This window comes from Lynx canadensis, chromosome B3, assembly GCF_007474595.2.
Source record: "Lynx canadensis isolate LIC74 chromosome B3, mLynCan4.pri.v2, whole genome shotgun sequence".
NCBI lineage: Eukaryota > Metazoa > Chordata > Mammalia > Carnivora > Felidae > Lynx > Lynx canadensis.
This window is the reverse complement of record NC_044308.2, coordinates 62,574,143-62,643,656: the sequence shown is the minus strand read 5'-3', so window position 1 is coordinate 62,643,656 and position 69,514 is coordinate 62,574,143. Positions and strand designations below refer to the sequence as shown.

The window sequence follows — 69,514 nt, the reverse complement described above, 5'->3', positions numbered from 1 at the left end:
AAAGTCAGGAGAAAAGTATTATTCCTCTAATTCTTAGGTGAAATTGGTTGGGGAAAAAACATTGTCCAATATTTTTGCTTTGTGTGGAGAATCCTCAGTGTATTTTTTTGGTAATATGTAGTTTGCTGTTTTCATGATACAAAACCTTTTTCCTCAGATGTTATGATGTGGTTTTTAAAATCGTCTTTCCTAGAGATTGTGATATGCTACTTCTGTACCCTATGTTGAAAATCACTTATCTAATGTGTGTCTCGCTAAGTAAAAACGATGAGTGCTCCATATGCTGATTGAAATATTTCAGCTAAACTTTATGTGGTTTTTATTTCAGGATGAATTTACAGGAATTGAGCCCTTGAGTGAGGATGCTATTATCACGGGTTTCAGGAATGTAACTATATGCCCTAACCCAGAAGACACTTGCGACTTTGCCAGAGCAGCTCGATTTGTGTCTACTCCTTTTCATGAGATAATGTCCTTGAAAGATCTCCCTTCTGATCCTGAGAGACTGCTGCAGGAGGAGGATCTAGATGTGAAGATCTCTGAGGACCAGCAGACCGCTTGTGGCATCATCTATAATCCAAGTCTCAGCATCAAGAAGCTCAGGTGATTGTAGGTTGCACAAACCAGATTGTTTGAGTGATCTTTTATTCTGTGTGTGTTTGTCAGTGATAGTGATCATTTATCAAACTCTTACTACCTGCCAGGTACTGTGCTGAGTGCTTGCTTTACACAACAGTAGGACTCCCCATGAGAAAGTGTCCATGGGATTTAATAACTGATTTGAATATGAGGGTCAGAAGAAGTAAACTGTGATGGTTATGAGACTGAGAGGCCCGGGAGGATTATGGTGTCTTTGAGGGAACTTGGCAAAGTGTACCTGTTAGGGAGAGATTTTGTTTTGCCTTTAAAATCGAGTTTTAAATAATGGTAGAATATGGTACACCTGGGTGGCTCAGTCAGTTAAGCAGCCGTCTTTGGCTCAGGTCATGATCTCTCCTGTTTCATGAGTTCAAGCTCCATGCCAGGCTCTGTGCTGACAGCTCAGAGCCTGGAGCCTGCTTCAGATTGTGTGTCTCCCTCTCTCTCTGCCCCTCCCCCACTCATGCTCTGTCTCTCTCTCAAAAAAATTAATAAACATTTAAAAATTAAAAAAAAAATAGTAGTGGAATAGCTGGATACACTGATTTCAGATAAGCAAGTAGAAATGTACTTTTTTAAAGTATCTTTTAATGGAGAGGTGGCAGTGAATAAAGAATGGTATTGAGGGAATGGCATAAAGAGCCGTGGGCTAACTATATTTAAAAGTTGGCAAATGTAAACAAATTTTAGTTTTAGGAATATTCTTTAATTTGCCAATTTATGCTTTTAAAACTGCATTTTCAGATTTTTTTTCCTAACAAACTTTTTATCACATTTGCTAGCATTGTCATGGGTGATTTGGGTTTCACTTTCTCTTTCTTGACCTTTTCTTATTGAAGAGTAAAAAGTCCACAGACAGGATAACCAAGAAGAAAGTTGGTATCTTAGTCAATGTTTCCCAGTAGTTTAGAATAGATGTAGAGTAGGCATTTAGTATGGATTAGGTGAATAAAGTATAAATTTAGAAAATCTAATGCTGAGTGTTGCTTGTCAGCCAAGGTAGATAAAGTCACCTAGATTCTGATTATGAATCTATATCTGTTTCAGGAAAATAATGGACTTTGAAAATTAAATTGAATTAAAATGAATATTAAATAAAATAACAAAGATGAGTTAATATATATTATCCCTGTGAGGACTGACTCATTTGTGGTTCTTTCAGCCCAATTATCGAAGACAGCCGAGAAGCAACACACTCCTCTGGGTACTCTGGGTCTTCTGCCTCAGTTTCAAGTTCCTCCTCCATCAAATGTCTTCAAATTCCTGAGAAACTGGAGCTTACTAATGAGACTGCAGGTAGCTTCATATGTACCACTAGTAAACAAAACATACCTCTGCATTCATGTCTAGTGAATACTTACTTATCTCAGCAAACTGATCTTTATGTTTTGTTCTCTAGAAAAGTTACCATAGATTATGAAACTTCTAGAATGAATCAGTACCACCTGAACAGCATAAAGACCTGAAATATGAGTGCTGTTAGGTTAGCAGTGTTGACTGTGCAATCTTGGTTTTGGGTCCTCCCCCCACCCCCCACCTCTGTTTATAATACACATTGAGGTTTTGGGGTGATCCCTTTGTCAACTTTTTTTTCTCCCAGACAACCCTACTCAGTCACCCTGGTGTCCACGGTATCGCAGACAACTACTAAAATCTCTATCAGAGCTGAGGGCCTCAGCAGAATTTTTTGTAGAAGATAGACCAATGCCCAGGTTGGAAATAGGAAAGGAAATTGAATTAGGTAAGTATCATTGGTAAGTGGGTTTTTTTGTATGACAGTATACAAGTAAGTGATTATTTGTACTTGAGCTGGATGTTTGAGCACAATAAATATTTTTGGATTATAAGAAACAGCATCATAGGGGCTCCTGGCCTGCTCAGTCAGTAGAGCGTGTGACTCTTGATCTCAGGTAATGCGTTCAAGCCCTACATTAGGGGTAGAGTTTACTTAATTAAAAAAAATTACTCATCCTTTAAAAAAACAAACAGCATTGTAGCAAAATGAAACAGCATTATAGAGTTGACACACTGATAAGTTCATGTCCCAGTAACAATAGAGATTCTGTCTTCCCCTCTTTCAACTTTTAACAAATGATTTTGAAAAGTATTCTCGATGCTGCTAACTGGCAAATACAAAGTGCCTTTAGCCCTTAAACCAGGAAGTAAAAGTTAAGGAGCTATATACATTCACAACGATTTTTAAATGGAATCATACCTTCTCAACAGGTCATGAGGATTATTGCATTAAACAAGAATACCTAATATGTGAAGATTATAAATTATTCTGGGTGACACCAAGAAACTCTGCAGAGTTAACCATAATAAAGGTGGGACTGGTTCTTTGTCATTTCAATTATCTTGTAAAAAAAAAAAACAAAACAAAACAATGTGGGTTGAGGCAGTGATTGTGGCCCCATGGTACCATCAAATCCTTTGAATTGTCTATCAGCTTCCTGATAGAAAAGTCAGTGAGACACCAAGAAATCACTCACCATTATATGTCAGGATGAGATATCAAAAATGAGAGGTTATTGTGTAAATCTCTTAATATGTCTAAACATACTAAATATTCTATCAATGTTATCTTTTTTAGGAAATATCCCGAAATTTTCTGGCCTGCTCCAATCTGGATAAGTTATATTCTGTGCTTGACACACACACACACACACACACACTCACTCACTCACTCACTCACTCACTCACACTCACACAGTATTACCTTGACATTTCCATTCACCATTATCCTAGGGATTCATGTTACCTCTTTCTTACATTGGATGCCCAGTAATACTGGCTCCCATTTTTCTTTCTTTCTTGGTTTAAGGCCTCATATTTTAGTAGCTTCCTGAGAAAGGATGCATATGATATACATTTTTTTGAAATCTTTCATGTCAGAAAATTCTTTACTCCACATCTTTACTTGATTGGTAGTTTGACTGGATATTACAATTCTAGGTTCGAAACTTTTTTTCCTTAGAATTTTGAAGATAGGCTTTATTATCTTTTGGCTTGGGGCCTTGCTTTCTAAAGTCTTTTGCCATTTTTTTCTTTTTATTTTTTCTTTTTTTTTTTTTTTAACGTTTATTTATTTTTGAGACAGAGACAGAGCATGAACAGGGGAGGGGCAGAGAGAGAGGGAGGCACAGAATCGGAAGCAGGCTCCAGGCTCTGAGCCATCAGCCCAGAGCCCGACGCGGGGCTCTAACTCACAGACCGTGAGATCGTGACCTGAGCCGAAGTCGGAGGCTCAACCGACTGAGCCACCCAGGCGCCCCAAGTCTTTTGCCATTCTTTGTGTGAGACTGTTTTTCCCTCTCTGGGAATCCTTGTAGGATCTTATGTTTGTCCCCAGTGTCCTGAAATTCCACAAGTATATTATGTTTTGTTAAAAACCTATTATCTCCCGTACACTAGACACTGGATGGCCATTTTAATCCCGAAACTCCTTCAGTTTTGAGAAATTTTTCTTCAAAGAATAAATTATTTCTTCTTTTAAATCTTCTCTGTTCTCTCATTCTAGAATTCTTTTTATTAGGACATGGAGTCGCTTAGAGATCCTTTAAAAATCTTATCTTTTTTCTCTTTTTCTCTTTTTTTTTTCTTTCTGGAATGTTTTGTCAACTTTATTTTCAGAACTTTTATTGGATTTTTCATTTCTTTTGTCATGCATTTGATTTGTAAGAGCTCTTTTTTATTCTCGAGTTTTTCTTCTTTGTAACATTCTTCATTTCAAAGGTGGAACATTGCTTTTCTCTCTGAGTATATTTATGGTGCTTTAAATTTTTTTTCTCCCTGCATCATCTGTTTCCTTTTGTCTATTTTGAATTCAGTCTTTTTTTTTTTTTTTTTCAACGTTTATTTATTTTTGGGACAGAGAGAGACAGAGCATGAACGGGGGAGGGGCAGAGAGAGAGGGAGACACAGAATCGGAAACAGGCTCCAGGCTCTGAGCCATCAGCCCAGAGCCCGACGCGGGGCTCGAACTCACGGACCGCGAGATCGTGACCTGGCTGAAGTCGGACGCCTAACCGACTGCGCCACCCAGGCGCCCCTTGAATTCAGTCTTTCATATTAGAAGCTTTCTTCAAGACTTTGACTTTCTATTCATATATAAGCATGGGACTCTAAAAGCTAATTTAAAGCTCTTTGATAATAGAACCTTGACACTGTTGGGCCTCACTGTAAGAAGAGTTTCACATGGCCATTCAATAAATGCCTCAATCCTTGAGGTCTTTTCTTTTAAGCTGATCAGACCCTTCAGAGAAAACTTCTAATATCCTGCCTTGATCATATAATCCTGGCTGCTAGCTTCCTGAAAACTAAGTGGGAAAATTAGTCTGGAGAGTGGAGGGGTGGAAAGGTGCATCTTAACATTTGATATATAAACTTTTTCCTCTTCCCCTCAACTCTTAACAATGCCTGGTGTCCTCTAGTCCAGAGCCCTTCTGTTTTATACTCTTTAGGGGTTAACTTTTGGTCTTCTAGAATGGAGGAGAGGCGGTTAGTCTGGGCTACAGGAGTTACTCCTGTACTTCTAACTTCCACGTTAAGTTACTCCTAACTTCCACGTTAATGGAGTTCATCCACTCCTGTATTGGCTTCACCTCCACCCTTACTTCTGTAGGTAATTGATGCCATCAGTTTTATACTGTGGGGAGATGGTCTTGTAGCATAAATTTGGTTGCGCTCAGCTTTCTCCACTGCTAGAATCAGCTTTCCTTGGGTCTGCTAAGTGGATTGCCTCGTACTGTTGTCCTTCCAGCTTCCAGAATTTGTTGCTGCTGTGTTTTTTTATTATAGATTTATGACTTTTAAAACATTCTTTTATTGTTATTTCTGTTGTAGTATCATAAGGGCTGGAGGGAATGTTTTCAATCTGCCAACCATAACCATAGATTCTGATAGCTCTTATTTTTAAAATTTCTTACAGGTGTCCTCTCAACCTGTCCCATGGGACTTTTATATCAACCTCAAGTTAAAGGAACGTTTGAATGAGGAGTATGATCATTTGTGCAGCTGTTACCAATACCAAGATGGTTGTATTGTTTGGCACCAATATATAAACTGCTTCACTCTTCAGGTTTGAATAATATATAAACATATTTGTGTTCCATTTAGCAAATGAATTTAGTGCACGATTCCTGTTAATCTTCTAGAAATAGATCAGTTAAATTATAAATTAAAGAGTGCCTGGGTGCCTCAGTTGGTTAAGCTTTGGACTCTTTAATGTCAGCTCAGGTCATGGGCCCACAGTCCTGAGATTGAGCCCTGTGTCAGGCTCATGCTGGCTGTGAAGCCTGCTTAGGATTCTCTCTGCCCCACCCCTGCTTGTGTGTGCTCTGTCTCTCTCTCAGAACAACAACAAAATTACAAATTAAAAGCATTGATCATTTTCCTTTCCCAAGTTCTCTTGACCAAGAACTGCTTTGGTATTTTTTTAACTTTTTATTATGTCAATTTTCAAACATAGACAAAAATAGCATTGTGCAACGACCTAGTCATCTAACTATGATCATCATCAGCTCATGACCACTCTTATTTTAAATTCCTGGTGTGATAATTCCAATATTCTTTCCATGTCTGGTTTTGATGCTTGCTTTGTCTCTTTAAATTGTGTTTTTTGCCTTTTAGTATGTCTTATAATTTTTCTTGATAGCCAGACATGATGTACTGGGTAAAAAGAACTGCTATAAATAGGCCTTTAATAATGTGGTGATAAGGTGTGAGGGGAAGGAAAGCATTGTATAGTTCTATGATTTATGTTCTTTTATAGTGAGCCTTTGCCTCTGGACTGTGTACTTCACAAGTATTTCTCCTCCCTTAGGTGGGACAGGATGGCTAGAGTGGGCTGCAGTTGGGTATTTCCCTTCCACAGGTCAAGTAGGCTCTGAGAATACTCTAGCAGGTTAGGCTCTGGTCAACTAGTTTCTCCTGAGACAGAGCTTTTTAAGAACAGAGTGCTCTGGCCTGTTTCAAAATGGTTCCTTTTCCACTCCCCCTCTAGAAGCACAGAGAATTTTTCTCCAATGTTTAGTGTGAGAACCAGATCTAGTTCCTAGACATAAAACTCGCAGAAGTGTGAGGGACCTTCCCCACCCCCTCCCATGCTTATAGATCCTAGAAGAGTTGGTTTTTCAGTCTGTTAAGCTTTTTACTTGTTAGGACAGAGTGGCAACTTCCAAACTCCTTACATAAGGAATGGTCTATTTTTGCTACTCTTGTTTTGTCTATGCTATCCCCCACTAGATTATTTTTAGAACCCAAATACAATATATCATTCTATTCTTTGGAATGTTCTTAAGAAGGTTTTGTTGCATATTTTGATGGTAATATGAATTTTCTAAAATGGTTGGAATGAAACTATCATTTATAGAGCACCTATTATGGGCCCGGCTAATCCTTGATGTTCTTCATCCATTATTTCATCAAACCCGTACAGCCTCACAGGAGAGCAATGTTGTTAACACTGGGACAAAGACCCAACTACAAAGGAGCCCAAATTCTAGTAGAGAATGACAAGGAAGAGTACAAAGCAGCAGGTAGCAAGGTATTAAGTTTGAGTACAGTCATCCCAACTTAAGAAGTATGTGAATTTTCTGTCCTTTTGTTTCCAGGATCTTCTTCAACACAGTGAACTTATTACCCATGAAATAATAGTGTTGGTTATTTATAACCTTTTGACAATAGTGGAGAAACTACACAGAGCAGAAATAGTCCATGGTGACTTGAGTCCAAGAAGTCTGATTCTTAGAAACAGGTTGGTCCTTTTCATTCCCTTATAATTCTGTCAACTTTCTCTTAAATATGGATAGTTTCTGGGGCGCCTGGGTGGCTCAGTTGATTAAGCGGCCAACTTTGGCTAGAGTCATGATCTCATGATTTGTGAGTTCCAGCCCTGCATCAGGCTCTCTGCTGTCAGTGCAGAGCCCACTTCAAATCCTCCGTCCCCACCTCTCTCTGCCCCTCCCTAGCCCCACCCCCACGTACATCCGCGCATTTTCTCTGTCTCTCATAAATAAATGTTTAAAAGAAATATATGGCTAGTTTCCAATTCCTTTTGCCTTTTGATAAATGCCATACGGAGGAACACAGTATGTTAAGAGAGTTATTTGCTATCTAAAAGTCAATAATCATTTGGAATACTTTAAAAGAATTCAAAGAAGAAATACATTGAGGAAACATATTAATTCATAAAAAAGAATTAACCTCTTAGTATTGTGATGATTACTGTCTAGAAGAGATACAAAATATGAATATTTGGAGGAACGTGAAGTAGATTGTATAGTCTTTCTTTGAGTGGGGCCAGTGCAGATCTAGTGAAGATTTTAGCAAAACTGAGGCACTTCTTGGTTTCAAAACCAAAGCTTAATTAAGTCAAGCCAGACTGAGGTAATTGTCAAGAGAAGTGGGTAAAACCAGAGTACAAATGCAAACTGTGCCAAGAAAAAGGGCTTGGTGTTCAAATTAAAACCAAGTTTAGACATCACGTTCAAGGGGTGAGCACAGAGCAAGAAATATATAGTTTTATGATGGCCAAAAAATGTATCTTGAACCAAGGAAAATAGGGAGCGAATGTAAATTTTAAAGTAAAATCTGTCATTCTGTGATGGGATTAGTCAAAGCCTATATTTAAGAATATAGCACCTATCACTGATAGTAATCAGGGATTTGAAGGAACTGAGAAAAGCAGAGACAGAAGGAACACATGAAAATAATTCATTCTTCTCTGTCACATGTATAGTTCTTCTGTTTATTCGGAGAGTAGCTTTATTGCATGGAATAGCTAACAAGGAAAACATAATTAATAGTGAACTTAGTGTTTAAAATTGTCTTTTTTTATTTCTTTTTTGTTTTTTTTTTTAAAGTAAGTAACAGTTGGAATTACAGATAAGAGTAAGAGAGAATATGGTGTTCGTTTAATAAAAACAGGATAGTTTACAGTAGAGGTGGCATTTTACAAAAAAAAAAACTGCCTTATATTGTTGTTTCAGTTAAATTCTGAGAAGGAGGAATCTGAATAACACTTGGAAAACCTAATCTATATAATGAACAAGAAGGCCTATGATATCTATAAAAGCTTATTCCATCATAATTCTCATCAGTGTGTAAAACATTGCTCTTGTATGTATTAGTGTGTCTAGTAAGACAGAAGATTGCACTCTACTTTCAGTATTTATGTTATGTAATAAACATAGTATGATAAATGTTCTGTGGTGGGTATACATTATGGTTTAGATGTACTTTTGTCACTGGACTAATCTCAACATTCCCCACTTAAGGTGGACACATCTGCTGCTCTTACAGGTGCATTTTCATAGCTAACCACTGGAGGGAGCTGTTGGCATAGCTAAGAGTCACCTGCAGTACCTATTTTTTTTCTTTTCCTTTTTTTTTTTTTTTTTTTTTTTTTTTTTAAGACCGGCTCTGCAGCTTCTTTCATGGCCTATTTTTATTATCTCTTTCTCTTAAATCTGGGCTTAGAATCCACGATCCTTATGATTGTAATAAGAACAATCAGGCTTTGAAGATAGTGGACTTTTCCTACAGTGTCGACCTTAGGGCGCAGCTAGATGTTTTTGTCCTCAGCGGCTTTCGGACTGTACAAATCCTGGAAGGACAAAAGATCCTGGCTAACTGCTCTTCTCCCTACCAGGTAAGTGTAAAAGAAGCCTGAGCAAATATGGAAAGGGTTTCTTAATCTCTTTCTTATCTACATAAGCCATGAAAGCTAGTGTTTACTGATATTGTCTCGCCTGGAATAGATGACCTAGTTTTCAGATAGCACCAAGTCAAGCAAAATGTACCATTTTTCTATCACAACATTGAAGACTGTACACATACACGTGCAGACACATGACTAACTCAGTAACCTAAATGGCAGGGCCATTTCTATAGCTTATCTGTTGTGTGGTCTTTTATTAGACATTTTCTGTAATCTTTGTGAAATAAGGAGAACAGTCTGCTCTGTGTATGTCAAAATTGTTGTGAGGATTAAATGGAATAGTGTGTATAAAAAGAGTATTATAAGTGTAAAGTGTTTTATATGCTAGCATTGTATACAAAAATTCCTCTGACTTGTCTCTGAACATTTGGCATTCGCTGATTGAATATGTAGCATGAACTTGAACTATCATGCGAACCACGTTTAGATCACAGCTAGAGGCCATGCAAATTCAGTAGGTCTACAAATTTGAATTGGACAGTCAGATATTTTTGTTCTTCAGGACAATTTTGTTCTCATCTTTTATTCTTAAGGCTAAATCCTAGAGTTAGCTCTGTTGATCACTTCTTTGGGGAAGCTTCTCCCTTTATGGTAAGGGTAGGGAACAGTCTACTAAAATGTATGTCATAAGATTAACATTATAATAACTTTCAACTTTCTACATAAATAAGTTGCCATGATCGTAGCAGAGAATTATTTTAGCTGATGGTGCTTTTTGTGATTTCAGGTAGATCTGTTTGGTATAGCAGATTTAGCACATTTACTATTGTTCAAGGAACACCTACAGGTCTTCTGGGATGGGTCCCTCTGGAAACTTAGCCAAAATATTTCTGAGTAAGTATTGGTGATTTCAGGGTCTTTGCCTGTCCACATAATTTTCTCTTGCTCTTGGATGCCCTCTGCTTGGGCAGCCTTAGTTTTCTTATTCCAAATGCCATAATTCCATTAATTTCAACCGGTTTCCATTAGAATATCAGTGGAGGATCTAGTGCAGGACAAAGGAATTGCTAATTAAAAATAAGAATAAAACTATTCAGACTTCAGGACATCATTCTGTACCTAGATGTATCATAGAGACTGTGACTATGATAAGGAAGCCTCTCAATCTAAAAGTGTTAATAAAAACATTTCATGAGAATAATTTTCTAACCAATTGATGTTAGTCTTATACTCCTTTTCAGTAGCTATTGTTATCAAAGTTAATAAGCATTTCTTGAAGAGAATTAAATTTCTAAATTATATACTAATTTTAGGCTATTTATTTAGTGAATGGTCAGAACCAAAGCAGAGAACTGAATCTCCTTAGAGAAGTAAATGCTCCCTTAATAAGAGCTGCTTGGTCTTAGAACCTTAGTATTCCCTTAAGCCTACTCATAAAACTTATTAAATATCCCATGTTCCACTTTAGCTTATCATAGCTAATAACTTCCCAGAATAAGCTTCCCAATCTATCACTTATTGGTATGTTCTTTGGCTTAAAAAAAAAAAAAAAAAAAAGACAATGTTGAGAATTTAACACCCCTTCTCCATTCTCCCTGCTCCCAACAAATTGAATTATGTACTTTTTTCTTATTTAATTCAGAATTTGGCCAGTCTTACTTGTGTCTTAAATGTGCTTTAAAAACAGGCTTTAAATATAATGTAAGACCTGTAGGATAAATTCAGGTATCTCTAGTTGGTTATGGTCCTAGGTGGGTCTAATACAAACAGGTAGCATCAGCTGGGGTTTCCTAATAACCCTGCCTTACCCAATAATAGAAGCTTCTCTGATTTAAAAAAGTTACAAACATCATAGACTTAAGCAGTAGTTACTTCAGTCAAGCTTAGTATTCTCAGAAGATTGTGAAGATAATAAAACACTGGGCTGGAGGAGGGGGAGAACTGCTGTCTCTGTAAGACCTACCTAGACTTTAGGAAAGTTAGAGAAGAGAAGCAAAATTCATATTTCTTCTATTGTAGAACAGTGCTGCATCTTAGTGCACATAGGAAATTTATAGATTCAGATCAGAGACTTTCTCTTTACATGCATTGTATTATGGCTTTCCTCACCAGAGTAGTCTTTTTTTTTTTTTTTTTTAAGTTCCACCTTGTGCTTTGACAGGACTACTTGAATGCGCTCTAATCCTAGAGTTGTAGATATTACCTTAAATTATTTAGTGCATAAATGTACCACTGATTTAAATCCAGAGTTCTTTTATGTGCCTAATCTTGATGGAAATGGTTTTATATATTTTTAGGCTAAAAGATGGTGAATTGTGGAATAAATTCTTTGTGCGGATTCTGAATGCCAGTGATGAGTCCACAGTGTCTGTTCTGAGGGAACTTGCAGCAGCAATGAATGGGGTGTTTGACACCGCATTCCAAAATCACCTGAACAAAGCTTTATGGAAGGTAGGGAAGTTAATCAGTCCTGGGGCTTTGCTCTTTCAGCAAGATAGGCAGTCAAGTCTCTCACAGATTCCTGCCTAAAACAATGGTGGTATTATGGAACACTGGGCCTGGGTATGCTATAATTTAATTTAGAACACATTTAGGTACACTACCAACACATTTCTACTTTTTAGTAGAGGTATATTTCTAGGTAACTCGCATTTTTTACAAGGCCACTATTCTTGGCCTTGTCTAACTAACAAAGAACTGTTTTATTCTTAATGGGCTCCATAGGAATGGGTACCTTATTGTCATTTAACACATCTGTCTACTTTTCCCTGTACATTTTTCTTGTGTAATTTGTGACATGTACCCTAATGGTCGCTATGTATTTTTAAGTAATAAAATAGTATTTGTTCAATTTGTGCTTCTAACATCTCATCTACTTTTTGCCAGCTAAGATAATAAATGGCTTGATTTTGCAGACAGGAGCTGTTTTACCATGGAAATTTATATATATCCTAGACATGGAACTGCTATGATAGAATCATAATAAAACAGAATAGCCAACCATTCCTTCGGGTGCTCCTCACCTTCCACTAAGTGGCCTAGGTTTAAACGTAGATAAAATTATTTCTGTAAGGCCAAATTTCTTAAATTTTAAGTAGCAAAATTGTTCGTTTTGATTCTATTTTAATGTTTTCATTTTTTTATCCACAAGACCCTTTTGTGTGTTTTATATAATCCAGTGGTGCTGCGGCTCTTGGGTCTCTTGATTAGGATTATGGCTGTTAGAAAGGAAGAGAGCAGGTTTTGAACAGGGTGTAGCAGCCTTTTAGAAATGGAATAATCATTCTGTGACATGCAGAATGACTTGGGGCTCAATGAAAGAATGGAAGCAAGTTTTGTTGTTTGGAAGATTTGAAGAGGTAGAAGGGCAGAATGAAAAGATAATTTTGAAGCATGTACTAATTGGGGAGAGAGTAGCTCTAGATGAAGTATTGGACCCCCAAACAGAAGCACGAATTATACCTGGCCTTGGACATAGGGAAGAAAATTGGAAGAATGGGGCAATGAAAATGATTTGCTTCATTTCTGAATATCAAAATTCTCAAATGTGCCTCCCTCCATGATGGTGCCTGATTATTTCTGTGTGTGTGTGTGTGTGTGTGTGTGTGTGTGTGTGTGTGTGTGTGTTTTGACTCCAGTTGTCACTGTTACTGCTCTAAGATTGCTGGAAAGCAGAAAATTCTAAGTATATCTCAACTAAAAATATTTAAGCGTATATAGTTAAAGCGCTGAAATATGACTTGAATCTGAAAGATAATCAACTTAGAAATTTTTGCTCTTAACCAAAATACAACTTTTCAAACATTTTTATGGTCACTTTTTGTACAACTGATGATGTAAAATTATGTATCTTTATCTTTTGTGTAATTGGACCCTTCTACGCCTCTGCTCTCCTCATTTCTCAGTCCACCCCTTTGACACATTAAAATCATTAGTCTGAGGCTACCATCTAGTGAATCTTTAAGAACTTTAACAGAAAGCCTGAAAAACCACTGGTCTATAGATAAAGCTTTGTCTTTGAAATTCCACTCTGAGAAGAAAGAGGAGAATCTGAGGAAGTTCCATTGTTAGAGAACCTGCAACTGTTTTGCCAGCTCTCCCTCCTTTCCCCAGCCCCTCCAACCCCAACCCTTCGTTGTAGAAGGAAGAAGACAGTTAGGACCTGTGATGTCCTTTTTTTTTTTTTTAAATGTTTGTTTATTTTTGAGAAAGAGAGAGACAGAGCATGAGTGGAGCAGGGGCAGGGAGAGAGGGAGACAAAGAATCTGAAGCAGGCTCCAGGCTCTGAGCTATCAGCGCAGAGCCTGACTTGGGGCTTGAACTCACGGACTGTGAGATCACGACCTGAGCTGAAGTCGGACGGTTAACTGACAGAGCCACCCAGGCGCCCTAGGACCTGTGATGTCTTAGTTTTTTCTTTGCCTGAGCATACAACCACCAAGTGGGTTTCCATTTCCCTTGTGTTTTATGCTTGTTTTCGTCTTTGGAGAAGGAAGCCTGTCTTTTGGCAGAAGCTTCAAACGGTTCCTATTTCTTGTCTTACTAAGGCAGAAGTAGCCTAACGATGGACCTGGTAGGGGAAATAGCTGAGAAGATAGGGTTTTTACTTTTGAAAAGAGACCATGGAATGTATAGTGCCTCACCATTCACAAAGGGTGCATCCACTCATCTTCTACCACTGTTAGAGCCCTCATCTTCCAGTGCCAGTTGATTAAGAAACTTTCCACCCAAGTCAAAGTGCTCTAACTGATGCCAAACCTGAATCTGGAAATAAAAAGGTTTCCTATAGCAGTAGGACTTTAGACTGTTAGTTGAGCTGTTACCTCAAGGTAGATAAGAAAGCCTTCCAGATGGTTCGCGCAAGCCTCTTTGAAATGACTGTTGTCGATGTGTTTAAAGTTTTTAAGCAGACACCAAAGAAAGGCTTCTTTTCCATTGCATTGGAAAAGGTGGAGTTCTTCCTCCCAACTGCACCAGCCCTTTTTTTTTTTTAGATGACTTTATTAACTTAAGTAGTGTTGATCCCATTAAGGAGATTACAATTTTTTTTTAGTTTATATACTCATTTTGACAGAGAGAGAGAGAGAGAGAGAGAGAGAGAGAGAGAACAAATATGCACGTGTAGGAAAGGGGCAGAGAGAGGCGGGGAAAATCTCCAGCAAGCTCCCTGCTGCCAGCACTGAGCTGGACGCAGGGCTTGATCTAAGGAACCATGAAATCATGACCTGAACCAAAATCAAGAGTCAGAGGCTCAACTGACTGAGCCTCCCAGGCACCCCTGTACCAGCCCTTTCTAACATGCCAGAATTTGCTTCTAGTCTGGCTCCTAAAATAGACTTCCCTAGTGAGGAGGATGTATTTTAAAAAATTGTTTTTAAGTTTATTTATTTTGAGAGAGAGAGAGAGAGAGAGAGAGAAAGAGAGCAGGGAAGGGGCAGAGAGAGAGGAAGAGAGAGAATCCCAAGCAGGTTCTGTGCCATCAGCACAGAGCCCAAGGTGGGGCTCGATCCCACAAACTCATGAGATCATAACCTGAGCCGAAATCAAGAGTCAGACACTTAACTGACTGAGCCACCCAGGTGCCCCTAAAATTTTTTCTCTTAATATGGTCAACTTTGACCTTAATGAGGTCCTTCATTCCACCAAATTTAATAGGATAAAGGTGGCATTTCAAATCAGTATGGGAAAAGGTGGGGTATTCAATAACTAGTGTTGAAACAATGGATTAGAGTTTGAACTCTAATCCTCTAGTGGATTCTGTACCTCCCAGTGCACTGTAGCTTTCCCAGATTTCAGTCTGCACTTACCCTGTCAGCCGTGTGCCCTTGTGCAGTGAAAAAGTTGCACAGCCACATGCAGTGGTCCTGCCTGTTTCACTGCTTAGCTGCAAAACAATTTTAGATAGATCAAAATGTTAATGTAAGAAAATGAAAATATGAAATACTAGATGGCTTTATAACCTTTGTCTTTGTGGCATAAAGCTAAGATAAAAACAAGAAGATTCCTATTTATTACTATAGTAGATAAAAACCTAAATCTAATATGGCTACCTATCTCTCGCCTCAAAAAAAAAAAAAACCCATAAACTGAAACTAGGAAAAATTACTTGCAACATGTATTTGCATCATCTTTCACTTGCATTACCTCAAGGTCTCATAACTGATCTCTATGCTTCCCCACCCACCTCCATTTATAACAGAACACGTATCACAGCCTATGAGACCCTACCAGTTTGAGCCCACTATTCCCTGACCTCTTCCCTGACTCTGCTTTTCCTCACTCGCTCCTCTCTAGCCTGTCCACCTCCTTGCTTCTCCCTAAACACTCCAGCTAGTTTATCTCTTTATGGCCTTTTTGCTTACCATTTCTTCTGCCTGTATCTTCACATGGATTATTCCCTTACTTCCCTTTAGGTGTCCTCTCAAATCTCCACCTTACCACAGAGGTCTTCCCTGGCCATTCTATACACACACATCCTCCCACACACACTGCTGCTACTTTCTGTCCCTCTTTGCCCTGCTTTGTTTTCTCCAAAGCACGTATCACAATTCTGCACGTGTGTGTGTGTGTGTGTGTGTGTGTGTGTGTAAATTTTTTTTCTATATTCCGCTACTAGAATTTAACTTTCTTAAGGGCAAGGATTTACTTGTTTCCTGTTTTAACCCCAATGCCCGAATGAATAAAATATGACAAAGCACTATTTAACCCTAATGTACAAAGAAACTCTTTAAAAATTTTTGAAAACCAGTAGAAATAGACAAAGGACATGAACAGTCCACTAAGAAACATTTTAATGGCCAACTTACCTGACATGTTCACCCTTCATTCTGAATTAAGTAAAATGCAAAATAAACCTGAAATTTTTATCATTCACATAGAAAATAGTTGAAAATTGTGTTTGTTAGTGTGAGGGGAAGCAGATACTCATTTATATCGTTAGTTGGTACAAATTGTATGTTATTAGAAGGTGATTTGGCAATATTTATTAAATTTAAATACTCCCTCCAGCTGAGAAAATTTTCTAAGAATTTATCTTAAAGAAACATTGGCACAGGTGCTCAAAGATAAAGCACTGTTTATATTGTTGTCTTCCTTGCTTCCAAGGCTCATTAGTCCCGAAAGGATGATCAATATGACAGACCCCAGGAAAATGTGAATCCTGGAACCAATGCAGAGGTGACGTCAGACCATTTTTGTAGACTGTAGGGGTGCCTTGGCTTTGGTGCTGAAAGCCAGTCTTCCAATTTGGCATGAGTCCACAGAGATGGCAGAAACCTGCATTAGGCTTTGAGAGATTAATTCCAGACATTTTCAGCTTAGGTTAAAAAAAAAAAAAATGAAGGGAAAAAGTGATTACCTTTGGGGGGAGTGTACAGGAGTGGAGAGAAGACAGAATGAAGGCTTTTACTTTTCAATTTGTGTGTTTCTAAACATTTTGAATTTTCTGACCATGTACATGTATTAATTACTTTTTTATTTTTATCTGTTGTCTAAGAAATTATGGGCCATGGTTTTGTGATCTTTTCCCTTCTTTTATTAAAAAATAAAAAACCTAATAAGTGTTAGTTTTTTTTTTAATGGGAAATTTGGGAAGTTTATCATCCAAATATCAAAGTGGGATTAATTTGGAATTAAAATGCAAGAGTAAAAATAATTATATATATATATATGTATATTTTATTATTATTATTTGAGAGAGCGTACACACACAAGCAGAGGTGAGAGGCAGAGGAAGAGAGAATCTTAAGCATGCTCCACGCTCAGCACAGAGCCTGACGCAGAGCTTGATCTCATGACCCTGGGATCACGACCTGAGCTGAAATCTAGAGTCAGCTGCTCAACCAAAAGAGCCACCCAGGCACCCCTAGAGTGAAAATAATTTTAAATCATTGAAGAGAATCTATCTAAACTTCTATTTTTAGTGTGCTAAAAATTAATATATATTCAAATGTTTTGTAATTTTTCATTAGATATATGATTTCCATGATTACCATCTTCCTTATAATTTCCTATGTCTGTGAACAAGGAATTGAATTACATAAAACTTGACTTTTTTCAAAACAAAATTTATTTTATGACTTTCATATAAACACTTGAGTTTCCACAAACTTGACATTATATGATTAAGAAAGGAACAGACAGACCATGATGAACTTAGGCTAAACTTCTATAAACATATACCTCTTTTTTTTAATCAAAGAATACCACTACCAATAATCTTGTTCTTTAGATGCTCCTGTGGCAGACTTTCAGCTGCCCAAGATATTGTCCCAGAAGTTCAAATTGGCCTCTCCACAGGAAAGGAGTGGTTGCCCAGACTGCTAGTTTTCAAACTCCTTGTGAACAAACAACTATGTGTCTATTAATTTTATATACTCCCAGATATTAGCACATGGTTGCCAACAGTAAGTTGTGAATTAAAATGTTGGAAAAGAGCGGCTATGAATTCAAAAACTAGTTAAACCGGAGCATTGGTGAAAGGGAATAAAATCTATCATAGGCTCTAGATATGCATGAAATCATAATCTCACTTTCTAGTGTGGCACCTTATGTACGTTTCTATAACCTTCTGTTGTAATTGACAGCTGACCTTACATTGTGATACGCTTCATTGTCCTGTTTACTCCTTTCACAATTAAATGTTATTTTCACAGGTGTATTCATTCCATTGGAATGTGTACTTTATTTCCCACGTGTGTTTAATGCAGCCTCACGTTCATTTAAAACAGTTATGTGAGGGGCGCCTGGGTGGCTCAGTCGGTTGGGCGGCCGACTTCGGCTCAGGTCAAGATCTCGCGGTCCGTGAGTTCGAGCCCCGCGTCGGGCTCTGTGCTGACTGCTCAGAGCCTGGAGCCGTTTCAGATTCTGTGTCTCCCTCTCTCTGACCCTCCCCTGTTCATGCTCTGTCTCTCTCTGTCTCAAAAATAAATAAACGTTAAAAAAAAAAAAAACAAACAGTTATGTGAATCAGCGTATGCTGCAGTTTCAAAGTAGTTTAATCTTACTGGCCTGGTCATGTGATGCATTTTTATTTAATTGCTTCAGTCCTGCAATTAGCAAAGCGAGGATGACATCTCATAAAAACCAAATACCCATTAAAATCTGTGAACAAAAACAGGAACATACATTTATTTGTTTGCTTTTGCATTTTTCAAATAAAATTGAAAAAGCTGGTAATGCTAGAATAAAATAATAAAACATTGAAAAGGTGACACATGAAGTTTCAATGAGATCGGCTCATTCAAGGAAATGAGTTAAGGATGAGCGCGTGTGCGGTACAGTGAGTCGAGGAGTCCCAGCAAATCAAGGGGGTCAGGCGGGCAGAAATAAGAGCTGGGCAGAGTAGATGAAAGTTGACTAGCGGTGCTGGGAGAGACCTTCCACACATCAACTGTACCCCATCACTGAACAGATAAGGAAGCCACTCCACGTGCTCAGGACTCCCCCAGACAGTCACATCCAGTATCTTAGCATGTGGACCAATGGTTGAGGTTCCACCACTAGGTATAGGCCACTAGGGGCCGCCCGGTAGCTCCTACCCGTACGTTCCTCTACCGCATTATATTATTAGCCGCCTTGAACAGGAACATGTGCATGCCTTGCCTTCCTCACTCAGATAAGGTCTTTGGGACAAGATATGTGTCTTTTTTTTTTTTTTACACTTAGAACCCCCATGCAGTGCTCACGTTATAAGGGGTCAATCGCACAGGCCCGGGGTCTGCTAGTACTTTCTCAGGATCGAGGTGGCTCCCTGCCTATGGTGCCAAATCAAACATTAGCACGGGGATGCTTGGGTGGCTCGGTTGAGCGTCCAACTTCGGCTCAGGTCATGGTCTCATGGTTCGTGGGTTCAAGCCCCGCATCGGGCTCTGTGCCGAGCGCTCAGAGCCTAGAGCCTACTTAGGATTCTGTGTTCCCCTCTCTCTCTGCCCCTCTCCCGCTCGTGCTCTGTGTCTATCTCTCAAAAGTGAATAAAGATTAAAAAAACAAAACAAAAAACACTAGCATGGTGGTTATAAATGCTGCCTCTAGGGCCGGAATGCCTGTGCTTGAATCCTGGCTGTGTGGCATTGAACAAGTTACTTACCGTTTCTGAGTTCGTATTCTCTGTAAAATGAGGACAGCCTGAGTGTCTACCGAGTACTGCAAATTAAAGTTTTTAGTACCCGTAACTTGTAGATACTTGTATTGATTTAGTTCTTATGTTGCTTGAGCAATCTAAAGTTCTCTGGCATCCTCTCAAGTAGATTGGGATCCCCGCCAGTTGGTTGGAGCTTTACTGTCTTAAAAGTCAATTTATAGTATAGCATATAGCCAAATCTGTAGTAAGATAAAGGTAGGTGAAAGAAGCATGGTGTCTGTAATCTAAAGATAAGGGGAAAGGAGTTGTTCCTGTTGGAGGTGACCTTCCGGGAACCAAATCTTTGTCCTTAAGACAGTCTCAAGATCAGCCAAGTACCAAGCTATCAGGAAGGTCCGCCTGGTCCCCGGTCTTCAGTCCACAAGGTCACTTCAGTCTGCAGGGTCTCCCCCAGCTTATAGCTCTCTGCTGCTTCCGTGCTGTGTTCAAAGCACAGAATCCTTAAAAGGCTACCTCTGGTCAGTTTGCTCTGAGGCATCAGGCAGTGTTGGTGCCCTCGGTGGTGGGAAGCAGGATGCAGATTTCTTTCCCTCAAGCTGCTGACAGATGCCACTCACTCCTCTCTCTGACCAGGGGAAAGAACACCCGGCTTAGGGAGGAGGGCCTACTCACCCCACTTAAGGCCAAGACATTCAGTCTCTTTCTGATGCTCCTCCTGCTACAGTTTAGGCTTTTAGAACGATTTCTATTTTACACTCTGCTACCAACTTCTGTGCCAATGAGCACCAGATGACCACTTGCTTAATACAAAAAAGGGGGAACAGAGGGAGCCCTATAAACTCAGTGCAGGAACTAGAAAACCTGGGCTCAAACCCTAGGTCTGCTTGCCAGCTACTTGATCCGACCAGGTCAACGTGCCATCCAGAAACAGGTGCTGACGGCTCCTACCCAAAGGGCCATTGTGAGAATTAAAACCCAAGATGTGGTTGCTAAAGATGAAAGTTGCTTGGCTCATAGCAAGCAGCAGATTCCTCTGCGTCTCCCCAGCAGGAGCCCAGAGCTGCGTGCACAGGAAGCAGCTGGAGCTGCTGTGATCCATTGTGGAGTCTAAGCCACGTTGGAGACTGGAGACTCCTGACATTCTTATTCACTCAGGCCTCCAGCTGCAACCTGCTGACGCCTGTTTTACTCTTTGTTGAAACGTGTTCATTTACTCCTCTAGGGCAGCAAATAATCTCTTGGAATGTGTCAAAGAAGATTAGCCAAGAAATATTTATTAAGCTCTGCCAGTGTTCTGTATTAATGACCGGTACACGAAGGGCATAAAGGGACGGAAGGACGCTTACTCCCTTCAGGGAGTTTATAAGTTAGTTACAGAAACGGGATATTACAGGTTAAAAGCCAAGAGATACACGGATAAGTCAAAGGACATCTCCAAGTAAACAACCAAGAGTCAAAGGAGTGGAGAATATGTGTTTTAAGACATTCAGAGGAAGTGAGGGCCAGCCTAGGCCGGGGGGTCCTGGCATGGCAGGGATCGGAGCCAGTTTATATCTGGTAGTTTTCGGCTACAAGTCAGGAAGAAACAATCTAAAATTTCATAAGGGGTGAGAATGTCTGTTATCTCCTGTAACAGCAAGCGCTGGAGCTCAGCAATTCATAGAGGACTCAAGTTGCTTTTCCGCCATCTTCAGCATGTTGGTTTTTGTCCTCAGGCTGGTCACCTTACGGAACCAGTTAGCTACCACAGTTCCAGGATCAACAACTTGGAGCAGCACAGGAAAACTTTGCCCAAGAACCATCCCAGCAAACCTCCCTTCTTGTTTCTTAATAAGATTGTCATCTATACGGGGCGTACCTGGGGCCTAAACTAATCCCTAGCAAAAGGAGGGAATTAGGAAGATTGGTTCAAACTAATCAAGATTCATTCCTGGGGCTGGGCCTGGGAAGGGGCCCTTCCCTGAGCACACAAGTGTAAAAGTGTACATCCGTATAAATTCAGTTTCTTCCAGCAAGTAAAAAGGGGGATGGATTCAGAGAGGCAAATGATAGTGTCTGCCACGTGGGTGGTGTTGGGAAGAAAAAAGGAAGCATTTGGTAGTAAAATAGCATCCTGGACTCTGGAACAGATTGCCTGAGTTCAAAGCCCTGCCCTGTCACTTAGTGACCTGAGCAAGTAAGTTAAATTCAGGAGGCCTGAGTTTTCTCATCTCTGAAATGGGATGATAGTTCCTACCTAGAGTATAAGCGTTGTGAGGATGGCTACTTGTCTTGTTCCCTGCGTTACCCTCAGTACCTAGCACAGAGCTTTGCACCTAGCAGGTACTCAATAGATCTTGGTTGGATGGGTTCATGAATTAGAATGTTGTGAGGGTGGAATGAGCTGATACATGGCTAGGAAGGGTTTAGCACGGGGCACAGACAACAGATTGTGCCCAAGAAAATGAGCTTTTGGCCACGTTATAGAGACAATGGGAACCCTCCTCCACACATGTCCTTTTGCTGCTTTGTGTCACCTGGGTGCCAGATTTATCACTAAGCCCTTGCTCATGCAGAAGCTGTGGTGCATCACAAAGGCTCTGCTCCTAGCGGATGGGGCTAGGATGACAAAGGCCAGTCACATCTTCTGCTGGAGACAGGATAACGCCAGTCCCATACTTCGGGCTCTGCAGCTCGTAGCTCTGACCGGTTTCTGAGCTGGCCTTCACATTGTGGTTAACTCCTCCGGGTCAATCCCCTGACCCCGCCCTGGCCGCTGGAACCAGCTCAACTCACTTCTAAGGCCCTGTGGCCAGAGGGGAGGGGGGCCTATTTCACTCCAACAAAGCTTTTCTTTTGGGCTGTGTCTCAAGAGAGGTCCCAGCTGGTTTCTGACCGAGGTGGGCCAGCCCCTCTCATAGAGGCTGCTCCCAGGAAAGGCTCATCCTGTTTCTCCTGAGGGAAACTCCTGCAGGACAACAGCAGAGTCCCTAGCCAGGGTCACTCCTAATCCTTTTGAGATCCTGATCTGTCCTTCCCTCTCCCGTGTCTCCTAGTGCGTTGTTACAGGGCATAATGGCAAGAAGGGAAGACCATACAAAATGGTATCTGCCTTCTGCCCTCTCAGGCCATCTGCTGACCCAGGCCTCTTCTCTGGGTCTGTCTCCCTCTCTTCTTGACTCCCCCGGTTGACCCAGAGGCAGGGGCACTGTAGGGACAGAGGCATGGGGAATGCTAACCCAGTTTCTCAGGGAATCCTCCTAGTCTTCCCTCAGACTACATTATGGTCCCTTGGCCTCCTCCCTCCTCCCCTGCCCATTGGTATCCGGGTAGGTTCTGCAGCCCAGACCGGGCTATTGGAAGGCCTCATCATTCCCTCTTCTCTTTTAGGCAGCATTGGGCCAAGGGTCAGGGTCAGGCAAGGCTGTTAGCCAGCGGCAACAGTAACTCCACCTGGGCTTCTCCCCTTTGCTTTTGTTGAGGAAGAGTTCCTAGAGAAATTCCCTAATCTGCAGGCCAGCCAGCATTCCTACTCCCAGGAGCATGGAGAAAATTCCCCTGCCAGCGATCCGTTACATACCTTACCCAGCCCCCAGGGCACCTCTTTATCCTGGGTTTCCCCTACGCCCCTGCTCCCACCCACACAGGATGACAGAGGAGCAGGGCCAGAGAAGTGGGCACAAAAGGGACCCAGAGCATCCCTATCTGACAAAGCCCTGAGGCTTCCTTCCCACCGAGGACCCCCAGGATTTGACCTGGTCATCCTCCCCTTTGCTACCAACACCCTGGAGGACAGGTGGGTATCTTGGAAACCTCTGCTTCCCAGGCACCCCACCTGCCATGCAGGACCATTTGGGAAAACCTCTTGCAGGTGGGCCTCTGCCTCTGGTCTGGTTCTCTTGGAGGCCCGAGGCTTAGGGGCCCCTCTAAGGTAGTGCCAGTCCTGGAGTGCAGGATACATACACGGGCCTCCAGTGACAACACTTGCTCATTAACGCAAGCCCTTCCTTTCCGGGTAGGGGCTGGAAGTGGGAAGAATTTGTCCCTCCCTTCCTGGCCCTACAGTAGAGGTGTTGACAAGTATAGGCAGGTGGAGACAGGCCTGCACAGCCATTAGGAAGGTCTTCGTAAAGCACCCTGTGTACACGCAGCACGAAGGGGAGGCAGGAAGTGTGAGGGAGAACCTAAGTTTCTAGAAAAATTTGCCTGTCAAAAGGAATATTTACCACACACTAGAGCCCTAGGCTTGGTTTCTGAAATGTTTTATTCTTTGGGAAAACCCAGGACGCATTGGTTCATAAAAACGTTAGGACTTCACTGTTACGTGGCCTTTCCGAGCCACGGTGATTTGGTGAAACCATGCGGTCAGTGGGACACTGTCGATGTAAGCGGTAATCTCAGCTGAAGCTGACGGAACCAGAATAGCCCAGTTGAGGCAAGTTACTTTTGAGGCTGTGAGCATATCTCCACCTTCGAGAACAAAAGAATAAAGTGAAAAACTTTTCTTGAGAAATTATAAGGCCATCGTCTTGGCAGATCCATATCGGCCACAGCTCTCAGGGAGCGGAGATTCAACGGCAGGAACGCCCCTGGTGAGAGCACCGCCACTGCCTTTGAACCACAGATACGTCACACACTCAGGGCTTGAGCTAGAACAGGCCTGTGTGGATGGCAAAGGGAACAATCCAGGCCTGTGAGGAGGGAAAGCGGAGTTCCAGTCCTGACTGCCTCTCGTCTCCCCTGCGGCAGTGCTGAGTCACTCAGCCTCTCTGGGCTGCAAGTCTTCGCACCTGTAGAAGTGGGGGCAGGGCTGGTGATTCTAGAGTCCCTTTCAGCTCCATGATTCACCGCGTTCTAAGTAAGGATGGCTGGAGCACAGAGCCTCTTCAGATGTTCATTCATTCAACAAAGTTAACAGAAGCATTTACCATGTGCCAAGCACCATGCTGGGTTTCCTGCCCCGGAGCAGCTCACGGCCCACTGGGACTAACAGAGAGGTGGCCCTGCCGGGATAAAGAAGGGCACAGGGCAGACCCACTGGCCCAGGAACAACTGGGCATCCACCCACCTGTGCCCTGCAACAGGCAGTCCAGCTTTGCAGGGTTTCTTCCAATGGCTGGCACGTCCCTCCTTCCCCTTCTACAACCTACGAAAGGAACAGATCTAAGTTTGCAGATAGTCTCGCCAAATCAAGGAGTCATGCAACATGACAGAGTAGAGGAACAGGTCTCAGTTGGCGCAGACCATCAGTTTTCAGAAGCCTATGGACAGGAAGAGTAAAAGAGTCAATGCTCCCTGATTATCACGCTCAGGAATTGGAGATGAATAGAAAAAAAGAGCAAAGATGCTGCCTCGAACATCAGCTGGTTTTTGGCCTCTGGCACCCATTCCCCTTTCCTTCAGTAATAGCATCCTAGTTTTCTTCCCCACATCACGTGAGGTAACAGAAGCACCGTCCAAGCCCAGCCTCCCTCCCCTCTGCCCGTGACCTGAGCCAGAGGTGCGCTAGGTGGAGAGTGCAGTCAGGGCACCCTGCACCCAGGTTCAGGGGAGTATGCAGACTACAGAGTCAATCCTGATGCCTCAAGCGCTGGCTTCTGCCCTGGACTTGATTCCCCAGGCTTGTCATCAGTGCTGGGTGTTAGTTACCTGACAGCCATCAAAGAGTTTCTTTCCTGCTCAGGATGGAGCTGGGGTGGGTTCCGTAGCTGGTAGTTGGAGGACCTGACTAACCGAATTTTTTATGCTTCATGCCATGAGGTCCAATACAGTGCAGTTCAATCAACATGTCTATGTGTTCAGCTTCAGACCTTAGCCCAGGAGGTGACTGGGGGTCATGGTTTTGGAAGCTTAACCCGCCACCATTTGGTGGGTGGATAAGGGTGAACAGCAAAAAACACAGTCACGAAAAGATTTAATGTTTATGAGCAGTCCCTATGCCAGGAGCTCTGTTCATTTAATTCCCATACCCTGTGAGGCAGGTGAAATCATCCCCATTCTATGGATGAGAAAATTGAGTTCAGCTGGTTAAATAACACGCCAAAGGTCACTCGGCTGATGAACAGCAGAGCTGGGAGGTGACCTCAGGACTGTGAAAACCCAGAACCTGGGCTTTTAACCAGACACCACATTGCTTCACTATGGAAGATTTATGAAAGAGTTCTCAAAAATAATGTAAGCAGCTTAGTGTCACCTTGGCTCTAAGGGGCCAGCAGTGAGAAGAGCCAAGGAGAGCATCTCCTTCTGACTGTCAGCAACTGGGCGCTCAGAGCAGGAGGTGGCTATGGGGGGGGGGGGGGGTGTGGCACCTGCAGCAGGGCAGCCAGACGTGGGGTCTGGGGAAGCATGTCCAGGTTGACGGTCAAAGCCACGGAGAGGATGGTGTTTCAGCGAGTGTGGTAAGAGAGGAGCAGGGGGCCAAGCCAGGAGGGCTGGGCTCCACCTGGTGTACTCAGAGGTGCTGGCCTGCAGGCACCCAGAGGAGCTCAGGCTGCCTACATGCACACGACCCTGTTCCTCAAGGGTCCAGCTGAGTGGCTGGCTTCGGCCCCTGCCAACCCAGGAGCTGGCACCCATCCTGCCCATCACCCACCCATTGTATGCCGCTCTCCCCGCCCTTCACAGCAAAACCAGCTGAGACCCCAAAAGGGGAGTTCGGCCCAGTTGTGGCCAGGCCGGCCAGTTCTGTGGCGTGGGGAGCCTGGGTGGGAGGGTCTGGCTTCTGTGGGGCTGGGGGAGGCTTCCACTGAGGCTGGCAGGCAGCCCTTCCCTTCCCTCCCCCTCAGTAAAGGAAGGCAGGAAAAAACGTGTTTTTATAAATAGCTCCAGCCCCAGCTGATTTGTAAATTCAGTGGGTTTTTTGTGTCAATGACATCACCCTCCTCCCCATAGCAACCCCCGACGATATCAAAATTGCCAAGCAACGTTGGAGCAGCTCAGCGCCCCAAACGAGCAGGTCGCTGCCTGAGGATTTAATGGAGAAATCCCAAAGTGAGCCTGGGTGCGTGGTGGAGGAGGGGCGTGCTGCGGCTGGGAAGGAGGCCGGAGCTCGCCGCCCGTGCAGCCTGCCAGGCAGCCTCAGGCCAGCTGGCGCTCCTCGGCCAAGGCCACGCTCCCTTTGACAGCCCTGTTGTCGACAGCAGATGGGGGAGGGCACTGCTCCCTGGCTGATGTGCCAGGAGCTGGGAGCAGCCATCCAGGTGACTAAGCCGGCCCACTGGCACTGAGTCACCTGCTGGCCCGGAGATTTCTTCCTTCCCTTTTGCATCTGATTATTTTGGGAGCTGGAAACTTGGAGCTGCACCTGAGTCCCGCCCCTTCTAGTTCTCCCCTCTCTACCTTGGGCTGCGAGGAAGATGGGACCTATCAGGAATCTGCTGCCACCCCCCAAGGACATGGAAGATGCTGTGGGGGCCCGAGGTTCCGAGAGAGAGATGCTGGCCAGCAAAGTGCAATAACAGATATGGTGATCAGGCTGCTGTGTCCTCTGGAGGTGTCGGGAGAGAAGGGGAGACTGGTCCGTGCTAACTGGAGTCCTCCTGGGCCAGCTTTGAACTCACCTCTCACAGGATATTGCTGTTCATGAGTGGCTTCTAGGGTCAGAGTGGCATTTGGAGAGCAAGGCTGGATTGGCTTAGGCTGGCCGGGGCAGGTAGGTGGCTCTGTGCTGGGTGTGGCCCCACGTGTGTGTGAGAGCATGTGTGTTGTCCCCCTGCTGGGGACAGAGAGCAGGACTTGGCAGCAGTTCATCCTGATGCTGGGCCCACCCAGGCCCCGAGACGGGTGCTGCGGAAAAGGGACACCAAGCGCCTGGCTGTACCCAGGATGAGGAGTACCTCCAGCTCAGACACACCCAGACCCTCTCTGAGTCCACAGGACAGAGACACGGGAGGACTTCAAGGTAGGGAATGGTCCAGAGGGGTAGCCCAAGGATGGAAGCCAACCTGCCAGGGGGTCAGACGGCGCACTGGCTGCCCCCTCTTGGGACAGCCCCGGGTCCTAAGGAGACAGCCTCCTATCAAGGAATTCTGTCACTCGACCACACGGCGCCAGTTAGCACCTATGGGTGTGCTCTGCTGAGCCCATAGGGACCGGCCAGGACATGGCTTCCCTGCGCTCCGGGCCCAGCTGGGGGCCACCCGCGGCCCAGGCCAGACCCCCACAGAGCATGCTCCGGTGTGTCAGGCAGAGGGGCGTGGGCCACCTCCCCCCGCCTCCCCCATACAGCTGGCAGCCTCACGGGCACACCGGTGAGTAAGCTGCCAGAGGGAGGAGGCTGTGTGCCCACAGAGGCAGGACGACACCATCCAGGAGCCTTCAGGAGAAGCGGCTAGGCAAGAAAAGCGCTGAGGTTTTCTTCTTCTTTTCCTTTTTCTCTTTTTTTGCCTGAAGGGAGTGCCGCTTCCTGGGCTCCAGACAAGCACCAGCCTGCAGTGAGGAGCTTGAGGCCCAGCGGCCCCGAGGAGCGGCCACGGTAAGGTCCCTGCTGCCGCTGTGGGTTCGGGCTTCCCGGGCGGGGCTGTGGAGCCCAAGTGTCGGGCTGCCCACCACCTGGGACAGGGGCGGCAGCTGCCGGCTGCTAGGATCGGTAGCCCCGCGCCCCAGCGGACCTGCCGCTCCCTTTCCAGACTGATTTTGAAACAGCCCGTCGCAAGCTGATTTCCTATGGCTTCCTGGCCATAGGAAGAGACGCTTGTTTCTGCTGTTTCTGCCTTTACCTCCCCCTCTTGCTGGGCCGGGCTAGTGTGGTGCCACCAGGATGGCCCTCGGGAAGGCCCCTCTCACCCCACCACACCTGGGACACTCTGCTCACCTGTTCGGCCCACAAGTATTTATGGAGTATCGCTGGGACCCAGCTCCCAGTCACGCCCTTCTGCAGAGCTTGACCTGGCAGAGATGCTGACTCTGAAACTTTGGAGTCAGGTCAGGTTCAGGGGGCTGCCTGGCTGAGCACCATCCCTTCTCACAGGCCTCAGGCTCCCCGCCTCTGCTGCAGGGTTAATGACCTGGTTGGCTCCCGGAGGTCAGGCCCAGTGCACTTGGGGTTTAAAGTGCTAGGGCCCCACCAAGAAGCAAGGCTAATACCGCATATGCAGCTTCTTCTTTCCCTGGTGTCACGCACCGAGGTTGGAGGGACCTGCTTGCGGTCTTCCCCTAAGCCGGTTCTGGTGGGAACTGGTTAGGGCCGCCGGACTCGGCCCCCACAGAAGCGCATCTGGCTCAGAATAAGGCCTTTGGGCCAAGCAAGGGGTCCCCTCTGCAGCCTAGGAGTGGCAAGCCTGGGAACCCTACTGACAAGGGTGTCTAGTCAGCAAGGCATTGGAACTTAGGGGCAAAGCTTCTGGAAGCACCTGATTGGGGTGGAAAACTCCGTGCACCCTGATAATGGCTGCAAGGTGGGAGTGTGGGGGCTCCATAGACCTTCCAGTCCCCCAAAGACGGTCTTGGTGAGCTGACCTCTCTGGGATGTGCCAGGTACAGGGAAGGTGCAGGCAGGTCTGAGGTCTCTAGCCACAGCAAAGCCCACTCAGCACAATTCCCAAGGATGACCAAGAATGCCCTCTGTCCTAGAGGAGCACATGGGACTAGAGTTGGGATGAACCCAGAAGTGTCTCCCATTCCATTAATCCCCATACCTGGCTCCAGTAGGAAGAAAATGGCCCAGCTGAGGGGGTATTGCCTCCTTACAAAAGGTGACTCCAAGCCTAGGGGTCTCGAATGTATGCAGAGCTGAGCAGCAGCCAGTACCCAGAGGCTGTGGAGTGCCAAACAGCAGGCTGGCAGAGTGGCAGCTGGCTGGGCTAGGAGGGAGCAGAGGATAAAGGCGAGGGCGTAGGAAGCAGGAGAGGAACCGGCAGCCTGGGTTTTAGGCTCAGGAAGGGCTCTGGAGGGCTGGCTTTCTTAAACCTGCCCACCTGTATGGGAGGGCGGGGCAGGGAGAAGGTGGAGACTCTGAGGGACTGTGTTCTGTACGCAAACAGTCCCAGAGATGCCTGTAACGCACTGTTTCCTGGGTGCAGAAGGTAGGGGGGACTTGTGGGAAAATGTCTTGTGGCCTGAAGCAGAGCCCTCCCCATAGGATTTTCTCCACACCGTAAGTGGGAAGGCCCAGGATTCGGGAGCAGTTCCCGACGTGGGCAGTACTGCAAACCTCATAAACAGGCATTCTGCCGCCTGCCCCTCAAAGAGGTAGGTTAGCCAACAGGTTGGAAGGGAGCATGGAAAATGGAAGCTTTAGAAGCAGAAAGAGCTCTCAACTTCCTGAAGCCCGGCTGGCCCTGCTGCCCGAGGTGAGCAGACTGACTGGAAGCTGTCTGTCCCCTTCTGAGCTCTGCCTCAGGGCCCTCTCGGGGCTAAGGTGAGATGTGGGGGATGTGAGGTAAAGGGGAATTTGTCTTTTCTTGGCCAGATGCAGGCTCCAGGCAACACTTGGTGATGGCGCTTGGCACCTGGTTCTGGCTCACTGGCTTGCAGGCAGGGAACAGGACTGCCTGACTACAAAACGCCACGGGTGGTGGGGACAGGGTGCAGGGGAAAGTGCTGACAAATGAAGGACCAGGCCTTTGCCGTGGGGAGCTTATAGCTCTTCCCCGTGAGTGGAAAGGGCAGCTGAGTCTGGAGGCCACCCCACCAGAAACCAGCTGAGCTACAGATCAGCCATGATCAGCAACAGGTGGCAGCATCCTCTTGCCCACCCTGGGCCCCAGACTCATTGCTGAAGCTGTCGGCCGTGACCCATCCAGTCCAGAACATTTATAAACTTAGACCGATGCTGGGAGATGGTTCTCAACATAGAACTTAACAAAGATGGACAAAGACAGATTAGCTGAGAAAGTGGAGCAAAAGAAGAAGCCGCTTGAACAGTAACGGGCAGAGGACGCACGCTCAAGGAGATACACAAGTGCAAGAAGAGGGAGAAGGCTGGAAAGAAATGCGGTGCCACTCCAGTTTTTCCCAAATAGCAAATTGTCTGCCACTGAGTTTCTCTAAGGAATGACTGGAGTCTGTTGTTCAAGGAAACCTGAGTTTCCTTCTCCATCTGAGATCTAGATTCAGGCCTTGAGGACTTAAAACAGGCTGTAGACAGTGAAGGAACCAAGAGGCCTGGTCCCACTTCTCTCTGCGCCTGAAATTTTGTCACATGTTGGCCCCGATTCCTTGAAGAACTGTATACTCATGAGCCCCATCTGAAAGCACAAACTCGGAGGGGCTTCATGCAGGGGGCCAGACCAGAGACCCCAGGGGACTTCTTGATCACTCTGGCAGATGACTTAGAAATGCCCAGGCACCATAAGGTTCAGACTCAGAGACTTTTTGCTTTTTCTGCCAAAGTTCTATGGATTTAGGAAAGTTAATCCGGGTTCTTTCACCTGAAAGAACAAGGTAAAACCAAAGCACAGCATACTTTCATATGCTGGGGGGAAATCAGCATGCAAAAAAGCGTTCCCCCATAACTGCATGGAGCCACATTAGCCCCAGCAAAGGGACACTCATGCTGGCCAGCATTTTCTATAAAACCTCATTGTAACACATCAGTCAGTGCAGAGACCCATGTCTTTACAGAGGGAGGACGATGACCTTTTTTGTACATCTGTGGGTTTTCTGTGGCGACCATCCCCCGTCAGAAGTGCTCCCTCAGACAGCAAACACTAGCATCTTTCTGCTTGGCTCTGGTTTGCCCGTGTCAAAGCACTCAGGCCCCTGCGCCTCTGGCTAACAGGATGGAGGCTGATGTGTGTTCTCTTGCACACTCAGGCTGCTCAGGATGTGGAGAGAGGGGCCTCTGGGTGCTCAGAGAAGCAGGTCCAGAAAGGTCTGGTCAGCTAGTGAGTTGTTCTGATCTCTGGTACCAGTGCAGCAGGGACCCAGCCCGCTCCACCTCAGGGCAAATAGCTACCAGCCGGTCACCTTTACTCAAGGCCTCCTGCTGTCTGCGTGCATGTCCTAGCTCCTGAAGGCTGCAGCAGCAGCAGAGTTAGAACTGGGAGGACTGGTTCTCTGGTTCAGCTTCCTGGCCTGGAGCCTTCGGCCTCCATTTTCTTTCTTTTAGCTTCAAATGAGGAATTGCACAGGAAGGCACAGAGGGTGGAGGGAGCCAGGGGGCCATTTATTCCACAGCCTCATGTGCTTCTAGAGTGCAGTCTGGGGTCAGGGGGGTGGGGTGCAGAGGAGGAAAGGACTGCTCCCAAAAGGAGATGGCCACCTTAGATTGCTAGAGCACATTCAAGCCAAAAGGAGTCCCTAAGAATGTCTGATCAAGCCCCATAATATTATAGAGGAAGGCAGAGGCCCAGAGAAGGAAAGTGGGTCCCGAGATTACATAGCTAACTGATGGCAGAGCCTTGGTTTCAGGCTTTGAGGGTCCCCACTTCCCAGTCCAGGACTCTCTCACTGCCCAGACTGCCTTTCTATCTGCAGTAACATCAAAGGTGACCCTGCAGGCAAGGGCAGACAAAAGCTGCAGAGGCTTGAGGAGACAGCCTGGCCCAAAACACTAGGAGGCCAGAGGGGTCCTGATGCTCCTGTGTGCCTCCTGCCCTAACAGGGGACTGGCCCTGCCACACACACACACACACACACACACACACACACCACCTGGGCTGCCCTGCTCCTGCAGCTTATTCAACAGGCAGCCCCAGCTCAGCCCATGCTCACTCATCAGCGCCCCCCAAGGAGAGGCTTTGCCCCTCCCCCACAGCCTCCCCTCCTGGACACTCTACGATAAACAGATCCAGCTAATTCATAAATGGATTGACTCAAGTTCTCCTTGTCCCAGGAAGCATTTTACATTTGAACCATAAGGCTGGCAGTGTCTTAAGCCAAGGAAGAGAGGAATGATGAATGTGTCTAGGAATGAGAGATTCTGGGGCAGAAGTCAGGAAAACACAGGAGACCCTTTACTTCCGGTACTTACTTACTTTTCACCAGCATGTCCTATGACCACAGGCAGGAAATTAAATGTCCAATGGCCACCATCACAGGTCAGATCCCAGAAGCAAGAGGCCTGTTGCCTGTCATCTGTCACCCTGTTACCAGGCCACAGCTGGACTTCTCTTTTCCACTATAGTGGGTCTTGCCGGAAGGTGGTGTGTCTGGGATCCAGAAAGGTGGAGAAAGTTGGGGTCTCATACCCTGGAGAGGGACAAAGCCAGGACTGGGGGCAAGAATGCAAGGCCAGGAGCGAGCATGCGTGCAGAGCTCCTGTGGAGGAAAGGATGGGCAGACAGGTGGAGCTGCCCCCACACAGTCCATCATCCCGGCAAAGGCCGTTATGGCAGCCACTAGTGAGGACATGCCAGTGCACACCAGGACCCCGCCATGTAAGTGTTCACATAAAGTTCCCATGGGCCGCCATCCCTGTGGTAATCAAGGTGTGGGCCAGAGATTAAGGAAGGAAAGACCCTGAGAAGGGATGGCAGTAGCCGCCTGGGCCCCTCCAGGCCCCTCTAAACACAGTCAAGCGGCAGTTAGATAGGCCACGCCTTCTAACCCTGACCCAGGACGGATGCAGAAGGCAGTGTTCTAAGAGCACTGCAGCTGGATGGCCAGTGCTGCCAAGAGGTCACACAGCCCAGAATGTGCGGCCTTTGTGCACTTAGAGCGAAGGTGTTGCACCCAGAGGGTTGTGGATGGGGCTTGAGCAGCCAACATCATGTTTCCTCAGACTCTTCCCTTCCTGGGGCTCTGGCCTGTGCTCTTACCCAGTCAGGCACAAGCCTTCTGCTTCCCACCCCCCCGCCTCCTGGCCTTCCTGAAAGTTGGGCCCTGGGATCTAGGACATGGGTGCCGGTCATGGCCATGACCCAGCCTCAGACCAGGGATGACTGCTACAGGCTGAGCAGAGAGAGGAAAGACAATGAAGGTTTCCATTCAAGCAGCTTCCAGCTGTTAGTTCTGGCAGCAAAAATGCCAGCCGGAGAGCTGAACTGCCAGCAACAGACATTTGGATGGAACTTTGGAGCCCATTAGGAGCAAGGGCTGCAAAGTGATCATAGTGAGAAGATATTAAATGAATTCATCATGTCTCTAAAGTGAGTGTCCTTGGCATCTAGGTGGCTCTTTCTGTTTCCAGCCCTGCCCAGAGTAGCTCAGGCCCCCATGTAACTGGCAAGGCAGCCACAGCCTGCTGTGTCCCTGCTTGAGCCCCTTGAGGTGGGTGGACAGTGGCCTCTGCATCTGGTGGCTTGCTCACATGACCAGGCCCCTTGGGCACTGCCAGGCAAGTTCAGCCTCCAGTGTCAGTTTGCGTTTGGGGTGGACAGGCCTATGTACTCCCATTGGCATAGGAAACCTAGTACAGATGCAGAATCTGGGAGAAAGGCAGGCAGAGAGAGGCTGGAGGCCTCTGGCTGTGGTGGTTTCCCTCTGCTAAGGTTGAGGATGGCACAAGGACACATCTGCCCAGCAGCTGGACAGATAGACTCTTCCCAAACACCTAATTGGGCCCAGACAGTGCTGCCACCTAGGGCTAGGGTTTTCTCTCTTGGATATGTAGTAGATAGACCTATTAGGTTGATGTAGTAGCAAGTTCTCCTGGAGGATCCCTGGGATTCAGCCCCTTTGGCACCAAAACTGTGCTCTCGTGCTCCCTGTGGCAGCTGGGTACATACATGGAACGGGGGAGGGAAGTGTCCACCTTGCTCCCTTTAGCAGCTATGAGGGCTGTGGGTCAACAACCTCTCGCCCTGACCGGGGGATGCAGGTCCTCGGGACTCTGGTTCCCCAATGCTCTGGACCTCATCATTCCATCACCTTCCCAAGACAGACGGACACTGTCTCCCCTGTTCTACACATCAAGAAACCGAGACTGAGGCATGCTGGAAGCCTAGAGAGGCAGAGGACTCCAATCCTGCAAGAACCCATGGTCCCTTCAGAGGGGCCGTCTCCCTCTCCAGCCTAGCAGCCCCAAGGGCTCGGCAATGTCAGCTCCCTCCATTCACACTCCCAGACCCTCCCTAGGGCATTTGCACCTGCCTCCTGGCCCCATCAGCAGAAACATGTGGGCAGTCCCATCAGGTGAGGGGCACTGGCCCAGGCCATCCCACAAGCAGGAAGGGACAGGGGTTGAGCACCCTGGAAGAGAAGGAGAGGAAGGGGTCTTTTCCCAAGTGTGCCTCTCTCCTAGGGCTGAGGACTGTAGGGTGAGTGCAGAAGCCCCCTCTGCCCCACACGCCCAGTGCCACGTGGGGATCCTCATGCTCTGATCAGAAATGGTGCAGGGATATTCCCCACATATGCTCTGTGTCACATGACTGGCGCTTGCTGGGTGGTGGTCAGGCTTGGCACAAGGAGGCAAACGTTCCCCCACCAACTGTTCACTGACACTTGACCTCACATAGTCAAGTCACATCAGACAGTCCTTGGAACTAGGGACCTCTGGGCAGCGCAGATAAGAGAATGGGCTAGGGGCAGATGTACTTGGGTTGAAATTTTGGTTCTACACTCAGTCACTACAAGACCTTGAGCAAGTTCCTTCACCACTCTGAGCCTGTTTCCTTGTGTGTAAAGTGAGAATATAATAGTATAGTACTTCTGTGCTGGGCGGTTGTAAAGACTTGAGTGAGATAGTATGTGGGAATGGCTTAGCATGGGGCTAGCCCAATGGAAGCATTCACTAATTGGCAGGCATTTTATTTCTATTATTAGAGGAGGGCAGATTCACCTAGAGAAACGAGCCCTGGAAGGAATAAGTGAGCTTGTCAGCAATTCTTGATCCCCAGGAAGCTTCTCGAGTCACGGAGCAGAAAGGTGCAGGGGAAGGATAATGTGTTTTTGTTTCTAAACCACAAGTAGATCCGTATCTTTCCTCTCTGGCCCTAACCTGGGCTCTCAGCCCTGGCAGTAGGTGCTCGGATGTTACAACAGGCCCCACAGGCTGAGAGCTAGCTAGCTGGGAAGCACTCGCCCAGCCCAGTGTGCCTGCCCCGATGCCCTCTCAGACAGTACTGCTTGGCCAATGCCCCAGAGCTGGCGAGGCTCCAGCAGCATCGCCCAGGGTGAAATGTCAGCTTTCAGTGTCCCTGGCCAGAGCTCCTGCCCCATTTGTAGAATGGCAGCGCATGGACAAGCACAAGGCCTAGGTCAGCCACCAGGGCTCTTCATATAAGGGTGTGCCTGGTCCTTTTCTCTGTGCTCAGCACTGCAACCTGGGAACAGGGCCAGAGGGAGGCACACGGACGCTGGAGGAGACACTGTCCCCCAGAGTGTTCCTGCCACTGCCTGGGCGAGGCTGAGTCAGGCGTGGATCAGAAGAGGATGGGGTGGGGGTGGGGGTACTCACATACCAGAATTGACCACTCAGGATCCATTCTGCACATACCAGTTGTCCCAATTTGCAAATGGTCATTGAACCCAGTGCAGCAGACCCACCTGTAGATGTGACTTGAAGTGCAGAAACTTGGGGTTGGGATGGGTCCAAGAGGTCTTGTCTAGTATCCAGGATGGGAACCTTTTCTCTAGCATATCTGACGGATAGTTATCTCGGTTCTTGCATACCTACAGTGATGGGGCATGCATTGCCTCCTATGTCAGTTATATTTGGGAGTCTCCACCCTCCTCCAGCTCCAAACCCCATCTCTGCTCCCAAAGGACGCCAGGGTTCCCTAGACTCACTCCTAAAGGGTGAAGATGGGACTTGCCTAGTAGCCTTTCTGCGACAGCCACGCTTGGATTCAAACCAAATCAAATACCAGTTCAATTCTGATAATATTCTAATGCCCACACTTTATTGTAGCTCAACAGTTCAAACTGCTTGGGGCTCTGGTTTGGGTATAGAAGTTATTTGTATTAAAAGAAAATAATTCACGCGCGCATTTGTGAGTCAGGAAAAAATCTTTTAGGGTGTTGATTCTAGGTTCAACAACGCAGTGCAGTTCATTCTAGCTTGGTTCACCGTTCATTTCAAATCCCCCACAACCACTTCCCCGAACCCTCCCACCCAGCACACCCTGCTTCCAGTAGCCAGCAGTCAGCCAGTGCTCCTACATCGCTAGGTACTTAATCTGTGGGGAAAGCCATACGTGTGTACCAGCTGCCCCTGCCCTGCCACATGGTCCCATCAGCCTAGGCTCAGCAGGCAGTTTCCTGGAGGGTGCGGGCCACAGGAGATCAGGGGTTGGCTCATGAGGTCAGGCCTCAGTGTTACCCTGTCAGAGGAAAGAGAAAGAATCCACTTGGGAAAGACACAGAGAGGAGGAGGGAAGACAGAAGGTAAGGAGAGGAGCAGAGTGCATGGAGGAGGGCAGCGGGGGTACCAGCCATTAGCTGCCCAGCTTCTACACCACTAACCCAGGGCTCACAGGGACAGCATCTCCGAAGGCACCACCATTATGCTTCCTCCCCCCAACCCCCGGGAGGGGGGGCTGTAGTGTAGCCAGACAGAGTGCAGGTGTTTGGGGCTGGCAAATTCCCACTAGCCACCTTAGCTCGATTTGGCAGGAGGCTATAGTAAACCATGCATAAACAATAGAGCCTACGTGTAAATGCTTTATCTATAAATTGCACTGATATATCTAAAGAAATCAGTGAACAAAAATGATACATGGCAATAGGACCTCGATTAATAACAAAAGTTTGAGGCACCCAACGATGACAATAATCCCAGCACTGTCCTCAGTCCCACTCTGTGACACTGGTAGTCACCCAGCCACTGCTTGGAGGCAGCCATTTAGGGTCTAGATATACCGAATTTCCAAGCCAGAATGCCCTCAGCATTCAGTCAGATACAGCCCTCTCTGGGGGCCCAAGTCTAGAACAGCAAGTCCCTTGTGTAGGGAAGTGACAGGCACACGGCCTCTGCCCCTCACCCACAACAAACATACCCTCTAATTCAAAAGAAGCAGGGTAAAGGGCAAGCAGGAGTGAGCCATTCCCAATGGCCATCATGCTCCTAGGCCAGGGAACTGCTGGGGACTGCTGCGGACAGCCAGGGGAGGCCAGCTCTGTAACCAGGCCCATTCTCTGGGAGGGCAGGGCTCCTGGAAGCTCTCTTTTTCCCAGAGGTCCCCTACCGGGGAATCCTGAGGCCACAGGTTCTCAGAACTGAGCAGGTTCTGACAAGGGAATTGGAATCTATTTAAATCCTGGCTTTCCTGTCTGCTCAAGAGAACTACCCCAAAATAGTCTCAGGGCCTTGTCCAGATGGGACTGACAGGCCAAAATGCCAGATTTTAGGCCTCCAGCTGAGGCTCCCCAGGGTGTGTAGGTGGGTGCACTCAGCCCCCTGCACCTCTGAATATCCGGGAGGAGTCGGCAAGGCGGCCTCCAGATGTGCATCTGCAATGCAAATTAATGAGCTAATTGCACAGCGAGGAGCTCAGCGGATAATCCAGGTCAGGCCTCTGCGCTGCCGTCCAGGGGGCCATGGGGCCACCGGCAGGTCGCAGCGGGCCCGACCGAGATCAGGACCCCGAGGCGAAGTACCGGCCGGAGCCGGGGCAGAGCGCTTAGAGGAAAAGGCTAGAGAAGGGGGCCCCCCCTCGGGCAGACAGAGGCTCCTGGCCGCGGCCCCGGCACCCCTTGCCGACTTTTCCCGGGCTTTGTGTTCGCCTTGTCCTACCTGAGGCCACACCCTGAAATCAAACTCGCGGCCAGGTGAAGCCGGCGCTGCACAAACAAGTAAGTGCGGCCTGTCTTCGTCGTTCTAGGCGCCGAGGTCCCTCCCGCGGAGGGCGGGCCCGGCTCCCGCGGCCGCTTCGAGCTCTCCAGGGACTTCCCGCTCGGCAGGTGGGTGCCCCGGCCACCCCGCGAGGCTGGCGACCCCTCCCCGGGCTGGGGCCGGGACGCGCGGACCGGTCTCCCCGCCCGCACGGCCCCCTTTCCCCGCGCTTTCATTCCCCAAAGTTCAGGGCTGGCCGGCGCCCTGTGCGCGCAGGAGAGGCCGTGGGGAGGGCGCCGCGCGGAGGGGCCCTGAGCGCCAGGACCGAGAGCTGGCGCAGCTGGGAGCGCGACCGACCTCCGCGTGTGCGCCGGCGCTTCCGGCCTGGCTGCCGCGGCTGCTGAGGCGCGGGGCTGGGGGATTCGCGTCCCGGAGGGCACCCCACTCCCGCCCAGGAGGTGGGGCCGGTGACCGCGCCGGCTCGGAGCGCGGTGGGGACAGGGGCCTGAAGCGGTGCTGCGCCCACTGCCCCTCCTCCCCGTGCTCTGCGTGGGGAGCCCGCCACCTCCCCTTGTACCTGAGATGGTGGCTCGGTCGGGAGGCAGGCCTGGGGCGGTTCCGAATTCTGGCCAGTCGCAACATCCGTGGAGACATGTACTACATATTTCACGATGAATTTCTGATCTGTTTCCACCCAGGCCTCGGACTGCGGGCCAGGGAGGGTCCTCAGTCTTCCCTCTCCTCGGTGCCTGAGAGCTCTGCCCACTGAAAGGTGAGGAGTCAGGAGGAAGAGCAGGGGAGGAAGGCAGCCAGGAGGTGAGTGAGGAACCTTCAGCCCTGGTAGGGTGTCCAGCAGCCTTCTCAAGACCTCCTTGAGAGACAGGCTGGAAGGGTCAGTGGGCAGGCAGGTGCCCCCCCTGGGATGGCCCATTCTTGGTACTGTCAGGCAGGGGCAGTGGCCCTTTCTAGGTGCCATTTCTCAGTCCTTAATGAATGTGCATTGCTACTTACACCAGCCCAGCCCACATGCCCCACCTGCCCCTGACCCAGCCTCTGCTGTCACTGGGTGTGATGCCTGTCTGGGGCAAGTCAGTGTCACCAAGGCTGGTGTGCTGAATTTATGCTTGGGAAAGAGGCTCCCAAACAGGAAGGGCAGTAGCAGGCCCCGTGTCTGTGCTGAGCAGGCCAGGAGGCAGCTCCAGGCAGAGGTCCTGTTTGGCCAATCCCAGCTGCTGGCTCATTCCCCAGATCTCCAACCTGCTAAAATCCATCCAGCTTTTCTCACAATGGGTGAGTGGCACCCTATCTGGGATGTAGACGCTGCTAGGAACGCCAAGGGCTAAGATATAAAGAGCTTCCGGGGTGTGGGCTGTATTTTCTGTGTCTTGCCCTATTCTGGTGTGTTTTTGGCTCCCCTGACTTGTTTTTCTAGGTAGGGGAAGAGAGGGAGGTCAGGTCTATGTCTGCCCTCGGATCTTTTGGAACTGAGCAGCATATACTATCATACCGAAAGTTCTCCTCAGGCCATACATAGGACAGTAGCTGAGAACACATTTGGAACCAGAAAGAGCTGGGTTCGAATCCTGGCTTGGCCTTTTATTCCCTAAGCAAGTTGTTTTACTTCTCTCTAAACTTTATATGAAACGGAGCAGTCGTGCCTTCCTCATAAGACAGTTGTGAGAAGTCACAGTGATAAAGAATAAATGTAGACCACCCCCAGCAGTGAGCCACCTCCCAGCCTCCAGTATTACTTTGGGAATGTTAAACTACCTGAACCCTCCCCTCTTGGAGAACTTTGAGAACGGTCTGGTTCTGTGTCAGGAGCTTGTGAAGGGGTTAGAGCAAGCCATGAGAGTAAAGTAAAAGTAGATGGTCCATACAGGGCAGGTAGTGAGGTGGCCTAGGGAAGGGGCCATTTCTGGAAGAGGGTCCACCTTTGGAGACAGAGATAGCAGTATGTTCTGTACATGTCACCGGTACTCACATGTCCATGTGTGCCCCTGAACACACTGTTGCCACAGGGCTACCTAGGACAGAGGGGGCCTCTGCCCTCAGTGGCTGTGTGATCTGGGGCAGGTCATTTGACTTTTCTGGGCACCAGGCATGTTAGAAGAGCTTGGAGTCAGAGACATGGGGTTTGAATACCAGCTTACCACTTACCATCTCGGACAGTCTTACTCTCTGAGCCTCAGTTTCTTCACCTGTAAAACAAAGCTCATAATATCTACCCTGTAGTGTCATGACCATTAAATGCACTAATAAAAAGCACCTAGAACAGGGTCTGACACGTGCTAGGCACTTTACACCTGCACGTGTGTAGTATATTCCAGATAGCTTTCCGCCTTCCTCTCCCAGCCACCTTCCATCTTTAAGATGCACCCAGTAAAGCAGGTGTGAGCCATCTCACAGTAATGTGAGTGTAAAATGAAGAGAACAAGACAGAGACATAGAAAGTTAAGGGCTGTAAAACAGAAGTCTTTTTGTGTGATTAGGGGCCTTAATCCTGTGACTAGGGGACTCTAGAGGTTCTTCTGGCTAGGCCCCAAGGACTCTGTGATGAGGGCTCAGGCCCCTGCATGTGGAGGCTGCTGAGAAGCTGGAATAGTGATAGAGATGCCTGGCCTGCAGCCCTCCCCGGAAGGCTATTCTTCACTCTTCCCTTGGACATAACCCCATGCCCAGGAAAGCCCAGTGCTGTGGATTCTAAGTACACTGAACATAGGTCAGAGGGCTGCTCTGGCTTGAGCCGCTGCTGGACTGCAACAGAGATGCTGGCCCCCGAGGCAGGCCTGAGTCAATATTGACCTTCCTGGCTGGCCAGCCTGGCTCTTCGGCCTCTCATTCAGTTGGAGTGTTGATACAAGAGGTTGAATGAGATTTATTATCATATTCTTTTCAAGAACAGCTCCTGTATCTCTCCCCTGGGGATTCACTGGGACCTGTAGTGTGGGAATGGTGACAAGAGCAGGGAGTCCAGACATTTTGGCTTGTGTGCATAGTGCCCTCTGCCCTGCATTCTCAGCTTCTCTCTGGGTCTGTCCAGTGGGACAGCAAAACCTCAGGGGACTGCTCAGCATCCTGGGGACACTGTGCTTCGAGCAGTGGTGGTTAGGGACACAGCCTGGGTCTAGGGCCCACCCATCCTGCAGGTGACAGCTGGGCAGAAGTACAAATGAAATTCTTTCCAGCCCCTTCCCCCTAGTGAAACTTCGGGGGGCCAGGAAATGGTGCTGGGATGCCACCTCTCCTGACTCACGTTATGTGACGAGGGGCAGATGGCAGGCCCAGACCCCTTCTAGAGGCTGAGGGAGGATAGAGATCAGCTTCATACAAAGGATGAGCAGCAAGGGGACAGAAGGACAGAGGGCAGGGGCCTCGGGAAGGAGGAAGAGCCCCCATCACCGAATGTATTCAAACAGGGCACAAGAGCAGGTACAGACACCTCCCTGTCAGGAATGCCGAGTGACTGAAAGTTGGCCAGGGATGGAGGGGAGGCCAGACTCCTCGAGCAAGTGCCATAGCACGTGCATCACCATCTCTTCTGTTGCGCAGTGAAGATCAGGGTGGGGTAGCCTGATGTGTAGCCACATCTCTTTGGAAAAGCAAGCCACACTGCATGAGACTGAGCATCTTGTTTTATTCACCATGGTCCCTAGAACCCGGAGCAGAGTCAATGCACAGTAAATGAATTTATTGAATCAATGAATGAGTAACATAATTTTGTATCTAAATGAACTCCAGAAGGTAAGTTTTGAGAAAAATATTCCTGGCCAGTAAGAATGCTTCAGTGAAAGGCTGGCTTCTGTCCATGGTCTTCTCAATCAGGGGGCCAGTGAGGCCTGTCATTCTTCACAGAAAGACGTGTGGGATGACAGTTCCCAAAGAGTGTTATCAAGAGGGCAGACAACCCATTGACAAATCTCTGGGTGGAAGGGCCCAGCCCTGGGGGTGACACGGTCCTTTGAAGGCCAGTCTGTGACCGGATGGTGGCAGTAGTGGGGGTACCTTTCTAAGTGCTGTAGAACGCAGGGGGCTTACCTCTATGTCGGCGCCATGATTCTACAATAGTTCCTTTCCCAAGGCCTCATGAATGAGCCTGAGAATGACACAGGGTGTTGTGCTCCTGCCTGCAGCAGTGTTCACATCAGGTCGGATAGACACAAGTCTCCCCTTCTTTGCTGCTCTCCTTGGGCAAATGACTTAATCTCCGTAACATGGGTTTCCTCATCTGCATAATGGGTACAGTGATAGTCCTGCCTTATATAAAGGCTTGTGGTAAGGAGATCCTGTCTGTGACATGATCAGCCCAGAGCCTGGTGCTTACAGTCCGCACTCCCTGAGTGATGACTGACTGAGTGGGTATTTACTAAAAATACCTAAAATTGCTCCTTGAGTTGCAGCAGGTACTGTTTCTCTCCTCACCGTACCTGGAGTAGTGAGCTGGCAGAGGTGAATGAGTCCACTCCCTGGTCACCACCAGAAATGCTACAGCCTAAGAAGGAGGAAAGCAGGCCAAGGTCACATGAAGGAACTTAGGAACCCCACGCTCTGGGGCCACGCCGAGCCGGCACTCAGCTCTGATAAGCAGACACTGAGCCTCCCTCAGCGGAAGCCCATGTTTCTCTCCACTCTGGCTCACTGGCACTTGGAGTGGGGCCCAGGGTGCAGCTGCCTTCTCATTTCCCCGTCGCCCATGAAGGGGAATCCCACCAGCCTCATTCCTTTAAAAAAAATTTTTTTTTTATTTTTAAAATTTTTTTTTCAATGTTTTTATTTATTTTTGGGACAGAGAGAGACAGAGCATGAACGGGGGAGGTGCAGAGAGAGAGGGAGACACAGAATCGGAAACAGGCTCCAGGCTCCGAGCCATCAGTCCCGAGCCCGACGCGGGGCTCGAACTCACGGACCGCGAGATCGTGACCTGGCTGAAGTCGGACGCTTAACCGACTGCGCCACCCAGGCGCCCCTAAAAAATTTTTTTTAATGTTTATTATTTTTCAGAGAGACAGAGAGAGAGACAGAGAGAGAGACAGAGCGTGAGCAGGGGAGGGGGAGAAAGAGAGGAGGCACAGAATCCAAGGCAGGCTCCAGGCTCTGAGCTGTCAGCCCAATGCAGGGCTCGAATCCACAAGCCGTGAGATCATGATCTGAGCTGAAGTCGGACGCTTAACCGACTAAGCCACCCAGGCGCCCCTCCACCCGCCTTATTCCTAAGAATTTACCGATATCTCAGGACTGACAACAACCAGCCAAATCCTGCCCCCTTCGGAGTCACTGCAAACTCCTTTGGACTCATGTCCTGGAAGCCACCCTCCAAGTCTGCTGCCCATTTTTGTGGATTCCTTCAGTAGGCTACAAGTCCTTCCCTTGAGAGGGATTTGATGTGTGGAAACAGCCAAAACCCACTCAAAGCTGGCTGCGGAAGGTAACGTAGGTGACTGTGTTAGACACGCCCTCACCACTAGCGAAACAGCTCGGTGGGCCTGGCCCTCCCCGCTGGCAGATGGATGTCTTAGAGAAGCAGTTTGTGAGGGTCACCCACCCACTGCAGCTGTCCTGCTTGTCCCCACTGTGGACTCTAGACCAGCCTAGCCACAGTGCCTGGCTCTGGGGGGTCCACCACCCAAACCCCTTCTAGTCATGGAACAGTAGCATCAGCTGCAAAGCTCTGCCCAGCACTCCTTGAGCCGAGCCTGCAGGTTGCCTCGCTTTAGGCTGAGACCCTGTGCTGGAAAGAATACACTCCTGCTGCTTCTGTAGCTCTTCTCATGCATGCCAGGCCCTGATATGCCAGCCATCACCATGAGCTCTTTGGAGCGTTTTACCCACCCCTTGTAGGGCAAAACCAAAACCTGGTTCCAAACGAAGTAAGGGTCAGCCTGCAAGTCAGGACGGCCCTAATCCCCTCTGGCTTCTGACTCACAGATCAGCCCAGGATAAAAAACCTAGCAATCTTGATGGAGGGAGCTGGCCCTGGCCGCCCCCCTTCTCCACACTCCCATGAGTTTACTCGGGCTGCTCGGCCCCATGCCTATTCATAGACACCCCCAGGAAAGAGACTAAAACAGCCCAACTCCCTTAGGTCAGGCATGGTGGACAGAGCAGGGGCTTTGGAACCAAATGTAGGTTCAGACCCCAACTCAGTTATTTCCCGATTTTATCCCGTTGCGCAAGTTATGTAGCCTCTCTAGAGTTATGTAGCCTCATCTAGAGTTGTGGGTAATAATGATAATTCCTACTTCCCTCCGGTTGTAGTGAGAATTAAGTGAATTGATCCTTGGAAAGAGCCTAGCACATTTCCTTTCTAGCTCCTGCTCCTCTGACACGACAGTCATACCTTACCCGTCAGTGACGCTGGGCCTGTGGCTCCCTGAACTCTCCCACCAGCTCCACCCTCGGGTTTACTGGGTGTGGCAGCATTTCCTCCAGAAAGCCTCTGCCAGGAACTGACAGGCTTCCCATCTGCCAGAGTCTGGCTGGAGGAAACAGCCTCAGCAGGAGCTGTGCCTGGAGAGCTTCCTTCTCAAACTGGTTTGGGCAGGGTTCTTTGCTCCTGGTGCTGGGCATCCCCCTCTGGTCCAGTCAGGGGCCAGCCAGCCAGCAGGTGATGTCTGCAGACATTCAGAAAAGGAGAGTTCCAGGGGTGCCTGGGTAGCTCAGTTAGTTAAGCATCCAACTCTTAATTTTGGCTCAGGTCATGATCTCATGGGTTTGAGCCCCTCATCACACTCTGCGCTGACAGTGGGGAACCTGCTTGGGATTCTCTGTCTCCTTTTCTCTCTGCCCTTCCCCAGCTCATGCACGCATGCACTCGCTTGCGTGCTCTCTCTCTCTCTCTTAAAAATAAATAAATAAACGTTTAAAAAAGAAGAAGGAGAAGAAGAGGAAAGTTCAAAGCATTCCTCAATCACAAGGATGGATCCCAGCCTAGAAAAGAACCCTCAGCCTCTCCCTCCCCTGTATGGGGATGAGGTGTCAGACAGGAGGCGCTGGGTCAGCGAAGGCCACACTGAGCCTGAGCTGGTGCTCTGCTTCTGCCCAGTTGCCCTTCAGAGTGTCAGGTCCAGGGGGTTTCCATTGGGTTAGGCAGGAGGAAAGGCAGGGGCTGGCTCTCAGAGGAAGAATCCTCCTCCTCCCTTGTTCCCCCTCCCTCCTCAGGGGTATCTTCTTTGAGGAAAGCCCCTCTGCTGGGTGAATGGAGTGTGGATGCACAGAGGTGGAGATACTGGGATGGCAACTTTAAAGGCTGGCATGGGCTGATTTACCACTGCAGCCTCATGATTGAGGCAGCAACCACCTTCCTTCAGCCCCTGGGCCCTTGGTCTTGGGTCAGAAGGTAGGAAACTGGGGTAGTAAATGGCGATCTAGAAATGGCCAGTCGAGGCCCCTGTCTGGGCAGGTGATGTGCTCCAAGGACACAGGCCCTGCGGAGAGATGCAGGATGTCTTTGTCTCAGGTGTTTCCATACCCAGTGACCTGGCAACATCGGACACTTGAGTGGATGAGTACGTCTCTTAGAAACTCAGTTCTCATGATCACTCTTTAAATATGTTTTGTTTTCTTTAGAAGGAGATCTCGGAAAGGATCCCCTACTCCTAACCTTTGCCATCAAGAATTAGGCTTTGGACAAAGGAAACCTTGGTAGCTCCGTTTGTCTCTGGGACCCATGGGTGTGAAGGTTTTGGCCCCAGCAGACCAGCGGCTCCAGGAGAGCCCACCAAACTTGGGACCCCATGCAGTCACCCACACTGGACCTGGGGCAGGCAATGGCCTGTCTGTGGGTTTCCCCTTCTCCCATCCCCCCATCACCACCTCCAGCTTATTATTTTACGTTTCACATCTAGATCTGATTCATTTCAGGATATGACATGAATTAATTTTTTTTTCCATATGGATATCTAATTGCTACAGCTACGTTTATTGAAAAGATCATCTGTTCTCTACCATATTGCAATGTCACCTTTGTCATAAATTAAGTGACCTTATATGACTGGATCTATTTCTGGATTCTCTCTTCTGTTCCATTGGGCTATTTGTCAATCCTTGTGCCAGTTCCACACTATATCAATTTTTGTACTATTATAATAAATCCTTGATATATAGTAGGGTAATCCTTCAACCTTGTTCTTCAAGATTATCTTTAGTATTCCTGATTCTTTGTTTCTCTGTACATTGTTTTTTTTTTTTAATTGGCTTTTTTTTAGAGTTTATTTCTTTTGAGAGAGAGAGAGCATGAGAAGGAGAGGGGCAGAGAAAAGAGAGAGAATCCCAAGCAGGCTCCACACTGTCAGCACAGAGCCTGACGGCTCGAACTCACAAACCGTGAGATCATGACCTGAGCTGAAATCAAGAGTCGGACTCCCAAACGACTGAGCCACCCAGGTGCCCCAAAGCCTGTTTTTCTCCTTGTGTGTGTTTGTTTGTTTGTTTGTTTGTTTTTAGAGAGAGAGAGACTGTGTGAGTGGGGGAGGGGGGAAATGGTGGCGGGGGGAGAGAGAGAGAAAGAGAGAGAGAGAGGGAGAGAATCTTAAGCAGGCTCCATGTTCAGTACAGAGCTGGACACAGGGCTCAATCCCAGGACCCTGGGATCACGACCTGAGTCAAAATCAAGAGTTGGACGCTCAACTGACTAAGCCATCCAGGTGCCCCCTTATGTTTCCTTGTACATTTTGTAATCAGTTTGTCAATTTCGACCAAAAGAAATATGCTGGGATGTTGACTGTGATTGAAACAAATTTGTAAGTTAATTCAGAAATAATTGGTATCTTTGTATCAATGAGTCTTCCAGTCTGTGAACATTCTTTAATATCTTTAATAATGTTTTATACTTCTCAATGTAGGGACCTTGCACATATTTGATTAGACTTATTCCTAGGTATTTGACATTTTTAATGTAAAATGGTAAATGGTATCTGAGGGATTGTTTCCATGGTAACGCTTCTGATAGCAAATGACATGGCTTTTTTTTTCCCCTCCTGAGGCCATTTCTCCAACTTTTGGACACCAACTGGGTATTCAACAATTCAATTCAATTCTGACACTACCTGGAGTCCACACAGACCCCACAGGCTCAGTCCCACAACCCCCCCCCCCCCCCCCCCCCCACACACATTGCAGATGCCAGTTGTGAGTCTTGGGCCACACGTCAGGCTTGACCAACTGGCTATAGTTGAATGTTCCCATGAGCCCCTTCTCAGGTTCTATAATTTACTAAAATGGCTCATGGAACTCAGGGAGGCACTTTATTTACTATTACTCATTCTTATAAAAGATAAAACCCTTGGGCGCCTGGGTGGCTCAGTCAGTTAGGTATCTGACTTCACCTCAGATCATGATCTCCCTGTTCATGAGTTCGAGCCCCATGTCGGGCTCTCTGCTGACAGCTCAGAGCCTGGACCCTGCTTTGGATTCTGTGTTTCCCCTCTGCCCCTCCCCTGCTTGCACTCTCTCTCTCTCTCTCTCTCTCTCTCTCTGTCTTAAAAACAAATAAACATTAAAAAATATTTTTTTTTAACTTAAAAAAGATACAACCCAGGCACAGCCAAAGGAAAGAGATACATAGGGCCAGGTATGGGGCAGGACCAAGCTTCATCCACGCCCTCTTGGTGCTTCACCCTCCCAGAACCTTGATGGGTGCGCCAACACGGAAGCTCCCTGCTTCCTGTCATTTAAGGGTTTTTATGGAGGCCTCACTGCACAGGTATGCTTGATCAAATCATTGGCCATTGATGAGTAACTCAATCTCCAGCCCCTCTCCTTCCCCAGAGGTGAGGCAGGGCTGAAAGATTCTTTCCATTTGGGATTCCAAGGGTTTGGGGAGTTGTGTGCCAGGAACAGGAAACTAAAATCAACTATCTATTTCCCATTGTACCCCAGAATCTTTAAAATTTTATTTCCAGGGTACCTGGATAGCTCAGTCAGTTAAGCATCTGACTTGGGCTCACTGTTGGCTCTGCTGTCAGTGCCGAGCCCGCTTCAGATGCTCTGTCCCCCTCTCTCTGTGCCCCTCCCCTGCTTGCACTATCTCTCAAAAATAAACATTAAAAAAAATTTTTTTTATATGTACATGGAGCTGACCCCATGTACACATTTAAAATTTTATTTTCTATTTGTTTGTTGTTGGTATGAAGAAATACAACTGATTTTTTTATATTGACCTTAAATTCACCTAATTCCAACAGTTTGTATGTAGTCCTTTCTCGATTTTCTATGTAAACAAATCATGTTGTCCCAGATAGTGTTAGTCTCACCACACTTGGGATGAGTCTTAACAGCCTCTCTTTAGGTGTGGGTTTCCCACTAGCTCAGTGATTGGCTCTGATTATTTTATTTTATTTGGACATGATGGCCTGATTACAACAGCCATTTTCTTTCTTTCTTTCTTTTTGTAACTGTTTATTTTATTTTTGAGATAAAGAGGGGGGAGGGGCAAACTGTGGGGGGAGGACAGAGGATCTGAAGAGGGCTCTGTGCTGACAGTGGTGAGCCTGATGTAGGGCTCAAACTCATGAACTGTGAAATCATGACCTGAGCTGAAGTTGGATGCGTAACCGACTGAGCCACCCAGGTGCCCCTGGCTCTGATTTCTGACTCTCTTCCCCCCTCCTCTAAATCCTGAGTTCAGTTCATTGCTTCCAGCTGCTCCCCACACCCACCACCACAACTCTGGGTCCTAGGACTCTGTGGTGTCCTTTTTCCTCCAGCCTTTCCTGCTGCCCCTGGGAAAAAATTTGTTCCCAGGAGGGGACCCAGGAGGGGGATACTAGAGCCATTTACTATTTGCTAAAGATGCTGTCCTTGTGCATTCCTCCAGAATGCACTCGGGTGAGGCTGCGGAACTGGGGAGAGGGATGTTCTGGGGATAAAAGTATTAGCTGGCTCTTCTTCAGTTCTAGGGTGCATCCCTACATCTGCATTTAAGTTCACATAGTGAGGCAGGAAGGTGGAACCATCAGTGAAGCTAATCTAGGGACAAAGGGTCTGTCTGTGAGGCTGTAAGGACAGAACTGCTGAATAAAAACTCCCGGGGGCCAAAGGCTGAGAGGCAAGAGGATGTTTTACCAAACCTCAAAGTGTCTATATCATGGAGAGGTGATGAGGTGCCCAGACCCTCAAAATTAGGTGTGGTCCCTTGACCAATGAATCTGTGAAGAAAGATATTGGACATCTTTCCCGGGTTTGTATCTGCTCATATCCCAGTATCTGCAGAGCCCTGAGTTCAGAGACAGAGATTCACAGAGAGGTAACATGGCAAAAGAAGTAGCCCCTGTTCACTGGGAGGTCTGGTCACTTAAGCCTCCCGAAGCCGTCCCCCCCCCCCCCCCCCCCCCGAGGCAGCCTTTATTAACCCTGTTTTGTAAACGAAGAGCCCTGGGACACAAATCATTTGGGTAGCTTGCTCAAAGCCTCCTCAGATTAGTGGGAGACTCCCTACAATTCACCTGCAACTCAACAGGTCTATTTCATTCCAAAGGCCTTGGTCCTTGGGGGTCCCGCACATGTGGCTTTGTCTAGAGGGAGTATTAAGTAAGCTCCCAACATTAAGGTCCCATAAGTTGCTGACACTCCAAGAGGTGTGACATAGATTAACTCACGTGGTGAGTTCCTCGTGGGAAAGCTGTGGCTATTCAAGCCTCCCTGCCTTTCTGAGTGGGTGCCAGCTGCCTCCCAGATCCGTGACCTCCTCCAGAGCCTGCTAAAGTGACTAGGAAAATGCTATTTCCGGAACAGGAGCCCAAAGAGAATGCCACGGCTCTGTATCCCAAATCTTTGGGGGGAGGGGTTGTTTGTTTTATATACAAGAACTTATGTTTACTGCTAACAAAAACAAAACCAAACACTACCAAAAAAGAGAGCTAGGGAAAGAGAGAAAATGGTCAGAAGCACAACACCAAATCTCTGGATAGATGAGTGATCCAAGCATTCATTTCAAGAAACAAATATGTCTGTTTCTTGAAACTTAGAAGTGGACTTGCCAGGTGGCATTAGAGCCCATTCAGTGTACTTGGCCCCAATAAAGAAAAAATTAAAACAAAAACAACCCCAAAACCCCACATTGAGCTGTTTTGAGCCACTTCAGGTACAAAAGTATTCAAGTGAGCCATCCTGACCAGTCTCCCTGAAGGCAGGCTGGGGTCATCACTATACCCTGGGTTTCCGGGCTCCCCATCTCAAGTCTGAGTGCCCATGTCCCTGGTAGCTGTTGACATTGCTCACAGGGCCTTAGGCAAAGCCCAGATTAGCAAGGAGAAGAATGGAGGTTTGGCTACAAGTGATGTTTTGCACAGAGTCCTGAGACTCAAGGGGAAAGGCCCAAGGGGGGGGGGGGGAGTGCTTTCTTCCCTGGGGAGACCTACCCCTAGTAGAGTTGTCCTCACCCACACCAGCTGTGCCCTTAACTCAGGACCTTTCTGGAATGAGGGCCAAGCACTTGGTGACCAAGAGGGCCCTTTTGGGGTCCCTGATCCTATGATACGTGGTCCCAGACTGGATAACACGTTGGCTTTTTTATGAATGTTATTTATCACGTAAACAGGGATTCTGTGGTTGGAACCATCCTGGGACAAACAGGAGTTGAATGTGATCTGAAAGAAAAAACAAAAAACTTTAACGTGCTGTTGGATTCGACTTACTAGTTTTGTTTAGGATTTTCCTTTTTATTCACAGGTGAGATTGGTTCGGCTTTTCTTTTTCTTGTACTATTCTTACCTGGTTTAAGAGTCAAGGTTGTATGTACATGTTTCATAAAATGCATTTACCTGCTTTCTTCCCTCTTTCCCCTCTTTAAATTATTGACAGTGGAATGATATTTGTAATGGGCTTTGGATCTTAGAAAAACACACCCCCAGAGTCTGCCTGCTCGGCAGGAGACTTGGCACAGACAGGCAGAGAGACAGACACCTCTTTCCCTTGTTTGTAGTCTGTGTTGGCTTATTTCTGGCACTTTTGTTGTTTCTGGGACTGCTTTGCTGGGAGCTGGCCATTTCCCTGCGGAAGTAGGGCTGAGAGGTGAGGGAAGCCCTGGGCTGGGGGAGGGAGCACTGAGAGAGGGGTGGGGGTGGGGGTAGCACCCACCTGTGCTTCCCTGGACCAGGCTCCCATGAAGCCCCTCGCTGGAGCTCAGCCTGACCCTACCCACACAGGCACCATGTTCCGAAAGAAAAAGAAGAAACGCCCTGAGATCTCAGCCCCACAGAACTTCCAGCACCGTGTCCACACCTCCTTTGATCCCAAAGAAGGCAAGTTTGTGGGCCTCCCACCACAATGGCAGAACATCCTGGACACGCTTCGGCGACCCAAGCCCGTGGTGGACCCTTCTCGAATTACTCGGGTGCAGCTCCAGCCCATGAAGGTAAGGGAGGCGGCGGCAGGGATGGTCCTGCGGAGTCTGGCCTCTCCCAGTCCACAGAAGCCCGTGCCTGGCAAAACCACAAAGGCACCTGGAGGAACCACCTAATTACCAGCTATCGATTAGCTAGCTGTTTGCGTTCCCTGCTAATCAGCCTCACCCTGGGTGAGGATTGAATTTCCAGGGAGGAGGAGCCTGGGGCGTCCCTATCTGCATGCAGGTTGGTAGGGTTGCCCGATTTAGCAAAGAAAAATACAGGATGCCCAGCAAAATTTGAATTTCAGATAACAATGAATAATCTTTCAGTATTAAGTGTATCCCAGGCAGTATTTAGACCCGCAGCCCCTCTGGGGCCGGGGCTCCCAGACCAGGGGGACTTAGTTGTGTGGGTCAAAAAGGGCAAGAGCTTGGTAGGGGCTGGGGTCAGGGGCCCTGCCAGGATTTGGAGGCCACAAAGCCAGTTAATGTGGAGGAGAGCCCTAGACTGGCCACTGCCTCCTCAAGAAGCTCTGTGTGTCTCCCATAAGGCCGCAGATAGAGCTAGAGAATGACAGCAGACCCCAGGCAGGGTCTGGACCCTACCTCTGTGCCCCCTCGGCTCCCGAAGCTCAGATGCCCACACCACTTGGTGTGCTGACTCCCTGTCTGCCCTGCTGGACTGTGAGCCCCATGACAATAGGCCTTCTCCCTGTATTTCTGCCCCCACACAGGCCCAACCTGCTGTGGACCCTGGTGAGTGACTGAAAGATTAAGAAACAGCTAGATGACACAGCAAGCGAGATCCTCAGGTGTTTCTCCCGAAGGCTCCTGGGAAGGCTGTCTGATCTGGTCCAGAGCCACCCCTCCCTGCCATGAACTGGCTGCTCACCCACACTCTTTTCCCTCCCCTACAGACAGTGGTGCGGGGCAGCTCGGTGCCCATGGACGGCTACATATCAGGGCTGCTCAACGACATCCAGAAGTTGTCGGTCATCAGCTCCAACACCCTGCGTGGCCGCAGCCCCACCAGCCGGCGGCGGGCACAGTCCCTAGGGCTGCTGGGGGATGAACACTGGGCCGCTGACCCGGACATGTACCTGCAGAGCCCCCAGTCTGAGCGCACTGACCCCCATGGCCTCTACCTCAGCTGCAACGGGGGCACACCAGCAGGCCGCAGGCAGATGCCGTGGCCGGAGCCACAGAGCCCAAGAGTCCTACCCAACGGGCTGGCCACCAAGGCACAGTCGCTAGGCCCCACCGAGTTCCAGGGTGCCACACAGCGCTGCCTGCAGTTGGGTGCCTGCCTACAGAGCTCCCCACCCGGCGCCTCACCCCCCACAGCCACTGGTAGGCGTGGGACCAAGGTTGCCAGGCATGGTTCCGAGGAGGCCCGGCCACAGTCCTGCCTGGTGGGCTCGGCGACTGGCAGGCCAGGCGGGGAGGGCAGCCCCAGCCCTAAGACCCAGGAGAGCAGCCTTAAGCGCAGGCTGTTCCGAAGCATGTTCCTGTCTACTCCTGCCACAGCCCCTGCGAGCAGCAGCAAGCCAGGCCCTCCCTCTCAGAGCAAGGTAGGTTGGGATGGGCCCCGTCAGCAGAGCCCAGGAGCCTGGCCTTCCCCACTTACGGGGTCAGGCTAGGGAGGGCATAAGGGAACACAGTGATCAAGAAGCCAGCTCAGCCTCAGCTGAGAATTCTACCCTGAACCAAGTAAGCCCTGGTCTTCCAAACCTTAGCACAGGTGAGTCAGGTTCAGGCTGGCTCATTTTCTGGGGCGGGGTGGGGGCCTCAGAAGGGCCTTTGGTACATCCCAGTTTACATTCTTGCCCTCTGCGGTGTGTCTAGATGGGCCACGCTGGCAGGCAAACACCTCTAACCATAAGCCCAGACCTTTCCCCGCCCCCAGCACCCAGAGCCAGGTACTCTGGTGCTGGGCAGGGGCAGGGTCTCTGCCTCCCTCTTGTCAGCTTCTTTCCGCCTCCGCCCCCTGCTTGCCCCAGTGCTCTCCTCAGGTCCTGCTGAGGTTCCCTGTCCAGACTGCTTCTCCCTAAGGCATCAGGAATGTTCAGGTTTAACCCCTTCTCCGCTGAGAATGCTTTCCTTCCTCCCCTTTTCCTTTAGTGGCCGTTTGAACGTTCTGTAATGATTTATTTGGAGTCCATGTGCCCTGCGAAAAGCTAGAGCAATGAGCATGCCTGGGCCAGGGAGCAGCAGGAGAGCTGACTTTTGGCATGTGTGACAGCCTTAAATGCACATGTTTTTCCTGTGAAATAGGAAACAGTGAAGGGAACCCTAACGGTGACATTTCTTGACAGGCAGAGGAGACTGTTCTTGCCCTTAGATGTCCTGTCCGTGGTGACAGCACCAGCCTTTCTCATTAGGCAGAATGACAAGAGGTACTCAGAGAGGGTAGGACAAGTCCCAGGTGTCTCGAATGAGTGAGGGAAGGAAACAGTGAGAGGGCCCTCGGGGTTCAGGCCTCTTGCTCCTAAAGGTTTCTGGCATCTTTAGCTCCTTCTTGAGGGGCTGGTGGAAATGAGCTCACATTGCAGCACGAGGGTGGGGAGTCAGACCTAAAAAAGGCAGACCTCCCCTCCCTGGAGGGCTTTCAGAGCAAGCCTGCTTCCTCCCATATTGGTGGTACATGAGTGTGGTTCCAGCTAGGGGAGTGGCCTGGACCCTTAACTTTTCCAAGTCACTGGCAGCCCAAGGCATCCAGGGAAGGTTCTGGGCTTTGTGTAGTCACTGCAATGAAGGACGTGGGCTGGGCTTCCACGTGGGGTGCGGGTTTAGGGGTAGAACAAATGAGATGTGGCTTTGATGTATCCATATGAGGAACATGTCTGTGAGCTGAGAGGTCTCTGGAAGGCCATCCCCTGGGGAGACACTTCTTTGAAAACCAAGGTGGGAGCAGGACAGTGCACGCTGCCCAAGAGGTGAGAACTGGTACTTGATCGCTCTCTGGCCTCTCGGGAGTCCTGTGGCAGGGCTTCGGGGGTTTGGGAAAAGGGGGTGTCAGCCCTGGGCTGAGCACTGACATGCATGTTTCTGAGCTCCTGCCAGCACCCCACAGCAGGATCAGGCTGTCCACCCAGCCTCTGTCGGCCCGTCCATCCTACATACTTTACCAAGGATCTCCCATAGGCCACCACTGCTGCATGTGTGGGGCTGTCCCCTGCACCAGAGGCAGGTGGTAGTCATCTGCGGCTTGGAGATGCCACAGTTCCAGATCCAGGGGAGTAGTTTCCTTCCAGGCACCTTGGGCATGTATTTCTAAATAAATATTTTCAAGCCAGGCCTCTAAAAGGCAGGGCTGAGACTTCCTCTGAGCTGCTCTGGGCCATAGCTTCTCAACCCCTTCACTATTGACATTTGGAGCAGATGATCCTTTGCTGTAGGGGCTTTCCTGTGCATCGTAGGATATTTAACAGCATCTCTGGCTTCTACCCACTAGATGCTGGTAGCACCTCTCAGACGGGATAACCAAAAATCCCCCCAGACATTGCCAAATGTCCCTTGGGGGATAAAATCAGCCCCAGTTGAGAACCACTGCATCCGGCTTCCTACTCCACCCCTACAGCCCCAGGAACCACCAGACCAAACCAGCAGCCAGCCTTCCGCACCTCAGCACATCCCAGGGGCTGGCTCAGGAAGCTCACAGCAGCTGTCCATGCACTGGTGCCCTAGGAGGTCAAGCTACCAATTGTCACCTCCAGCCGGAAGAGGCTCCAGGAGGGTCTGTGGCTCTAGGGCTTTTGTACCCAGCCCCAGGGAGCTTGGCCTGCAGTCACTCACTTTGGCTAAACAGCAAAAGACCTCAACCCTGAGTGGGGGCTGGAGGCCAAAGAGTTAAGACAGGAACTTGGGGGATTTAGGAGTGGTTCCAGTTAGAGGCAGAAAGGCCAAATCAGAAGACCTCAAGAATCAGCAAGCCTTGGTTAAACACCTACTGTGTACCCTGTACTCTGTTAAATTCCAGGTACCTCCCGTAGGACCACAGCATAGGGGTAGGGAGTTATGCTGACCAGGGCTGACATTGGCCTTGCTCCTTACTACCTGGTGACGCTGGGCAAGTTACTTAACCTTTCTGAGCTTGTTTCTTATCTACAAATACAGATAATAATAGTACCCATAGGATAATAAAACAAGCCCCAAGGTTGTGAGAATTAAATTAGAAAATACATTTAAGGGCCTTGTCAGAGTGGTATACCCCCAATAAATGGCTCTATTATTTTTAAAATATTATGACATGGCCTTTGCCTCTAAGGCACTTACAGTACAGCCCCTAAGCCCACGGCTGGAGAGCCTGGCCCTGTCATCATAGCCGGGGAAGGGAAAATGAGGCATCATTGTAACTCTACGCACAACTCTTCTGGTGGCTTCCTGCCCGAGGAGACGTCTCTATCACACCGGGAACTCTAGAGCCCACAACAGTGAATTCCATCTTTTGTCCCCCTTTCTCTTTCTTGGTGTGGCTTAATAGGTTTCCTCTGATTTTTTCTTGTGGTGACATTAAGTAGAAACTCCCTTCTTGTGGAGACAGGCAGCGAGGCCAACAAAGGGACCAGATGCTGCTGAGGTGAAGACTGAGTCCGGGTGGTGGGTCCCCACCACCCCCTATCCCATGTTCCAGGCCACACTGGAGCTGGGCTCTTAGCTGGATCCCTACTGTATCATCCACCCACCTACCCCTGCACCGTTGGTGCCTGAGTTCAGCCAGCACCTGCAGCAGTGTCTCCACAGGGGCCTTGAGAGCAGAGGGGGAGCAAATCCCCTCCTAGGCCCCTCCACAGGGCTTGTCCTTACCACGCCCACTCCCCTCCCCCCCGCCCCGGCCGACTGACAGCACCCACTCAACCACAGAGCAGAGATAGCCTGTGTAGGAGGCCAAGAAGCCAGAAGGTGAGGGGAATCATTTTACAGCCTTCCTTAGAAATCCAGTTAGAGAGAGCAGCTGTAGGTGTTTGTAGGCCCTCCAAACTCTGTCCAGCCCCACCCAGATGCTCAGAGAGCATGTTTTCTGTGAGCCATACCTCACAGGCCAGCAGACAGCCTTTCTACAGGGCCTCAGGGGCTACCTCGTGATTGGTAATCCTGTGATGTAGTGAGCCGTGCAGGCTGAAGTCTTGTGAACCATCTGCTCCTGGGACATGGCCTCACAGCCTCAGCAGTGGCCCTGCCCCCTCCACTCCCATCCCAGTCCTCCCACAGTCTCCCTGAGGCCATGGAATCACAGACCCCATTTGTCCAAAGCTGCCCCAAGTGTGGCCCACAGTCCTCCTACATCAGAGCCCAGGGGCCTCATTAAAATGCAGGGTCACTGCTCTAGGGAACCTACCGAGGCAGAAATCTGCATTTTATCCAGCTCCCCAGATCACTGTGCATTTATAGAGGAGACCGGGGCTCAGAGAGGGTGAGGTGCCTAAGACTCATCGCTGGTCAGAGCAGTGTAGTAATGAAACCTAGGTTGTGACCCCCCAGTCCAGAGGTCTCACTGCTCCAACCACACAGAGTGGGGAAAGGTGGGTGCGGGCCAGGTGCTGGCAAAGACGTGGGAAGATCTATTTACTACCCAGATGTGCTCAGTGGGCAGGATGGAGTAGTCACAATGGGTGCTGGGAGGTTCTCCTGGCTCCTTCACCGTGTAGGCTGAACCCAAGCACACTCTGCCACAACTTGGCTCTCTGCCAGCAGGGGCCCTCGCACACATGCTCACCCCTAGGCAAGACCAGGGGCCGAGTGGGGTGGTGTGAGCACTCCGAAGCCTGGGGAGAGGGTGCTGAAGAGGTTGACAAGGCTCTGCTGAACCTGGTAGGACCGAAAGCCCAGACTCGGGGTCCTGAGGACCTGAGGAGATTTCCTGGAGGTCAATGGAGCTCTGGGGACCTGGACCAGGACCCACTGGGCACCTAGGCAGCTGCTACATGATGGGTTCTGAGACGTTCCAAGAAGTCCTCTGCAGCTCCTGAAGTGTCCCTCGTTAGGTAACTTTTGCCCTTTCTGGGGTGCCCCTTTTAAAATCATATAATGCCTGGGAACAGTCGTATTGCACATCGCCAGCTCCTTGGAGAGAACCCAAGAATGGGACCCTTTCCTGCTGGGCTGCCAGGAGGGCTTAGGACCTGAAAGGCAAGGAACCTCAGAGGCTTCCAGGGCTGGGGCTTGGGCTCACTGAGGCCCAGTCTGCCACTCAATTCCACTTCCCTTCCTGTCCCACCAGAGGCCATAGAGATAGGCCCCTGCCTTCCCTTCCTTGTGGGGGTCATCAGCCAGGAGTTTCATGCTTGGGAGCAGGTAGAGAGGCTGCTCTGTGGAGCCCCTAGGAAACCTCCCCACCCCTGGCCCCAGGGCTTGGGTTTGGCTAGACCTGCCCTCCTGATTCCAGATCTCTAGCCCAGGAAGCATACCTGAGAACACTCAGATGGTAACATGGCTGTATGGTCCTCTGTTAGGGACACACTCTCACAGCATAGACTCGCAGACTCCCTGCTGTCTGGCACAAGTGGGGTTATCAGAGCCCGTGCTGTGGCTTCCCTGCCCTGTGCTGGGAGCCAGTCACAGCTGCCCTGCCGTCCACACCCCCACCCCACCACCCAGGGCCTCTTCCACCCACATGGCCCCTTGGGTGGGAGCGCCCTGGGAATGAAGAATGCCTCTGACCCAGATTCCCCGCACAGCCCAGCAGCACAGAAGGAAGTCGGCCTCTGGATGGCCTCCCAGGGGTCTGGCTGTCAATTACCCAGGAAGAAATACCCGGCAGAGGACACCCCAGGGACTCTGCTTTCTTCAGCTTCCCAGGGGTGGCAGAATGGATGTAAAGAGCTGCTGTTGGACTGCTCACCTGGGAATGCTGGGGGCTGGGTTGCCAGGCAGGACCAAGCTTTGGCTTCTGCTCCGTTTGAAAATCCTTGCCTGTAGCACCTACCCTATTTGGTCTGACACCCTCTAGACCTGCCCCTGTCCAGAGGTCAACCCCTGCTTCTGGAAAGGTCACAGCAAACGCTCCCACAGTCAAACCCCTTTCTGTTTCTTTTTCCCTCCCTGCAGCCCACCTCCTCTTTTCGACCGCTGCAGAAAGAACCCACCCAAAGCCTGGTGGCCAAGGCCCAGTCCTTGCCCTCAGACCAGCCCATGGGGACCTTCAGCCCTCTGACCACCTCGGATACCAGCAGCCCCCAGAAGTCCCTCCGCATAGCCCAAGCTGCCGGCCCACCCCCAGGCCGGTCTTCCCCCGCGGGCTCCCCACGCACCAGGCAAGCCCAGATCAGCACCAGCAACTTGTACCTGCCCCAGGACCCCACGGTGGCCAAGGGTGCCCTGGCTGGCGAGGACACAGGTGTTGTGACACACGAGCAGTTCAAGGCTGCGCTCAGGATGGTGGTGGACCAGGGTGACCCCCGGATGCTGCTGGACAGCTACGTGAAGATCGGCGAGGGCTCCACGGGCATCGTCTGCCTGGCCCGGGAGAAGCATTCAGGCCGCCAGGTGGCCGTCAAGATGATGGACCTCAGGAAGCAGCAGCGCAGGGAGCTGCTCTTTAATGAGGTGGGAGGAGAGGGCAGGACGTGGCGGGGCGCTCGGGATGAACATCTGGGAGCGGGGGGCAGTGGGGACTGTGCCTGGCACTCAGGCACCCCCACCTGTCCCTCCCAGGTGGTGATCATGCGAGACTACCAGCACCTCAACGTGGTGGAGATGTACAAGAGCTACCTGGTGGGCGAGGAGCTGTGGGTGCTTATGGAGTTCCTGCAGGGCGGGGCCCTCACGGACATCGTCTCCCAAGTCAGGTGGGCAGCTGCGAGGGCTGGGCAGTGGGAGGGCCGGCTGCCCCCCACTGTCTTGGAAGGAGTATTGTGCAGCCTCAGGCCAAGGACACTGGGGTGCCTGTCACATCATTGTGAGCACCTCCCGTCTGTTGGGGTTAACAGACTCATGGCGTTCAGGAGAGTGGGTTGGGGAGCACCAGAATGTCTCCAGCCTAAGTCCAGGCCCATTTCCACCAGGGCCCTGGCCTGACTGGACCCCCACACATATTGCCTAGGAGCTGTGGGGCCCGGTACCAGGGGCACCTAATCTGGCAGCCAGCTGCCCTGCAGCCCCGCCAAAGCTAACATTCTCTTCTGCCTGTGGCCTTCCCTGTCCAGGCTGAACGAGGAGCAGATCGCCACTGTGTGTGAGGCCGTGCTGCAGGCCCTGGCTTACCTGCATGCCCAAGGCGTCATCCACCGGGACATCAAGAGTGACTCCATCCTCCTGACCCTGGATGGCAGGGTAGGCCACTCCCCTCCCTGGTACACCCATATTCCCAGCTCGGCTCCGGCTCCACCGCTCACTCCCGTTTTTCCCCCCCTCTCACCTCAACCGCAGGTGAAACTCTCTGACTTCGGATTCTGTGCTCAGATCAGCAAAGACGTCCCTAAGAGGAAGTCCCTGGTAGGCACCCCTTACTGGATGGCTCCTGAAGTGATCTCCAGGTCTCTGTACGCGACTGAGGTAACTGGTCCTTCCATCCCCCAGTCCTCCCAAAAGCAGCTTGGGAACAAATAGCTCTTGTGGCCCTTGCAAAGACCTGCCCCTGCTCCCCAAAATAGCCCTAGTTTTCAGATTCCTACTTAGTCAGTACCCTACCCCACTGCCCATCACACCCTGCCCACTCTTAGATGGGTCTGCTCTCACTTGTGACTTTGCTTCTCGAAAATGCTCCTACGGCAGCTCAAGGGCAAGGTGGGGTATGGCCGGGCTTCCTCATGTGTGATGGCCATTCTCAGAGAATGGCTGACAGCTATGTCCCTGCAGTCAGTGGGCACTCAGGCAGAAAGGAACCGACCACGAGGCAGGTGGCCAGGAAGGAGGCCAGCTCACCGATGAAAGCTGGGACCAGCTGCTCCCATCCCCCCGCGGTACGCTGCTACTGAAGGGTCAGCTCTGGTCAGTGGAATCAGGGACATTCTCTTCCTGCAGGTGGATATCTGGTCTCTGGGCATCATGGTGATTGAGATGGTGGACGGGGAGCCACCCTACTTCAGCGACTCCCCAGTGCAAGCCATGAAGAGGCTCCGGGACAGCCCCCCACCCAGGCTGAAAAACTCTCACAAGGTCAGTCAGTGCACAGGGTGTGCCCTTGCTGACCCCATTCTTCCTGAGGCTTGGAGGACCAGAGCCTGGGCTCCCAGGCCCAGCTTCTCCCTTCCACAGAAGCCAGAGGCTCCCAGAAAAGGCTCTTCTTCCTCCGCACAAAACCTGCACCTGGGTGTGGAGCCACATCTGTACACAAACCTCTGTGGTCACTCAGACAAGTTTCTGCCTGCAGGCAAATGACAAGAGCCTGAGAAAATGGAAAGCAGGCCTTCCAGGAATCTAGAGAAGCTAGTTGAGCAGGAACCCCTCTACCCCACCTGGCAGGGGAGCCATACCAAGGCACAGTGTTCCGAGTCTGTCATAGCAAATTGCCTTGTCCTTCATTGGTGCACATCCTGACCACATCTGAACCACAGGTTTTCCCTTAAAGGTGGTGCGTGTGTGTTTAACCCTTTTCTGTCAAATCCACCCAAACTCACAGGCCTTTACCAGTGGACACTCCTTGCTGGTGAGCAGGTCAGTACAGGGCGGCAAAATGGCACTGCCATCTCGTGGCCAGAGCGAGAAATGTCCCAGAGGGGTGAAGCCCAGTCCCTGAATAATAGTTCTGTGGCCCCACCACAGCTGGATGGGAGAACAGACAGGAAGACACTTTCCGAGACAACTGGTCCTTGGAGCCTGCACCACCAGCCCCAAGATTAACATATAGGGGAGATTTCCAATTGGCTAATTCCCCAGAGGAGGTAGCCTTCTGTAATAGCCCAAGATTTAGCTTAATCCCAAGATATTGGTGCAGAATGAACTAAGATAAGCCCCTGACTTAGACTCTAAGGCTTAGAGCAGTAAAGAAATCTTCCTTTTCAGGTCCCACTTTGTTTTTTTCTTTTCTTCCAAACACTTCATCCCTGATCTCTTTCTTATCTTCACTAAAGACAGGGCAAGCACATTTTATCATTAGCCTATTGGGCAGATGAGAAAACTGAGGTCTAGAGAAAATTGCAACTTGCCCAAGATCAGGGATAGACCCAGGACTGGATCACTAATATGAATCCCATGCTTCTCCCGCAGAGCCACAGAACCTGAAGGCTGAGAGCCCTGAGAAGCAGGGTGAGGAATGGGCTATATTTGGAGCCCAGCTTCCCAGGACACCAGGCTTCTTAATTCCACTGCTCAGTAGCACCCCCTAGAGGTGATCTAGCCACTTTTCCTGGACCGATGCCAATTTTCTTTACCTATCCCATAATCCAGAAAGTACTGAGCCTGGGAGCTACTACCAGGAAGTAAGAAACGAGAGTATTCAAGACTTTCAAATGATGGTGGGGCCAGGCAGACAAGTAACCCCGAAGCCACCCCATGCTGTGGCTTCCTCTCACCGATGCCCTGTCTCCACAGGTCTCCCCAGTGCTTCGAGACTTCCTGGAACGGATGCTGGTGCGGGACCCCCAGGAGAGAGCCACGGCTCAGGAGCTCCTGGACCACCCTTTCCTGCTGCAGACAGGGCTGCCCGAGTGCCTGGTGCCCCTGATCCAGCTCTACCGCAAGCAGACCTCCACCTGCTGAGCCCGGGGACACTGGGCAGCCAGCCTGCCGGCGGGGCCTGCCTGCCTCATTCTCTCAGTATTCTCTCCAAAGATCGAATGTGAAACCCCACCCACACCCTTCTGCCCCTCAGCCCACTGGGCCAGGCCGGACCTGCCCCTCGGTCTCTCTGCCTCCCAAGAGAGTCCCCAGTTGCCTTTGGGATGGTGGAGACCCCCTTCTACAGAATGACCCTCTGTTATTTGCACAGGGATATTTCTAAGAAACGTGGAGACCCGCACTCCTGGCCACGTGGCCAACACAGCAGAAAAAGCTGCTGCGGTTTTTTAAAAGTAGTTGTACATTAGCATCCCAGGTCACCGAGAGGGCAGACTGCCTGTCTTCGCCAGGATACTTGCTGTTCTCAGCTCCAGCTCTAAACCCTGGGGTCTCAAGAGGGCCACAGGGAAGGTTTCTATTGCCTGAAGCCGTCTTCCTCCTTTACGTCTGACTTCCTGAAGGTACGGTCCAACCTGCACCTGTTTCCTGACCCACCTGCACTGACACCACTCTCCCTGCACAGCCTGCTCCAAACTGTGAACAGCCTGCTCTCTGGCCAGGGGTGGAGGAAGGGCATTTGTCTGGGTAAAAGAGAAAGAATGCGGTTGGTGGTAAACATAATCTCACTTTACAGGATGGAGAGAACATTGTGTGTGTGTGTGTGTGTGTGTGTGTGTGTGTGTGTAAGTGGAGGACAGTCACCCTGACAGCCTGGCTCCCTTCAGGTCACTCACAGGTCACCTACTTCAGTAAGGCTTCCCATCCTTTCTGCCACTAAATTCTACCAGGAAGGGACTGCTTTCTTGGCCTGGCTTCCCACCTCCTAAGTACCGTGTTTCTACCTGAACAGTGAAGAGAGCTGACACATCCCAGGGGCTTCGCAGATTTCCAGGTGTCTCCTGCACTGTGGAGTCTGAGAGCCAGAGATGGGAATGGTAAAGGAACAAACTTTGTTTTGCCTGTGAGCTTTCTCTCAATAACCAGGTCATCAAGGACCCATTATTTTCAAAAATCTTGGTCTGAGGGAGATGAACCACCCCCTGGGGCTCCATCCTGTCAAGAAAATGGACACCCCCTTTGTGCAAACCATCTGCCCTAGCTGCCTCTTCAGACACCTGTCTCTTTGTCCCCCTTCCCTCCCCACCTTCAGGGATGTTGTGAGTCAGGGAATCCAGGGAAGAACTCCAGGTGTCAGGACCCTATCTAGATAATATTTTTAGATTCCTCTGCTCCCTAGTGGCCTGCTTTGGGCCCCCCCCCCCAAAAAAAAAAAAAACTTGCAAGGACTTTTTTAAGGGTCAGAGTTTTAAAAACAAAAGCATCTTCCCTAGAAACTTTTGTGAATTGTTTGCACTTGTGCCTGTTTTAAATTAAACTGAGTGTTCAAAACCTCTGGGCTGTTGTCTCTGACAATGGAGCCAGGCTATGTTCAAGCTGGACACTTCAAGCAGCTGTCTGGTGTGCCCCCCTCCCATATGAGCTCCCCAGCGGTCACTCAGTCCACAGAAAACCCAACTCCCTGGTGGCATGTGGGCCCATGAGGGCGGATAAGAAGGGAAACGGGAAGCGAAAGGCCCTTGGGACTGAAAGAACTGAGAAAGGGACAGAGCTGTCCTTCCCAGGGGAGAAGAACCCAGCCAGGAAAACCAGGGCCATGCGCTCTGCTTGCTGGTACCACAGGGGCTCTGCGGGCAGCCACTGGAGCTGATGGCCACTTTCTGCACCGGCATCTCCCTTCTCCCTTTTGCTTCCCACTCCAAGGAAAGTCAGAGGCTGCTTTCCTCCAGCTGTCCATAGAAAGTGGCCTGGAACTGCTTCCAGGGAGAAAGCAGTCTGTGTTTCTGTTCTCAGAACCGAGGGGTTGTGGAGCAGCAGTGCAGTGACTGGAAATCAATACACCTTGGTCCTAGTCCTGCAGGTAGGGGAGGTAGATGGCATGATCTTTAAGCTTCTAGCTCTGACACTGATTCCAGCACTTCCTTCCTGAGAGTTCATCCTACCCCCAGCCCCAGGGTTCACTGAAACCTCTTACCCAGCATCCAGGAGTCACACAGACCCTCTCCTGCTCCCCACACCAGCCCCACCCGGAGAGCTGCCCTGGTCTCAGGGTCCTGGTCCCACCAGCTCAGTTGGAAGCAGTACCTGAGTCCTTCCTTCAGGAGGCGGCCACAGTGCACGGTGGAACAGGCAGGGATGGAGGCTGACAGAAGGCAGAACCTTCACAGGAAGCAAGCACACCCTCTTGTCACTCCATAGGGAGCCCAGAATCAGGAGCAGTTGGCGAGGCAAAGAGAGGCCAGTTCTTGCAACTGAATAATACTGGATTTATTAACTATTCTTCTGAGTTCTAATAGTCCTTCCACCGCCCAGTGTCATTCCAAAAGCGTGTGCGGACGTCATTTGGCCTCCCATGCAGCCTAGTTCTGAGTTTGATGTTAGGGTACTGAGCTCCAGTGGCCTGTGTGACTCTTCACAACGATGAAAGCAACAAGGATTGGAAAAGAAAACTGTTTAGAAAGGTCTCTTCTAAAGTGAGCGAGCTAGAGAGGACCCCAGCCTTAATGCCTGGGGGTTGACAATGAGAAGGAAGTGCAGGAGAGCAAAATGTGCTGAGATGTAGAAGTTTTGCACAGAGCTGGGACTAGTAAGTAATCTGCAAGAACAGAAAGTCAGTCACACACAGTTCATTGCAGACAGGAAAGATCTGCTGCGGTCTTTTAGAAACAATACTTTCAACCACCAAGCCCTTGGCACCTCCGTGGAGAGGAGCCCTCATGATTGTTTACTCAATAAGGAAGGCCCAGGGTGACATTCAACCAGAAAGCCACAGGTCAGCAACATTTGAAAGATGACAGCACCATCAACCTAATGTTCACCCCAGACCTTACAGTGTTTTGAAGAAGTCAAAATACTTGTATTCTTACACCATTAAAAACACCGTGGAAATTAAACACAGTCAGAAAGGGAATAAGTGAACAAGCAGGGATCGGCCGGAGTGGGGGGCGGGGGGGCAAGAGTTTGTGCTTGGGATGTCCAGTTATCCCCCATCCCACCCCAGATCCTCTCCACCTGGCTTTTCAGGTGTTTCTGTATCCTTCACCCACCACCCAGACAGTGGGACTAAGGAGAGGCAGATGTCTGGGGAGAAAGGAATGAGGGGAGGGCAATACACACCCAAAACGAAAGCAAATCTCATCAGAAAAAAACAATGCAGGTCCTAAGGTTCAGAAATTATAAAGAAGGGGTTGGAAACCCCTGTTTTTCAGAAGAGAGCAGGAACTCTCTGGACTTGGGAGCCTTAATTTGGAAGATCTTGGGGTCCTTAGTGAAGAAGGGTCTGGGATCCTGCTACTCCAAATCCGGGTTTTTTGTTTACTGTCCCTCACTCCACTGCTGGGAAATGGCTTCAAGTATCCGGATTTAATATACTACAAGAGTAAGGGGAGTCCATGAGTAAATGCACACGGAGGGAGAAGTACATTGCCGTGATCCCAAGTGAAACCAGAAAAAGTCTCAACTCCGAGCCAGGGCGCCGCGAGGTAGGCGCAGCGCTGCCACCAGGGGGCACCAGAGATCACGTCCAGTGCGGGGTGGGGTGGGGTGGGGTGGGGTGGGGTGGCTGACTTTTGAGGGGCAGAAGGATTGGGAAGGTGTCTGACATCTATACAACGCCCACTCACCCTCCCCCCCAACCCAACTTCTCAGTAGAGAGCATTCATCTCTGGGCAGTCCCCTTAGAGTTATGGTGAGAAACCTTTCGTTCTGCAAAGGCGTTTTAGATCGACGCCTTGAAAAGCCCCCACCTCAGACGGGTGAGGCGCTGCACGCTCAACCTTCGGGGTTCACAAAAAAAGCCCCCAAGCGCAGCCATCCCGCGGGCTGGGCGCACAGGTGCCTGTGCTAGGGTTTCCGCAGGGTCCTAGGGCACGCGTTCACCCGACCTCCTAGAATCCCCCTCTTAGGCCAACACAAAGAGGAGGCAGGGGAGGGGAGGAGAGGAAGGACCACGCCGGAAAAGGGCTTTTAACCACCTCTCCACGGTTGCCTCTGACTCACTAATCTGCCCAGTAATGAAGCTTTGCCCGGCCTGCGTCCCACGCGCTGGGGCAGAGGCAGGGGTCCTTGGTCTCGACCTCCAGCATCTACCATCCGCCCTGCCCTCCATTAACAGCCCAGCGAGAAGCAGGAGCCCTTTAACAGCCCCCTTCCAGCTCTCGCCAGAGTTTGATGTAATTTAAACCCGGACCTGCGGCTCGTGTGGGCTTCCCGACTCCCTCGCGCCGCCGTTCAACGTGGCAAACACTTCAGTCAATTATCCCCCTCGCAGAGCTTCTATTTAAAGAGACATTGTCAGGTTCTTAAGCCTCGGATCAGACCCGCTGCTTTCTGCTTCATATACAAAGACTCAAAACACGAGTTCTTTGAGGATTGGAAGAAATACAATTAAGCCAAGCCTTCGCAACCGTTCCACCCTGCGGGAGCACCCACATGGCACCCACATGCGGGACTGGGGGAGCTGGGAGGTGGTGGGGGTGGGGAAGTGCCAAGTCCTTTCATTTCAGGCCTCTAACAGCAGAAGTAAGGCTGGATCACGAGGGACATGACCTCAAAGATAAAACTCAAATGCCCCTGAGCTGAAGTACAGGCTGGCTCAGGTGCTGGGAGCTGGGCTGGGTAGGGGTTGGTGTGGGGCAATGACCCCCCATCATCAATGAAGTTGAATCCTGGGTCGGCCAGAGGCACAGGGAGCTGGAATCACCCAGGAGCTGTTTCAGGAGACAACCAGCATTCAACACCAAGACCTCTGCCACCCCCAAATATGCTCTCATTGTCTCGAGGCAGAAGTTTCTCCCCAGAAAAACGTAACCTTCAGACTCCTTCACAATCAGCCCTCCTGTCCAGAAGGGCTCAGAGGCCAGTCTCCTTGCTCTCCTTCTCCAACACTTAAGAGGAAGGGAGACTTAGGTCACGTGCAGAATTACTGTCTTATCACTACGCAGAGGGGGGAGGCTAGGCCTTTGTTCTACAAGTCAACTCTTCTGCTGCCTGGCTACTAGGGTGTGGGAGACTGGCCAGGAGGAAGTGTCGGGGCGGGAGTCCTGCAAGACTCAGAACTGAGCCTTAGGGCTCAGAGTAGGGGGTCCATCTTCCTGGCTGGAAGGCTGTGGCATGTGGAACCAGTCTTCTACTCTTCCTCTTCCAGGACAGGAAAGGTAGGCTGTAGGGAAGGCGAGAGACCTAGGCAGGGAATACCAACAAGCACAAAAAAGAAATAAAATAGGGGCTCTTTTCAGAGAGAGGGTTGGTAAAGGTCTTGCCTTGACAGTGGGGGACAGGTTCTGGATCACAGGCCGGGAAACTGCCAGTTAAATGAAGGACCTGGAAGAGAGAAATCCCAGTGGAGGCGAGACCTTAAGAGAAGGGGGAGCAGGGCTCAACCTTGGCGCTGTTTACCGCTGAGAGTGCAGCACCATGGCCTCTGTGCCTGCCTGCCAAGGCTGAGGCCCAGGCCCCGAATGGGGCAGAGCGTTGGCCTCTAACTCTGCACCGCTCTCGGGCCCTGGTGCCTCCCCGACCAGGCTGGGGATGTCTGGAGCTGTGGAGCGTCGGCGCAAACCCAAACGGCCAGAGCCGGGGCCGCCCTCCGGGTGGGGGCTAAGGCCAATGGGGGCTTGCACTAAGGTCGGAGGCACTCCCTCCAGCACCTCCTGCGAACGCCACCTCCCGGTCCCCGAAGACTGGGGCGACTGTGGTCGGGCCATCAGGGCTCCTGCCCGCAGTCGAGCCGCCTCCTCCTCGGTTACAGCACCCAGCGCCAGGCTCATGCTCCGGCCCAGCTCGGGCCTGTCGCTGCCCTGCGCTCGGTGCCGGCCAGAGCCCTTGCCCCCTGACCCTGCCTCGCCACCGTGACCGTGGCCGCCGGCCGCTCGCGCAAAGCGCGCCAGGAGAGGCCGAGGTAAGCGGCGAGGACTGGGTCGTCGACGCTCGGGGCTGGGCGCGGGAGCCGGACGGCCAGGAGGGCTATCGGAGTTGGAGCCCCGGGCCGCGGCGGCGGCGGCTGCGCGGCCCCAGGGCCCGGTGAGGGCTTGCACGCAGGTCCCGTGGCCGCGGGCGGCGGCCAGCTGCAGCGCGGTGAGACCCGCTCGGTTGGTGCGGTCGAGGCGCAGGCCGAGGCGGCGGAAAGAGCGCACCAAGAACTCGAGCACCGCCCCATGGCCGCACGCCGCCGCCCACATCACTGGGCTATTGCCCGCGGAGTCGGCCGCCTCCGGGTCGCCGCTGAACTGCACCAACAGCTGCACGGCGTCCAGGTGGCCGCGCTCGCAAGCCAGGCTGAGTGCCGTGCGGCCGCGCTCGTCCCGCAGGTTCACTGCTGCACCCTGCTCCAGCAGTAGCCGCACGAAGCGCGCGCGCAGCGCGGGGTCCGGCAGGCCCACCGCCACCATGAGCGGCGTGCGGCCCTGCTCTGCGCGGCAGTCGATGATGCTGCGGTCCAGCGCATCCAGCACAAAGCGGGCCAGGTGCACTTTGCCCGCCTGCATGGCCTCCAGGAAGGTGCGCGTACCCGCTCGGGGGCACAGGTCCTTGGGCTTGAGCATGACCCCGGCCGCCGCTCCCAGGCGGCCCAGCAGCTCCGCACGGGGGCGCCCCTGTTCCCGCGCCCCGCCGGGCTCTGGGCCCCGCTGGTGTTCTGGTTTGGCTCTCTCCGCGCGTGGGCGGCTGCAGCCGAGGGTCCTGATGTTCCCAGTCTTTTGCTCCGGCGGCTTCCGCTGCCCCGCCGCTCCTGAGCCGCACGCCTGGCGTCTCGCTGCTCCTTCCCTGAGCTTCCCGCCTGGAAGTGTAGGTTGCTCGCTACTCTGAGCTCCGCTCCTGGCCCGCTACAAGACTACGAGAGCGAAAGCTCGGCCCCTTTCTGTCTGTCCCGCTGTTTTCCGCGTGTCCGGTGCCCCTCCGTCCCTTGTGGCTTGGAGCCGCGCCACTCACCCGCACCCGAGGCAGCCCCCGCTCCCCTGCTGAGACGGTGGCGCCCGCCGAGCGCGCCTGCCTCCAGCCCTGGCGGGGCGCGCCGCTCCTCAAGCTGCTGGCGCCGCTCCTCCGCCTCCTCCCCGCTCGCGGGGGCCGGGCCGCGCCGGGGCGCTTGCTCCTTACTTGGGGGGCTCAGCGGCGCGGGAGCCGCCGCAAGCCTGCACACCTGGCTTTATAGCCTCGGGGGTCTCCATGGCAATGGCTGCCCTGGAAGCGGGCTGAGCCGTCAGGGCAGGAACGCACGCGGCGGGGGAGACCGCCCCTGACCCCCACCCCTTTGTGGGCCACGAAGTCGGGGAGCGGCTCCTCCTCCGCGCTCCCCTGGGGCTGCGGCGGCAGTTGTGGGGCGGGGGTGGCGGCTGCTGCTGGGGGCCACATGCAGCAGGCCAGGCCAATCCCAAAGTCACAGTCGTCTTTCCTCGTCTCCCCGCCCTCCGCCCCCACCAGAGTCGGTGCTCCTGGCTCCTTAGAAACTTGGGACCTCGGACCCGTCGGGGAAGACGGAGGGCTTCTCGCTGCCCCCAGCGGTCCAGGTGGAAGGAAATGGGACCC

At 50.1% G+C, this 69,514-nt stretch overlaps 3 protein-coding genes across 5 annotated transcripts in view; 2 read left to right on the top strand and 1 right to left on the bottom strand.

Moving 5' to 3' along the window:
• The window catches only part of BUB1B (BUB1 mitotic checkpoint serine/threonine kinase B), a 51,916-nt gene extending 39,758 nt beyond the window's left edge, over positions 1–12,158 (top strand). The window contains exons 15-23 of the mRNA XM_030318511.2: positions 329–603; positions 1,802–1,935; positions 2,240–2,380; positions 2,866–2,966; positions 5,570–5,719; positions 7,254–7,396; positions 9,121–9,292; positions 10,089–10,195; positions 11,599–12,158. Coding sequence (XP_030174371.1) covers positions 329–603; positions 1,802–1,935; positions 2,240–2,380; positions 2,866–2,966; positions 5,570–5,719; positions 7,254–7,396; positions 9,121–9,292; positions 10,089–10,195; positions 11,599–11,830 — 1,455 coding nt within the window. The 3' untranslated portion in view covers positions 11,831–12,158. The remainder of the gene's footprint in view (positions 1–328; positions 604–1,801; positions 1,936–2,239; positions 2,381–2,865; positions 2,967–5,569; positions 5,720–7,253; positions 7,397–9,120; positions 9,293–10,088; positions 10,196–11,598) is intronic.
• A 25,785-nt stretch (positions 12,159–37,943) lies between these two features.
• On the top strand, positions 37,944–63,288 carry PAK6 (p21 (RAC1) activated kinase 6). Of its 3 annotated transcripts, none has more exons than XM_030318507.2 (10): positions 37,944–38,084; positions 38,655–38,772; positions 51,099–51,307; positions 52,198–52,851; positions 58,328–58,825; positions 58,934–59,067; positions 59,425–59,551; positions 59,648–59,773; positions 60,242–60,376; positions 61,751–63,288. In XM_030318507.2, exons 3-10 carry the CDS (start codon positions 51,104–51,106, stop codon positions 61,916–61,918), a joined length of 2,046 nt encoding a protein of 681 aa, XP_030174367.1. In that variant the 5' UTR covers positions 37,944–38,084; positions 38,655–38,772; positions 51,099–51,103; the 3' UTR covers positions 61,919–63,288. The 3 variants fall into 3 exon arrangements, with proteins under 3 accessions (XP_030174367.1, XP_032449559.1, XP_030174369.1); XM_032593668.1 differs by having other exon boundaries at positions 38,015–38,084; positions 38,655–38,728; XM_030318509.1 differs by lacking the exons at positions 37,944–38,084; positions 38,655–38,772 and adding an exon at positions 50,566–50,622.
• Positions 63,289–64,239: 951 nt separating this feature from the next.
• ANKRD63 (ankyrin repeat domain 63) lies at positions 64,240–69,079 on the bottom strand. The gene has a single exon (XM_032593667.1). It carries the CDS (start codon positions 68,533–68,535, stop codon positions 67,387–67,389), a length of 1,149 nt encoding a protein of 382 aa, XP_032449558.1. The 5' UTR covers positions 68,536–69,079; the 3' UTR covers positions 64,240–67,386.
• Positions 69,080–69,514: the final 435 nt, after the last annotated feature.

What these genes read in the sequence shown, in the direction of transcription:
- ANKRD63 (XM_032593667.1), bottom strand. Translation starts at nt 68,535, where the DNA reads ATGCTCAAGCCCAAGGACCTGTGCCCCCGAGCGGGTACGCGCACCTTC.
- PAK6 (XM_030318507.2), top strand. Translation starts at nt 51,104, where the DNA reads ATGTTCCGAAAGAAAAAGAAGAAACGCCCTGAGATCTCAGCCCCACAG. An exon ending in GGGAGCTGCTCTTTAATGAG is followed by an intron (nt 58,826 to 58,933) that starts GTGGGAGGAGAG and finishes TGTCCCTCCCAG; the next exon opens with GTGGTGATCATGCGAGACTA. An exon ending in GGCTGAAAAACTCTCACAAG is followed by an intron (nt 60,377 to 61,750) that starts GTCAGTCAGTGC and finishes CTGTCTCCACAG; the next exon opens with GTCTCCCCAGTGCTTCGAGA.